Here is a 72,089-nt window from a genome sequence, read left to right as displayed (position 1 = left end):
TTATATATTTTCTTTTTTTTTATTTATTTATTTTAGCCCGATTTCTCCATCATTGCTAGAAATAAATTGAATAATTCCAAATCATATACGTCAAAAATAGAATTTAATATCAAAATATTTCTAAATTTATTCGAAATTTTACGAGTCAAGTTCCACGCACATGCGCAGAATTCATTCGTATTCTTAGCATTGTGCTTTTAGAGCAGATTGACACCGTATTTAAAATTTTACTGGACAGTCGTAATGAGACTCTTAGACCCATCAAAGGCTCTCGTGTTACGAGGCTTGGTGGCTGGATCGGCAGAGTGTGGTGATTAGTTTTGCTGGTGTTTAGATCGAGGCTCGAAGCCGACAAATATTTTTACATATTTTCTTTTTTTAAATTTATTTTAGCCAGATTTCTCCATCATTCCTAGAGATAAATTGAATAATTCCAAATCATATACGTCAAAAATAGAATTTAATATCAAAATATTTCTATATTTATTCGAAATTTTACGAGTCAAGTTCCACGCACATGCGCAGAATTCATTCGTATTCTTAGCATTGTGCTTTTTTGACCAGATTGACACCGTACTTAAAATTTTACTTTACAGTTGTAAGGAGACTCTTAGACCCTTCAGAAGCTCTCGGGTTGCGAGGCTTGTGGCTGGATCGGCTGTGTGTGGCGCTTAGTTTTGCAGGTCTTCCGTTCGAGATTTGAAGCCGACAAATATTTTTATATATTTTCTTTTTTTTTTAATTTATTTTAGCGCGATTTCTCCAACATTCCTAGAAATAAATTGAATAATTCCAAATATTATACGTCGAAAACCGAAATTAATATCAAAATATTTCTAGATTTATTCGAAGTTTTACGAGTCAAATTCCACGCACATGCGCAGAATTTATTCGCATTCTTAGCATTCTGCTTTTAGAGCAGATTGACACCGTATTTAAAATTTTACTGGACAGTCGTAATGAGACTCTTAGACCCCTCAGAGGCTCTCGTGTTACGAGGCTTGGTGGCTGGATCGGCAGAGTGTGGTGATTACTTTTGCTGGTCTTTAGATCGAGGCTCGAAGCCGACAAATATTTTTATATATTTTCTTTTTTTTTTTAATTTATTTTAGCCAGATTTCTCCATCATTCCTAGAGATAAATTGAATAATTCCAAATCATATACGTCAAAAATAGAATTTAATATCAAAATATTTCTAAATTTATTCGAAATTTTACGAGTCAAGTTCCACGCACATGCGCAGAATTCATTCGTATTCTTAGCATTCTGCATTTTCGACCAAATTGACACCGTATTTAAAATTTTACTTTACAGTCGTAATAAGACTCTTAGACCCTTCAGAAGCTCTCGGGTTGCGAGGCTTGTTGGCTGGATCGGCAGAGTGTGGCGCTTAGTTTTGCAGGTCTTCAGTTCGAGGCTCGATGCCGACAAATATTTTTATATATTTTTCTTTCTTTCAATTTATCTTAGCCAGTTTACTCCATCATTCCTAGAAATAAATTGAATAATTCCAAATCATATACGTCAAAAATAGAATTTAATATCAAAATAATTCTAAATTTATTCGAAGTTTTGCGAGTAAAGTTCCACGTACATGCGCAGAATTCATTCGTATTCTTAGCATTGTGCTTTAAGACCAGATTGACACCGTACTTAAAATTTTATTTTACAGTTGTAAGCAGACTCTTAGACTCTTCAGAAGCTATCGGGTTGCGAGGCTTGGTGGCTGGATCGGCTGTGTGCGGCGCTTAGTTTTGCAGGTCTTCCGTTCGAGACTTGAAGCCGACAAATATTTTTATATATTTTCTTTTTTTTTAATTTATTTTAGCCCGATTTCTCCATCATTCCTGGAAATAAATTGAATAATTCCAAATCATATACGTCAAAAATAGAATTTAATATCAAAATATTTCTAAATTTATTCGAAGTTTTACGAGTCAAGTTCCACGTACATGCGCAGAAATCATTCGTATTCTTAGCATTGTGCTTTTAGACCAGATTGACACCGTATTTAAAATTTTACTGGACAGTCGTAATGAGACTCTTAGACCCCTCAGAAGCTCTCGTGTTACGAGGCTTGGTGGCTGGATCGGCAGAGTGTGGTGATTAGTTTTGCTGGTCTTTAGTTCGAGGCTCGAAGCCGACAAATATTTTTACATATTTTCTTTTTTTAAATTTATTTTAGCCAGATTTCTCCATCATTCCTAGAGATAAATTGAAAAATTCCAAATCATATACGTCAAAAATAGAATTTAATATCAAAATATTTCTAAATTTATTCGAAATTTTACGAGTCAAGTTCCACGCACATGCACAGAATTCATTCGTATTCTTAGCATTGTGCTTTTAGACCAGATTGACACCGTATTTAAAATTTTACTGCACAGTCGTAATGATACTCTTAGATACTTCAGAAGCTTTCGGGTTACGATACTTGGTGGCTGGATCGGCAGAGTGCGGCGCTTAGTTTTGCAGGTCTTCCGTTCGAGACTTGAAGCCGACAAATATTTTTATATATTTTCTTTTTTTTTAATTTACTTTAGCCCGATTTCTCCATCATTCCTAGAAATAAATTGAATAATTCCAAATCATATACGTCAAAAATAGAATTTAATATCAGAATATTTCTAAATTTATTCGAAGTTTTACTAGTCAAGTTCCACGCACATGCTCAGAATTCATTCGTATTCTTAGCATTGTGCTTTTAGACCAGATTGACACCGTATTTAAAATTTTACTGCACAGTCGTAATGAGACTCTTAGACACTTCAGAAGCTTTCGGGTTACGAGGCTTGGTGGCTGGATCTTCAGAGTGTGGCGCGTTGTTTTGCAGGTCTTCAGTTCGAGGCTCGGAGCCGACAAATATTTTTATATATTTTTCTTTTTTTCAATTTATGTTAGCCTGTTTACTCCAGCATTCCTAGAGATAAATTGAATAATTCCAAATCATATACGTCAAAAATAGAATTTAATATCAAAATATATCTAAATTTATTCGAAATTTTATGAGTCAAGTTCCAAGCACATGCGCAGAATTCATTCGTATTCTTAGCATTGTGCTTTTAGACCAGATTGACTCCGTATTTAAAATTTTACTTTACAGTCGTAATGAGACTTTTAGACCCTTCAGAAGTTCTCGGGTTGCGAGGCTTGGTGGCTGGATCGGCTGTGTGTGGCGCTTAGTTTTGCAGGTCTTCCGTTCGAGACTTGAAGCCGACAAATATTTTTATATATTTTCTTTTTTTTTAAAAATTTATTTTAGCCCGATTTCTCCATCATTCCTGGAAATAAATTGAATAATTCCAAATAATATACGTGAAAAATAGAATTTAATATCAAAATATTTCTAAATTTATTCGAAGTTTTACGAGTCAAGTTCCAAGTACATGCGCCGAATTCCTTCGTATTCTTAGCATTGTGCTTTTAGACCAGATTGACACCGTATTTAAAATTTTACAGGGCAGTTGTAATGAGACTCTTAGACCCATCAGAGGCTCTCGTGTTACGAGGCTTGGTGGCTGGATCGGCAGAGTTTGGTGATTAGTTTTGCTGGTCTTTAGTTCGAGGCTCGAAGCCGAGAAATATTTTTACATATTTTCTTTTTTTAAATTTATTTTAGCCAGATTTCTCCATCATTCCTAGAGATAAATTGAATAATTCCAAATCATATACGTCAAAAATAGAAGTTAATATCAAAATATTTCTAAATTTATTCGAAGTATTACGAGTCAAGTTCCACACACATCCGCAGAATTCATTCGTATTCTTAGCATTGTGCTTTTTCGACCAGATTGACATCGTATTTAAAATTTTACTTTACAGTTGTAAAGAGACTCTTAGACCCTTCAGAAGCTCTCGGGTTACGAGGCTTGGTGGCTGGATCGGCAGAGTGTGGCGCTTAGTTTTGCAGGTCTTTGGTTCGAGGCTCGGAGCCGACAAATATTTTTATATATTTTTCTTTTTTTTCAATTTATGTTAGCCTGTTTACTCCAGCATTCCTAGAGATAAATTGAATAATTCCAAATCATATACGTCAAAAATAGAATTGAATATCAAAATAATTCTAAATTTATTCGAAATTTTACGCGTCAAGTTCCACGCACATGCGCAGAATTCATTCGTATTCTTAGCATTGTGCTTCTAGACCAGATTGATTCCGTATTTAAAATTTTACTTTACAGTCGTAATGAGACTTTTAGACCCTTCAGAAGCTCTCGGGTTACGAGGCTTGGTGGCTGGATCGGCTGTGTGTGGCGCTTAGTTTTGCAGGTCTTCCGTTCGAGACTTGAAGCCGACAAATATTTTTATATATTTTCTTTTTTTTTTATTTATTTATTTTAGCCCGATTTCTCCATCATTGCTAGAAATAAATTGAATAATTCCAAATCATATACGTCAAAAATAGAATTTAATATCAAAATATTTCTAAATTTATTCGAAATTTTACGAGTCAAGTTCCACGCACATGCGCAGAATTCATTCGTATTCTTAGCATTGTGCTTTTAGAGCAGATTGACACCGTATTTAAAATTTTACTGGACAGTCGTAATGAGACTCTTAGACCCATCAAAGGCTCTCGTGTTACGAGGCTTGGTGGCTGGATCGGCAGAGTGTGGTGATTAGTTTTGCTGGTGTTTAGATCGAGGCTCGAAGCCGACAAATATTTTTACATATTTTCTTTTTTTAAATTTATTTTAGCCAGATTTCTCCATCATTCCTAGAGATAAATTGAATAATTCCAAATCATATACGTCAAAAATAGAATTTAATATCAAAATATTTCTAAATTTATTCGAAATTTTACGAGTCAAGTTCCACGCACATGCGCAGAATTCATTCGTATTCTTAGCATTGTGCTTTTTTGACCAGATTGACACCGTACTTAAAATTTTACTTTACAGTTGTAAGGAGACTCTTAGACCCTTCAGAAGCTCTCGGGTTGCGAGGCTTGTGGCTGGATCGGCTGTGTGTGGCGCTTAGTTTTGCAGGTCTTCCGTTCGAGATTTGAAGCCGACAAATATTTTTATATATTTTCTTTTTTTTTTTAATTTATTTTAGCGCGATTTCTCCAACATTCCTAGAAATAAATTGAATAATTCCAAATATTATACGTCGAAAACCGAAATTAATATCAAAATATTTCTAGATTTATTCGAAGTTTTACGAGTCAAATTCCACGCACATGCGCAGAATTTATTCGCATTCTTAGCATTGTGCTTTTAGAGCAGATTGACACCGTATTTAAAATTTTACTGGACAGTCGTAATGAGACTCTTAGACCCCTCAGAGGCTCTCGTGTTACGAGGCTTGGTGGCTGGATCGGCAGAGTGTGGTGATTACTTTTGCTGGTCTTTAGATCGAGGCTCGAAGCCGACAAATATTTTTATATATTTTCTTTTTTTTTTTAATTTATTTTAGCCAGATTTCTCCATCATTCCTAGAGATAAATTGAATAATTCCAAATCATATACGTCAAAAATAGAATTTAATATCAAAATATTTCTAAATTTATTCGAAATTTTACGAGTCAAGTTCCACGCACATGCGCAGAATTCATTCGTATTCTTAGCATTCTGCATTTTCGACCAAATTGACACCGTATTTAAAATTTTACTTTACAGTCGTAATAAGACTCTTAGACCCTTCAGAAGCTCTCGGGTTGCGAGGCTTGTTGGCTGGATCGGCAGAGTGTGGCGCTTAGTTTTGCAGGTCTTCAGTTCGAGGCTCGATGCCGACAAATATTTTTATATATTTTTCTTTCTTTCAATTTATCTTAGCCAGTTTACTCCATCATTCCTAGAAATAAAATGAATAATTCCAAATCATATACGTCAAAAATAGAATTTAATATCAAAATAATTCTAAATTTATTCGAAGTTTTGCGAGTAAAGTTCCACGTACATGCGCAGAATTCATTCGTATTCTTAGCATTGTGCTTTAAGACCAGATTGACACCGTACTTAAAATTTTATTTTACAGTTGTAAGCAGACTCTTAGACTCTTCAGAAGCTATCGGGTTGCGAGGCTTGGTGGCTGGATCGGCTGTGTGCGGCGCTTAGTTTTGCAGGTCTTCCGTTCGAGACTTGAAGCCGACAAATATTTTTATATATTTTCTTTTTTTTTAATTTATTTTAGCCCGATTTCTCCATCATTCCTGGAAATAAATTGAATAATTCCAAATCATATACGTCAAAAATAGAATTTAATATCAAAATATTTCTAAATTTATTCGAAGTTTTACGAGTCAAGTTCCACGTACATGCGCAGAAATCATTCGTATTCTTAGCATTGTGCTTTTAGACCAGATTGACACCGTATTTAAAATTTTACTGGACAGTCGTAATGAGACTCTTAGACCCCTCAGAAGCTCTCGTGTTACGAGGCTTGGTGGCTGGATCGGCAGAGTGTGGTGATTAGTTTTGCTGGTCTTTAGTTCGAGGCTCGAAGCCGACAAATATTTTTACATATTTTCTTTTTTTAAATTTATTTTAGCCAGATTTCTCCATCATTCCTAGAGATAAATTGAAAAATTCCAAATCATATACGTCAAAAATAGAATTTAATATCAAAATATTTCTAAATTTATTCGAAATTTTACGAGTCAAGTTCCACGCACATGCGCAGAATTCATTCGTATTCTTTGCATTGTGCTTTTAGACCAGATTGACACCGTATTTAAAATTTTACTGCACAGTCGTAATGATACTCTTAGATACTTCAGAAGCTTTCGGGTTACGATACTTGGTGGCTGGATCGGCAGAGTGCGGCGCTTAGTTTTGCAGGTCTTTGGTTCGAGGCTCGGAGCCGACAAATATTTTTATATATTTTTCTTTTTTTTCAATTTATGTTAGCCTGTTTACTCCAGCATTCCTAGAGATAAATTGAATAATTCCAAATCATATACGTCAAAAATAGAATTGAATATCAAAATAATTCTAAATTTATTCGAAATTTTACGCGTCAAGTTCCACGCACATGCGCAGAATTCATTCGTATTCTTAGCATTGTGCTTCTAGACCAGATTGATTCCGTATTTAAAATTTTACTTTACAGTCGTAATGAGACTTTTAGACCCTTCAGAAGCTCTCGGGTTACGAGGCTTGGTGGCTGGATCGGCTGTGTGTGGCGCTTAGTTTTGCAGGTCTTCCGTTCGAGACTTGAAGCCGACAAATATTTTTATATATTTTCTTTTTTTTTTATTTATTTATTTTAGCCCGATTTCTCCATCATTGCTAGAAATAAATTGAATAATTCCAAATCATATACGTCAAAAATAGAATTTAATATCAAAATATTTCTAAATTTATTCGAAATTTTACGAGTCAAGTTCCACGCACATGCGCAGAATTCATTCGTATTCTTAGCATTGTGCTTTTAGAGCAGATTGACACCGTATTTAAAATTTTACTGGACAGTCGTAATGAGACTCTTAGACCCATCAAAGGCTCTCGTGTTACGAGGCTTGGTGGCTGGATCGGCAGAGTGTGGTGATTAGTTTTGCTGGTGTTTAGATCGAGGCTCGAAGCCGACAAATATTTTTACATATTTTCTTTTTTTAAATTTATTTTAGCCAGATTTCTCCATCATTCCTAGAGATAAATTGAATAATTCCAAATCATATACGTCAAAAATAGAATTTAATATCAAAATATTTCTAAATTTATTCGAAATTTTACGAGTCAAGTTCCACGCACATGCGCAGAATTCATTCGTATTCTTAGCATTGTGCTTTTTTGACCAGATTGACACCGTACTTAAAATTTTACTTTACAGTTGTAAGGAGACTCTTAGACCCTTCAGAAGCTCTCGGGTTGCGAGGCTTGTGGCTGGATCGGCTGTGTGTGGCGCTTAGTTTTGCAGGTCTTCCGTTCGAGATTTGAAGCCGACAAATATTTTTATATATTTTCTTTTTTTTTTAATTTATTTTAGCGCGATTTCTCCAACATTCCTAGAAATAAATTGAATAATTCCAAATATTATACGTCGAAAACCGAAATTAATATCAAAATATTTCTAGATTTATTCGAAGTTTTACGAGTCAAATTCCACGCACATGCGCAGAATTTATTCGCATTCTTAGCATTGTGCTTTTAGAGCAGATTGACACCGTATTTAAAATTTTACTGGACAGTCGTAATGAGACTCTTAGACCCCTCAGAGGCTCTCGTGTTACGAGGCTTGGTGGCTGGATCGGCAGAGTGTGGTGATTACTTTTGCTGGTCTTTAGATCGAGGCTCGAAGCCGAGAAATATTTTTATATATTTTCTTTTTTTTTTTAATTTATTTTAGCCAGATTTCTCCATCATTCCTAGAGATAAATTGAATAATTCCAAATCATATACGTCAAAAATAGAATTTAATATCAAAATATTTCTAAATTTATTCGAAATTTTACGAGTCAAGTTCCACGCACATGCGCAGAATTCATTCGTATTCTTAGCATTCTGCATTTTCGACCAAATTGACACCGTATTTAAAATTTTACTTTACAGTCGTAATAAGACTCTTAGACCCTTCAGAAGCTCTCGGGTTGCGAGGCTTGTTGGCTGGATCGGCAGAGTGTGGCGCTTAGTTTTGCAGGTCTTCAGTTCGAGGCTCGATGCCGACAAATATTTTTATATATTTTTCTTTCTTTCAATTTATCTTAGCCAGTTTACTCCATCATTCCTAGAAATAAATTGAATAATTCCAAATCATATACGTCAAAAATAGAATTTAATATCAAAATAATTCTAAATTTATTCGAAGTTTTGCGAGTAAAGTTCCACGTACATGCGCAGAATTCATTCGTATTCTTAGCATTGTGCTTTAAGACCAGATTGACACCGTACTTAAAATTTTATTTTACAGTTGTAAGCAGACTCTTAGACTCTTCAGAAGCTATCGGGTTGCGAGGCTTGGTGGCTGGATCGGCTGTGTGCGGCGCTTAGTTTTGCAGGTCTTCCGTTCGAGACTTGAAGCCGACAAATATTTTTATATATTTTCTTTTTTTTTAATTTATTTTAGCCCGATTTCTCCATCATTCCTGGAAATAAATTGAATAATTCCAAATCATATACGTCAAAAATAGAATTTAATATCAAAATATTTCTAAATTTATTCGAAGTTTTACGAGTCAAGTTCCACGTACATGCGCAGAATTCATTCGTATTCTTAGCATTGTGCTTTTAGACCAGATTGACACCGTATTTAAAATTTTACTGGACAGTCGTAATGAGACTCTTAGACCCCTCAGAAGCTCTCGTGTTACGAGGCTTGGTGGCTGGATCGGCAGAGTGTGGTGATTAGTTTTGCTGGTCTTTAGTTCGAGGCTCGAAGCCGACAAATATTTTTACATATTTTCTTTTTTTAAATTTATTTTAGCCAGATTTCTCCATCATTCCTAGAGATAAATTGAAAAATTCCAAATCATATACGTCAAAAATAGAATTTAATATCAAAATATTTCTAAATTTATTCGAAATTTTACGAGTCAAGTTCCACGCACATGCGCAGAATTCATTCGTATTCTTAGCATTGTGCTTTTAGACCAGATTGACACCGTATTTAAAATTTTACTGCACAGTCGTAATGATACTCTTAGATACTTCAGAAGCTTTCGGGTTACGATACTTGGTGGCTGGATCGGCAGAGTGCGGCGCTTAGTTTTGCAGGTCTTCCGTTCGAGACTTGAAGCCGACAAATATTTTTATATATTTTCTTTTTTTTTAATTTACTTTAGCCCGATTTCTCCATCATTCCTAGAAATAAATTGAATAATTCCAAATCATATACGTCAAAAATAGAATTTAATATCAGAATATTTCTAAATTTATTCGAAGTTTTACTAGTCAAGTTCCATGCACATGCTCAGAATTCATTCGTATTCTTAGCATTGTGCTTTTAGACCAGATTGACACCGTATTTAAAATTTTACTGCACAGTCGTAATGAGACTCTTAGACACTTCAGAAGCTTTCGGGTTACGAGGCTTGGTGGCTGGATCTTCAGAGTGTGGCGCGTTGTTTTGCAGGTCTTCAGTTCGAGGCTCGGAGCCGACAAATATTTTTATATATTTTTCTTTTTTTCAATTTATGTTAGCCTGTTTACTCCAGCATTCCTAGAGATAAATTGAATAATTCCAAATCATATACGTCAAAAATAGAATTTAATATCAAAATATATCTAAATTTATTCGAAATTTTATGAGTCAAGTTCCAAGCACATGCGCAGAATTCATTCGTATTCTTAGCATTGTGCTTTTAGACCAGATTGACTCCGTATTTAAAATTTTACTTTACAGTCGTAATGAGACTTTTAGACCCTTCAGAAGTTCTCGGGTTGCGAGGCTTGGTGGCTGGATCGGCTGTGTGTGGCGCTTAGTTTTGCAGGTCTTCCGTTCGAGACTTGAAGCCGACAAATATTTTTATATATTTTCTTTTTTTTTAAAAATTTATTTTAGCCCGATTTCTCCATCATTCCTGGAAATAAATTGAATAATTCCAAATAATATACGTGAAAAATAGAATTTAATATCAAAATATTTCTAAATTTATTCGAAGTTTTACGAGTCAAGTTCCAAGTACATGCGCCGAATTCCTTCGTATTCTTAGCATTGTGCTTTTAGACCAGATTGACACCGTATTTAAAATTTTACAGGGCAGTTGTAATGAGACTCTTAGACCCATCAGAGGCTCTCGTGTTACGAGGCTTGGTGGCTGGATCGGCAGAGTTTGGTGATTAGTTTTGCTGGTCTTTAGTTCGAGGCTCGAAGCCGAGAAATATTTTTACATATTTTCTTTTTTTAAATTTATTTTAGCCAGATTTCTCCATCATTCCTAGAGATAAATTGAATAATTCCAAATCATATACGTCAAAAATAGAAGTTAATATCAAAATATTTCTAAATTTATTCGAAGTATTACGAGTCAAGTTCCACGCACATGCGCAGAATTCATTCGTATTCTTAGCATTGTGCTTTTTCGACCAGATTGACACCGTATTTAAAGTTTTACTGGACAGTCGTAATGAGACTCTTAGACCCTTCAGAAGCTCTCGTGTTACGAGGCTTGGTGGCAGGTTCGGCAGAGTGTGGCGCTTGGTTTTGCAGGTCTTCAGTTCGAGGCTCGATGCCGACAAACAGTTTTATATATATATATATATTTTTTTTTTTTCAATTTATCTTAGCCCAATTTCACCATCATTCCTAGAAATAAATTGAATAATTCCAAATCATAAACGTCAAAAATAGAATTCAATATCAAAATATTTCTAAATTTATTCGAAGTATTACGAGTCAAGTTCCACACACATGCGCAGAATTCATTCGTATTCTTAGCATTGTGCTTTTTCGACCAGATTGACACCGTACTTAAAATTTTACTTTACAGTTGTAAGGAGACTCTTAGACTCTTCAGAAGCTCTCGGGTTGCGAGGCTTGGTGGCTGGATCGGCTGTGTGCGGCGCTTAGTTTTGCAGGTCTTCCGTTCGAGACTTGAAGCCGACAAATATTTTTATATATTTTCTTTTTTTTTTTAATTTATTTTAGCCCGATTTCTCCATCATTCCTAGAAATAAGTTGAATAATTCCAAATCATATACGTCAAAATTAGAATTTAATATCAAAATATTTCTAAATTTATTGGACGTTTTACGAGTCAAGTTCCACGCACATGCGCAGAATTCATTCGTATTCTTAGCATTGTGCTTTTTCGACCAGATTGACACCGTATTTAAAATTTTACTGCACAGTCGTAATGAGACTCTTAGACACTTCAGAAGCTTTCGGGTTACGAGGCTTGGTGGCTGGATCGGCAGAGTGTGGCGCTTAGTTTTGCAGGTCTTCAGTTCGAGGCTCGAAGCCGACAAATATTTTTATATATTTTCTTTATTTTTTAATTTATTTTAGCCAGATTTCTCCATCATTCCTGGAGATAAATTGAATAATTCCAAATCATATACGTCAAAAATAGAATTTAATATAAAAATATTTCTAAATTTATTGGAAGTTTTACTAGTCAAGTTGCAAGCACATGCTCAGAATTCATTCGTATTCTTAGCATTGTGCTGTTAGACCAGATTGACACCGTATTTAAAATTTTACTGGACAGTCTTAATGAGACTCTTAGACCCTTCAGAAGCTCTCGGGTATCGAGGCTTGGTGGCTGGATCGGCAGAGTGTGGCGCGTTGTTTTGCAGGTCTTCAGTTCGAGGCTCGAAGCCGACAAATATTTTTATATATTTTTCTTTTTTTCAATTTCTGTTAGCCCGATTTCTCCATCATTCCTGGAAATAAATTGAATAATTCCAAATCATATACGTGAAAAATAGAATTTAATATCAAAAAATTTCTAAATTTATTCGAAGTTTTACGAGTCAAGTTCCACGTACATGCGCAGAATTCATTCGTATTCTTAGCATTGTGCTTTTAGACCAGATTGACACCGTATTTAAAATTTTACTGGGCAGTCGTAATGAGACTCTTAGACCCATCAGAGGCTCTCGTGTTACGAGGCTTGGTGGCTGGATCGGCAGAGTTTGGTGATTAGTTTTGCTGGTCTTTAGTTCGAGGCTCGAAGCCGACAAATATTTTTACATATTTTCTTTTTTTAAATTTATTTCAGCCAGATTTCTCATCATTCCTAGAGATAAATTGAATAATTCCAAATCATATACGTCAAAAATAGAAGTTAATATCAAAATATTTCTAAATTTATTCGAAGTATTACGAGTCAAGTTCCACGCACATGCGCAGAATTCATTCGTATTCTTAGCATTGTGCTTTTAGAGCAGATTGACACCGTATTTAAAATTTTACTGGACAGTCGTAATGAGACTCTTAGACACTTCAGAAGCTCTCGGGTTACGAGTGTTGTTGGCTGGATCGGCAGAGTGTGGCGTTTAGTTTCGCAGGTCTTCAATTCGAGGCTCGAAGCCGACAAATATTTTTATATATTTTCTTTTTTTTTTTAATTTATTTTAGCCCAATTTCACCATCATTCCTAGAGATAAATTGAATAATTCCAAATCATATACGTCAAAAATAGAATTGAATATCAAAATAATTCGAAATTTATTCGAAATTTTACGAGTCAAGTTCCACGCACATGCGCAGAATTCATTCGTATTCTTAGCATTGTGCTTTTAGACCAGATTGATTAAGTATTTAAAATTTAAATTTACAGTCGTAATGAGACTCTTACACCCTTCAGAATCTCTCGGGTTACGAGGCTTGGTGGCTGGATCGGCAGAGTGTGGCGTTTAGTTTTGCATGTCTTCAGTTCGAGGCTCGAAGCCGACAAATACTTTTATATATTTTTCTTTTTTTCAATTTATTTTAGCCTGTTTACTCCATCATTCCTAGAGATAAATTGAATAATTCCAAATCATGTACGTCAAAAATAGAATTTAATATCAAAATATTTCTAAATTTATTCGAAATTTTACGAGTCAAGTTCCACGCACATGCGCAGAATTCATTCGTATTCTTAGCATTGTGCGTTTTCGAGCAGATTGACACCGTTTTTAAAATTTTACTTTACAGTTGTAAGTAGACTCTTAGACCCTTCAGAAGCTCTCGGGTTGCGAGGCTTGGTGGCTGGATCGGCTGTGTGTGGCGCTTAGTTTTGCAGGTCTTCCGTTCGAGACTTGAAGCCGACAAATATTTTTATATATTTTTCTTTTTTTTAATTTATTTTAGCCTGTTTACTCCATCATTCCTAGAGATAAATTGAATAATTCCAAATCATATACGTCAAAAATAGAATTTAATATCAAAATATTTCTACATTTATTCGAAATTTTACGAGTCAAGTTCCACGCACATGCGCAGAATTCATTCGTATTCTTAGCATTGTGCTTTTAGACCAGATTGATTAAGTATTTAAAATTTTACTTTACAGTCGTAATGAGACTTTTAGACCCTTCAGAAGCTCTCGTGTTACGAGGCTTGGTGGCTGGATCGGCAGAGTGTGGTGATTAGTTTTGCTGGTCTTTAGTTCGAGGCTCGAAGCCGACAAATATTTTTACATATTTTCTTTTTTTAAATTTATTTTAGCCAGATTTCTCCATCATTCCTAGAGATAAATTGAATAATTCCAAATCATATACGTCAAAAATAGAAATTAATATCAAAATATTTCTAAATTTATTCGAAATTTTACGAGTCAAGTTCCACGCACATGCGCAGAATTCATTCGTATTCTTAGCATTGTGCTTTTAGACCAGATTGATTCCGTATTTAAAATTTTACTTTACAGTCGTAATGAGACATTTAGACCCTTCAGAAGCTCTCGGGTTACGAGGAATGGTGGCTGGATCGGCTGTGTGTGGCGCTTAGTTTTGCAGGTCTTCCGTTCGACACTTGAAGCCGACAAATATTTTTATATATTTTCTTTTTTTTTTTAAATTTATTTTAGCCCGATTTCTCCATCATTCCTAGAAATAAATTGAATAATTCCAAATCATATACGTCAAAAATAGAATTTAATATCAAAATATTTCTAAATTTATTCGAAGTTTTACGAGTCAAATTCCACGCACATGTGCAGAATTCATTCGTATTCTTAGCATTGTACTTTTAGACCAGATTGACACCGTATTTAGAATTTTACTTTACAGTCGTAATGAGACTCTTACACCCTTCAGAATCTCTCGGGTTACGAGGCTTGGTGGCTGGATCGGCAGAGTGTGGCGTTTAGTTTTGCATGTCTTCAGTTCGAGGCTCGAAGCCGACAAATACTTTTATATATTTTTCTTTTTTTCAATTTATTTTAGCCTGTTTACTCCATCATTCCTAGAGATAAATTGAATAATTCCAAATCATGTACGTCAAAAATAGAATTTAATATTAATATATTTCTAAATTTATTCGAAGTTTTACGAGTCAAGTTCCACGTACATGCGCAGAATTCATTCGTATTCTTAGCATTGTGCTTTTAGACCAGATTGACACCGTATTTAAAATTTTACTGGGCAGTCGTAATGAGACTCTTAGACCCATCAGAGGCTCTCGTGTTACGAGGCTTGGTGGCTGGATCGGCAGAGTTTGGTGATTAGTTTTGCTGGTCTTTAGTTCGAGGCTCGAAGCCGACAAATATTTTTACATATTTTCTTTTTTTAAATTTATTTCAGCCAGATTTCTCATCATTCCTAGAGATAAATTGAATAATTCCAAATCATATACGTCAAAAATAGAAGTTAATATCAAAATATTTCTAAATTTATTCGAAGTATTACGAGTCAAGTTCCACGCACATGCGCAGAATTCATTCGTATTCTTAGCATTGTGCTTTTAGAGCAGATTGACACCGTATTTAAAATTTTACTGGACAGTCGTAATGAGACTCTTAGACACTTCAGAAGCTCTCGGGTTACGAGTGTTTTTGGCTGGATCGGCAGAGTGTGGCGTTTAGTTTCGCAGGTCTTCAATTCGAGGCTCGAAGCCGACAAATATTTTTATATATTTTCTTTTTTTTTTTAATTTATTTTAGCCCAATTTCACCATCATTCCTAGAGATAAATTGAATAATTCCAAATCATATACGTCAAAAATAGAATTGAATATCAAAATAATTCGAAATTTATTCGAAATTTTACGAGTCAAGTTCCACGCACATGCGCAGAATTCATTCGTATTCTTAGCATTGTGCTTTTAGACCAGATTGATTAAGTATTTAAAATTTAAATTTACAGTCGTAATGAGACTCTTACACCCTTCAGAATCTCTCGGGTTACGAGGCTTGGTGGCTGGATCGGCAGAGTGTGGCGTTTAGTTTTGCATGTCTTCAGTTCGAGGCTCGAAGCCGACAAATACTTTTATATATTTTTCTTTTTTTCAATTTATTTTAGCCTGTTTACTCCATCTTTCCTAGAGATAAATTGAATAATTCCAAATCATGTACGTCAAAAATAGAATTTAATATCAAAATATTTCTAAATTTATTCGAAATTTTACGAGTCAAGTTCCACGCACATGCGCAGAATTCATTCGTATTCTTAGCATTGTGCGTTTTCGACCAGATTGACACCGTATTTAAAATTTTACTTTACAGTTGTAAGGAGACTCTTAGACCCTTCAGAAGCTCTCGGGTTGCGAGGCTTGGTGGCTGGATCGGTTGTGTGTGGCGCTTAGTTTTGCAGGTCTTCCGTTCGAGACTTGAAGCCGACAAATATTTTTATATATTTTCTGTTTTTTTCAATTTATGTTAGCCTGTTTACTCCATCATTCCTAGAGATAAATTGAATAATTCCAAATCATATACGTCAAAAATAGAATTTAATATCAAAATATTTCTAAATTTATTCAAAGTTTTACTAGTCAAGTTCCAAGCACATGCTCAGAATTCATTCGTATTCTTAGCATTGCGCTTTTAGACCAGATTGACTCCGTATTTAGAATTTTACTTTACAGTCGTAATGAGACTCTTAGACCCTTCAGAATCTGTCGGGTTACGAGGCTTGGTAGACGGATCGGCAGAGTGTGGCGTTTAGTTTTGCATGTCTTCAGTTCGAGGCTCGAAGCCGACAAATACTTTTATATATTTTTCTTTTTTTCAATTTATTTTAGCCTGTTTACTCCATCATTCCTAGAGATAAATTGAATAATTCGAAATCATATACGTCAAAAATAGAATTTAATATCAAAATATTTCTACATTTATTCGAAATTTTACGAGTCAAGTTCCACGCACATGCGCAGAATTCATTCGTATTCTTAGCATTGTGCTTTTAGACCAGACTGACACCGCATTTCAAATTTTACTGGACAGTCGTAATGAGACTCTTAGACCCTTCAGAAGCTCTCGGGTTACGAGGCTTGGTGGCTGGATCGGCAGAGTGTGGTGATTAGTTTTGCATGTCTTCAGTTCGAGGCTCGAAGCCGACAAATATTTTTATATATTTTCTTTTTTTTTTTAAATTTATTTTAGCCAGATTTCTAAATCATTCCTAGAGATAAATTGAATAATTCCAAATCATATACGTCAAAAATAGAATTTAATATCAAAATATTTCTAAATTTATTCGAAGTTTTACGAGTCAAGTTCCACGCACTTGCGCAGAATTCATTCGTTTTCTTAGCATTGTGTTTTAGACCAGATTGACACCGTATTTAAAATTTTACTGGACAGTCGTAATGAGACTCTTAGACCCTTCAGAAGCTCTCGGGTTACGAGGCTTGGTGGCTGGATCGGCAGAGTGTGGCGTTTAGCTTTGCATGTCTTCTGTTCGAGGCTCGAAGCCGACAAATATTTTTATATATTTTCTTTTTTTTAAATTTATTTTAGCCAGATTTCTCCATCATTCCTAGAGATAAATTGAATAATTCCAAATCATATACGTCAAAAATAGAATTTAATATCAAAATATTTCTAATTTTATTGGAAGTTTTACGAGTCAAGTTCCACGCACATGCGCAGAATTCATTCGTATTCTTAGCATTGTGCTTTTAGAGCAGATTGACACCATATTTAAAATTTTACTGGACAGTCGTAATGAGACTCTTAGACACATCAGAAGCTCTCGGGTTACGAGTGTTGGTGGCTGGAACGGCGGAGTGTGGCGTTTAGTTTCGCAGGTCTTCAGTTCGAGGCTCGATGCCGAAAAATATTTTTATATATTTTTCTTTTTTTAATTTATCTTAGCCAGTTTATTCCATCATTCCTAGAAATAAATTGAATAATTCCAAATTATATACGTCAAAAATAGAATTTAATATCAAAATATTTCTAAATTTATTCGAAGTTTTACGAGTCAAGTTCCACGTACATGCGCAGAATTCATTCGTATTCTTAGCATTGTGCTTTTAGACCAGATTGACACCGTATTTAAAATTTTACTGGACAGTCGTAATGAGACTCTTAGACCCCTCAGAAGCTCTCGTGTTACGAGGCTTGGTGGCTGGATCGGCAGAGTGTGGTGATTAGTTTTGCTGGTCTTTAGTTCGAGGCTCGAAGCCGACAAATATTTTTACATATTTTCTTTTTTTAAATTTATTTTAGCCAGATTTCTCCATCATTCCTAGAGATAAATTGAAAAATTCCAAATCATATACGTCAAAAATAGAATTTAATATCAAAATATTTCTAAATTTATTCGAAATTTTACGAGTCAAGTTCCACGCACATGCGCAGAATTCATTCGTATTCTTAGCATTGTGCTTTTAGACCAGATTGACACCGTATTTAAAATTTTACTGCACAGTCGTAATGATACTCTTAGATACTTCAGAAGCTTTCGGGTTACGATACTTGGTGGCTGGATCGGCAGAGTGTGGCGCGTTGTTTTGCAGGTCTTCAGTTCGAGGCTCGGAGCCGACAAATATTTTTATATATTTTTCTTTTTTTAAATTTATTTTAGCCAGATTTCTCCATCATTCCTAGAGATAAATTGAATAATTCCAAATCATATACGTCAAAAATAGAATTTAATATCAAAATATTTCTAAATTTATTCGAAATTTTACGAGTCAAGTTCCACGCACATGCGCAGAATTCATTCGTATTCTTAGCATTGTGCTTTTTCGACCAGATTGACACCGTACTTAAAATTTTATTTTACAGTTGTAAGCAGACTCTTAGACTCTTCAGAAGCTCTCGGGTTGCGAGGCTTGGTGGCTGGATCGGCTGTGTGCGGCGCTTAGTTTTGCAGGTCTTCCGTTCGAGACTTGAAGCCGACAAATATTTTTATATATTTTCTTTTTTTTTAATTTACTTTAGCCTGTTTACTCCAGCATTCCTAGAGATAAATTGAATAATTCCAAATCATATACGTCAAAAATAGAATTTAATATCAAAATATATCTAAATTTATTCGAAATTTTATGAGTCAAGTTCCAAGCACATGCGCAGAATTCATTCGTATTCTTAGCATTGTGCTTTTAGACCAGATTGACTCCGTATTTAAAATTTTACTTTACAGTCGTAATGAGACTTTTAGACCCTTCAGAAGTTCTCGGGTTGCGAGGCTTGGTGGCTGGATCGGCTGTGTGTGGCGCTTAGTTTTGCAGGTCTTCCGTTCGAGACTTGAAGCCGACAAATATTTTTATATATTTTCTTTTTTTTTTTAAATTTATTTTAGCCCGATTTCTCCATCATTCCTGGAAATAAATTGAATAATTCCAAATAATATACGTGAAAAATAGAATTTAATATCAAAATATTTCTAAATTTATTCGAAGTTTTACGAGTCAAGTTCCACGTACATGCGCAGAATTCCTTCGTATTCTTAGCATTGTGCTTTTAGACCAGATTGACACCGTATTTAAAATTTTACTGGGCAGTTGTAATGAGACTCTTAGACCCATCAGAGGCTCTCGTGTTACGAGGCTTGGTGGCTGGATCGGCAGAGTTTGGTGATTAGTTTTGCTGGTCTTTAGTTCGAGGCTCGAAGCCGAGAAATATTTTTACATATTTTCTTTTTTTAAATTTATTTTAGCCAGATTTCTCCATCATTCCTAGAGATAAATTGAATAATTCCAAATCATATACGTCAAAAATAGAAGTTAATATCAAAATATTTCTAAATTTATTCGAAGTATTACGAGTCAAGTTCCACACACATCCGCAGAATTCATTCGTATTCTTAGCATTGTGCTTTTTCGACCAGATTGACACCGTATTTAAAGTTTTACTGGACAGTCGTAATGAGACTCTTAGACCCTTCAGAAGCTCTCGTGTTACGAGGCTTGGTGGCTGGTTCGGCAGAGTGTGGCGCTTGGTTTTGCAGGTCTTCAGTTCGAGGCTCGATGCCGACAAACATTTTTATATATATATATATTTTTTTTTTCAATTTATCTTAGCCCGATTTCACCATCATTCCTAGAAATAAATTGAATAATTCCAAATCATAAACGTCAAAAATAGAATTCAATATCAAAATATTTCTAAATTTATTCGAAGTATTACGAGTCAAGTTCCACACACATGCGCAGAATTCATTCGTATTCTTAGCATTGTGCTTTTTCGACCAGATTGACACCGTACTTAAAATTTTACTTTACAGTTGTAAGGAGACTCTTAGACTCTTCAGAAGCTCTCGGGTTGCGAGGCTTGGTGGCTGGATCGGCTGTGTGCGGCGCTTAGTTTTGCAGGTCTTCCGTTCGAGACTTGAAGCCGACAAATATTTTTATATATTTTCTTTTTTTTTTAATTTATTTTAGCCCGATTTCTCCATCATTCCTAGAAATAAGTTGAATAATTCCAAATCATATACGTCAAAATTAGAATTTAATATCAAAATATTTCTAAATTTATTGGACGTTTTACGAGTCAAGTTCCACGCACATGCGCAGAATTCATTCGTATTCTTAGCATTGTGCTTTTTCGACCAGATTGACACCGTATTTAAAATTTTACTGCACAGTCGTAATGAGACTCTTAGACACTTCAGAAGCTTTCGGGTTAGGAGGCTTGGTGGCTGGATCGGCAGAGTGTGGCGCTTAGTTTTGCAGGTCTTCAGTTGGAGGCTCGAAGCCGACAAATATTTTTATATATTTTCTTTATTTTTTAATTTATTTTAGCCAGATTTCTCCATCATTCCTGGAGATAAATTGAATAATTCCAAATCATATACGTCAAAAATAGAATTTAATATAAAAATATTTCTAAATTTATTGGAAGTTTTACTAGTCAAGTTGCAAGCACATGCTCAGAATTCATTCGTATTCTTAGCATTGTGCTTTTAGACCAGATTGACACCGTATTTAAAATTTTACTGGACAGTCTTAATGAGACTCTTAGACCCTTCAGAAGCTCTCGGGTATCGAGGCTTGGTGGCTGGATCGGCAGAGTGTGGCGCGTTGTTTTGCAGGTCTTCAGTTCGAGGCTCGAAGCCGACAAATATTTTTATATATTTTTCTTTTTTTCAATTTCTGTTAGCCCGATTTCTCCATCATTCCTGGAAATAAATTGAATAATTCCAAATCATATACGTGAAAAATAGAATTTAATATCAAAAAATTTCTAAATTTATTCGAAGTTTTACGAGTCAAGTTCCACGTACATGCGCAGAATTCATTCGTATTCTTAGCATTGTGCTTTTAGACCAGATTGACACCGTATTTAAAATTTTACTGGGCAGTCGTAATGAGACTCTTAGACCCATCAGAGGCTCTCGTGTTACGAGGCTTGGTGGCTGGATCGGCAGAGTTTGGTGATTAGTTTTGCTGGTCTTTAGTTCGAGGCTCGAAGCCGACAAATATTTTTACATATTTTCTTTTTTTAAATTTATTTCAGCCAGATTTCTCATCATTCCTAGAGATAAATTGAATAATTCCAAATCATATACGTCAAAAATAGAAGTTAATATCAAAATATTTCTAAATTTATTCGAAGTATTACGAGTCAAGTTCCACGCACATGCGCAGAATTCATTCGTATTCTTAGCATTGTGCTTTTAGAGCAGATTGACACCGTATTTAAAATTTTACTGGACAGTCGTAATGAGACTCTTAGACACTTCAGAAGCTCTCGGGTTACGAGTGTTGTTGGCTGGATCGGCAGAGTGTGGCGTTTAGTTTCGCAGGTCTTCAATTCGAGGCTCGAAGCCGACAAATATTTTTATATATTTTCTTTTTTTTTTAATTTATTTTAGCCCAATTTCACCATCATTCCTAGAGATAAATTGAATAATTCCAAATCATATACGTCAAAAATAGAATTGAATATCAAAATAATTCGAAATTTATTCGAAATTTTACGAGTCAAGTTCCACGCACATGCGCAGAATTCATTCGTATTCTTAGCATTGTGCTTTTAGACCAGATTGATTAAGTATTTAAAATTTAAATTTACAGTCGTAATGAGACTCTTACACCCTTCAGAATCTCTCGGGTTACGAGGCTTGGGGCTGGATCGGCAGAGTGTGGCGTTTAGTTTTGCATGTCTTCAGTTCGAGGCTCGAAGCCGACAAATACTTTTATATATTTTTCTTTTTTTCAATTTATTTTAGCCTGTTTACTCCATCATTCCTAGAGATAAATTGAATAATTCCAAATCATGTACGTCAAAAATAGAATTTAATATTAAAATATTTCTAAATTTATTCGAAATTTTACGAGTCAAGTTCCACGCACATGCGCAGAATTCATTCGTATTCTTAGCATTGTGCGTTTTCGACCAGATTGACACCGTATTTAAAATTTTACTTTACAGTTGTAAGTAGACTCTTAGACCCTTCAGAAGCTCTCGGGTTGCGAGGCTTGGTGGCTGGATCGGCTGTGTGTGGCGCTTAGTTTTGCAGGTCTTCCGTTCGAGACTTGAAGCCGACAAATATTTTTATATATTTTACTTTTTTTCAATTTATTTTAGCCTGTTTACTCCATCATTCCTAGAGATAAATTGAATAATTCCAAATCATATACGTCAAAAATAGAATTTAATATCAAAATATTTCTACATTTATTCGAAATTTTACGAGTCAAGTTCCACGCACATGCGCAGAATTCATTCGTATTCTTAGCATTGTGCTTTTAGACCAGATTGATTAAGTATTTAAAATTTTACTTTACAGTCGTAATGAGACTTTTAGACCCTTCAGAAGCTCTCGTGTTACGAGGCTTGGTGGCTGGATCGGCAGAGTGTGGTGATTAGTTTTGCTGGTCTTTAGTTCGAGGCTCGAAGCCGACAAATATTTTTACATATTTTCTTTTTTTAAATTTATTTTAGCCAGATTTCTCCATCATTCCTAGAGATAAATTGAATAATTCCAAATCATATACGTCAAAAATAGAAATTAATATCAAAATATATCTAAATTTATTCGAAATTTTATGAGTCAAGTTCCAAGCACATGCGCAGAATTCATTCGTATTCTTAGCATTGTGCTTTTAGACAAGATTGACTCCGTATTTAAAATTTTACTTTACAGTCGTAATGAGACTTTTAGACCCTTCAGAAGTTCTCGGGTTGCGAGGCTTGGTGGCTGGATCGGCTGTGTGTGGCGCTTAGTTTTGCAGGTCTTCCGTTCGAGACTTGAAGCCGACAAATATTTTTATATATTTTACTTTTTTTCAATTTATTTTAGCCTGTTTACTCCATCATTCCTAGAGATAAATTGAATAATTCCAAATCATATACGTCAAAAATAGAATTTAATATCAAAATATTTCTACATTTATTCGAAATTTTACGAGTCAAGTTCCACGCACATGCGCAGAATTCATTCGTATTCTTAGCATTGTGCTTTTAGACCAGATTGATTAAGTATTTAAAATTTTACTTTACAGTCGTAATGAGACTTTTAGACCCTTCAGAAGCTCTCGTGTTACGAGGCTTGGTGGCTGGATCGGCAGAGTGTGGTGATTAGTTTTGCTGGTCTTTAGTTCGAGGCTCGAAGCCGACAAATATTTTTACATATTTTCTTTTTTTAAATTTATTTTAGCCAGATTTCTCCATCATTCCTAGAGATAAATTGAATAATTCCAAATCATATACGTCAAAAATAGAAATTAATATCAAAATATTTCTAAATTTATTCGAAATTTTACGAGTCAAGTTCCACGCACATGCGCAGAATTCATTCGTATTCTTAGCATTGTGCTTTTAGACCAGATTGACACCGTATTTAAAATTTTACTGGGCAGTCGTAATGAGACTCTTAGACCCATCAGAGGCTCTCGTGTTACGAGGCTTGGTGGCTGGATCGGCAGAGTTTGGTGATTAGTTTTGCTGGTCTTTAGTTCGAGGCTCGAAGCCGACAAATATTTTTACATATTTTCTTTTTTTAAATTTATTTCAGCCAGATTTCTCATCATTCCTAGAGATAAATTGAATAATTCCAAATCATATACGTCAAAAATAGAAGTTAATATCAAAATATTTCTAAATTTATTCGAAGTATTACGAGTCAAGTTCCACGCACATGCGCAGAATTCATTCGTATTCTTAGCATTGTGCTTTTAGAGCAGATTGACACCGTATTTAAAATTTTACTGGACAGTCGTAATGAGACTCTTAGACACTTCAGAAGCTCTCGGGTTACGAGTGTTTTTGGCTGGATCGGCAGAGTGTGGCGTTTAGTTTCGCAGGTCTTCAATTCGAGGCTCGAAGCCGACAAATATTTTTATATATTTTCTTTTTTTTTTAATTTATTTTAGCCCAATTTCACCATCATTCCTAGAGATAAATTGAATAATTCCAAATCATATACGTCAAAAATAGAATTGAATATCAAAATAATTCGAAATTTATTCGAAATTTTACGAGTCAAGTTCCACGCACATGCGCAGAATTCATTCGTATTCTTAGCATTGTGCTTTTAGACCAGATTGATTAAGTATTTAAAATTTAAATTTACAGTCGTAATGAGACTCTTACACCCTTCAGAATCTCTCGGGTTACGAGGCTTGGTGGCTGGATCGGCAGAGTGTGGCGTTTAGTTTTGCATGTCTTCAGTTCGAGGCTCGAAGCCGACAAATACTTTTATATATTTTTCTTTTTTTCAATTTATTTTAGCCTGTTTACTCCATCTTTCCTAGAGATAAATTGAATAATTCCAAATCATGTACGTCAAAAATAGAATTTAATATCAAAATATTTCTAAATTTATTCGAAATTTTACGAGTCAAGTTCCACGCACATGCGCAGAATTCATTCGTATTCTTAGCATTGTGCGTTTTCGACCAGATTGACACCGTATTTAAAATTTTACTTTACAGTTGTAAGGAGACTCTTAGACCCTTCAGAAGCTCTCGGGTTGCGAGGCTTGATGGCTGGATCGGCTGTGTGTGGCGCTTAGTTTTGCAGGTCTTCCGTTCGAGACTTGAAGCCGACAAATATTTTTATATATTTTCTGTTTTTTTCAATTTATGTTAGCCTGTTTACTCCATCATTCCTAGAGATAAATTGAATAATTCCAAATCATATACGTCAAAAATAGAATTTAATATCAAAATATTTCTAAATTTATTCAAAGTTTTACTAGTCAAGTTCCAAGCACATGCTCAGAATTCATTCGTATTAGACCAGATTGACACCGTATTTAGAATTTTACTTTACAGTCGTAATGAGACTCTTAGACCCCTCAGAATCTGTCGGGTTACGAGGCTTGGTAGACGGATCGGCAGAGTGTGGCGTTTAGTTTTGCATGTCTTCAGTTCGAGGCTCGAAGCCGACAAATACTTTTATATATTTTTCTTTTTTTTAATTTATTTTAGCCTGTTTACTCCATCATTCCTAGAGATAAATTGAATAATTCGAAATCATATACGTCAAAAATAGAATTTAATATCAAAATATTTCTACATTTATTCGAAATTTTACGAGTCAAGTTCCACGCACATGCGCAGAATTCATTCGTATTCTTAGCATTGTGCTTTTAGACCAGACTGACACCGCATTTCAAATTTTACTGGACAGTCGTAATGAGACTCTTAGACCCTTCAGAAGCTCTCGGGTTACGAGGCTTGGTGGCTGGATCGGCAGAGTGTGGTGATTAGTTTTGCATGTCTTCAGTTCGAGGCTCGAAGCCGACAAATATTTTTATATATTTTCTTTTTTTTTTTTAAATTTATTTTAGCCAGATTTCTAAATCATTCCTAGAGATAAATTGAATAATTCCAAATCATATACGTCAAAAATAGAATTTAATATCAAAATATTTCTAAATTTATTCGAAGTTTTACGAGTCAAGTTCCACGCACTTGCGCAGAATTCATTCGTTTTCTTAGCATTGTGTTTTAGACCAGATTGACACCGTATTTAAAATTTTACTGGACAGTCGTAATGAGACTCTTAGACCCTTCAGAAGCTCTCGGGTTACGAGGCTTGGTGGCTGGATCGGCAGAGTGTGGCGTTTAGCTTTGCATGTCTTCTGTTCGAGGCTCGAAGCCGACAAATATTTTTATATATTTTCTTTTTTTTAAATTTATTTTAGCCAGATTTCTCCATCATTCCTAGAGATAAATTGAATAATTCCAAATCATATACGTCAAAAATAGAATTTAATATCAAAATATTTCTAATTTTATTGGAAGTTTTACGAGTCAAGTTCCACGCACATGCGCAGAATTCGTTCGTATTCTTAGCATTGTGCTTTTAGACCAGATTGACCCCGTATTTAAAATTTTACTGGTTAGTCGTAATGAGACTCTTAGACCCTTCAGAAGCTCTCGGGTTAGGAGGCTTCGTGGCTGGATCGGCAGAGTGTGGCGCTTTGTTTTGCAGGTTTTCAGTTCGAGGCTCGAAGCCGACAAATAGTTTTATATATTTTTCTTTTTTAAAAAATTTATCTTAGACTGTTTAGTCCATCTTTCCTAGAGATAAATTGAATAATTCCAAATCATATACGTCAAAAAAGAATTTAATATCAAAATATTTCTAAATTTATTCGAATGTCTACGAGTCAAGTTCGCGCACATGCGCAGAATTCATTCGTACTCTTAGCATTGTTTTTTTAGTCCAGATTGACACCGTATTTAAAATTTTACTGGACAGTCGTAATGAGACTCTTAGACCCTTCAGAAGCTCTCAGATTAAGAGGCTTGGTGGCTGGATCGGCAGAGTTTTTTGCGTAGTTTTGCAGGTCTTCAGTTCGAGGCTCGAATCCGACAAATATTTTTATATATTTTTCTTTTTTTTCAATTTATCTTAGCCTGTTTACTCCATCATTCCGAGAGATAAATTGAATAATTCCAAATCATACACGTCAAAAAAAGAATTTAATATCAAAATATTTCTAAATTTATTCGAAGTTTTACAAATCAAGTTCCACGCACATGCGCAGAATTCATTCGTTTTCTTAGCATTGTGCTTTTAGACGAGATTGACACCGCATTTAAAATTTTACTGGACAGTCGTAATGAGACTGTTAGACCCTTCAGAAGCACTCGGGTTACGAGGCTTGGTGGTTGGATCGGCAGAGTTTGGCGCTTAGTTTTGCAGGTCTTCAGTTCGAGGCTCGAAACCGACAAATATTTTTATATATTTTCTTTTTTTAAAAAAAAAATTATTTTAGCCAGATTTCTCCATCATTCCTAGAGATAAATTGAATAATTCCAAATCATATACGTCAAAAATAGAATTTAATATCAAAATATTTCTAAATTTATTCGAAGTTTTACGAGTCAAGTTCCACGCACTTGCGCAGAATTCATTCGTTTTCTTAGCATTGTGTTTTAGACCAGATTGACACCGTATTTAAAATTTTACTGGACAGTCGTAATGAGACTCTTAGACCCTTCAGAAGCTCTCGGGTTACGAGGCTTGGTGGCTGGATCGGCAGAGTGTGGCGTTTAGCTTTGCATGTCTTCTGTTCGAGGCTCGAAGCCGACAAATATTTTTATATATTTTCTTTTTTTTAAATTTATTTTAGCCAGATTTCTCCATAATTCCTAGAGATAAATTGAATAATTCCAAATCATATAAGTCAAAAATAGAATTTAATATCAAAATATTTCTAAATTTATTCGAAGTTTTACGAGTAAAGTTCCACGCACATGCGCAGAATTCATTCCTATTCTTAGCATTGTGCTTTTAGACCAGATTGACACCGTATTTAAAATTTTACTGGACAATCGTAATGAGACTCTTAGACCCTTCAGTAGCTCTCAGGGTACGAGGCTTGGTGTCTGGATCGGCAGAGTGTGGCGCGTAGTTTCGCATGTCTTCAGTTCGAGGCTCGAAGCCGACAAATATTTTTATATATTTTCTTTTTTTTTTTAAATTTATTTTAGCCAGATTTCTAAATCATTCCTAGAGATAAATTGAATAATTCCAAATAATATACGTCAAAAATAGAATTGAATATCAAAATAATTCTAAATTTATTCGAAATTTTACGAGTCAAGTTCCACGCACATGCGCAGAATTCATTCGTCTTCTTAGCATTGTGCTTTTAGACGAGATTGACACCGCATTTAAAATTTTACTGGACAGTCGTAATGAGACTCTTAGACCCTTCAGAAGCTCTCGGAATACGAGGCTTGGTGCCTGGATCGGCAGAGTGTGCCGTTTAGTTTTGCAGGTCTTCAGTTCGAGGCTCGAAGCCGACAAATATTTTTATATGTTTTTCTTTTTTTTCAATTTATCTTAGCCTGTTTACTCCATCATTCCTCGAGATAAACTGAATAATTCCAAATCGTATACGTCAAAAATAGAATTTAATATCAAAATATTTCTAAATTTATTCGAAGTTTTACGAGTCAAATTCCACGCACATGCGCAGAATTCATTCGTATTCTTAGCATTGTGCTTTTAGACCAGATTGACACTGTATATAAAATTTTACTGGACAGTCGTAATTAGACTCTTAGACCCTTCAGAAGCTCGCGGATTACGAAGCTTGGTGGCTGGATCGGCACATTGTGCCGTTTAGTTTTGCAGGTCTTCAGTTCGAGGCTCGAAGCCGACAAATATTTTTATATATTTTGCTTTTTTTTTAAATTTATTTTAGCCAGATTTCTCCATCATTCCTAGAGATAAATTGAATAATTCCAAATCATATACGTCAAATATAGAATTTAATATCAAAATATTTCTAAATTTATTCGAAATTTTACGAGTCAACTTCCACGCACATGCGCAGAATTCATTCGTATTCCTAGCATTGTGCTTTTAGACCAGATTGACACCGTATTTGAAATTTTACTTTACAGTCGTAATAACACTCTTAGACCCTTCAGAAGCTCTCGGGTTACGAAGCTTCGTGGCTGGATCAGCAGATTGTGGCATTTAGTTTTGCAGGTCTTCAGTTCGAGGCTCGAAGCCGACAAATATTTTTATATATTTTGCTTTTTTTTTTAATTTATTTTAGCCAGATTTCTCCATTATTCCTAGAGATAAATTGAATAATTCCAAATCATATACGTCAAATATAGAATTTAATATCAAAATATTTCTAAATTTATTCGAAATTTTACGAGTCAACTTCCACGCACATGCGCAGAATTCATTCGTATTCCTAGCATTGTGCTTTTAGATCAGATTGACACCGTATTTGAAATTTTACTTTACAGTCGTAGTGACACTCTTAGACCCTTCAGAAGCTCTCGGGTTACGAGGCTTGGTGGCTGAATCGGCAGAGTGTGGCGCTTAGTTTTGGAGGTCTTTAGTTCGAGGCTCGAATCCGACGAATATTTTTATATATTTTATTTTTTTTTAAATTTATTTTAGCCAGATTTCTCCATCATTCCTAAAGATAAATTGAATTATTCCAAATCATATACGTCAAAAATATAATTTAATATCAAAATATTTCTAAATTTATTCGAAGTTTTACGAGTCAAGTTCCACGCACATGCGCAGAATTCATTCGTATTCTTAGCATTGTGCTCTTAGACCAGATTGACACCGTATTTAAAATTTTACTGGACAGTCGTGATGAGACTCTTAGACCCTTCAGAAGCTCTCGGATTACGAGGCTTGGTGGCTGGATCTGTAGAGTGTGGTGTTTAGTTTTGCAGGTCTTCAGTTCGAGGCTCGAATCCGACGAATATTTTTATATATTTTACTTTTTTTCAATTTATCTTAGCCTGTTTACTCCATCATTCCTAGAGATAAACTGAATAATTCCAAATCATATAGGTCAAAAATAGAATTTAATATCAAAATATTTTTAAATTTATTCGAAGTTTTACGACTCAAGTTCCACGCACATGCGCTGAATTCATTCGTATTCTTAGCATTGTGCTTTTAGACCAGATTGACACCGTATTTAAAATTTTACTGGACAGTTGTAATGAGACTCTTAGACCCTTCAGAAGCGCTCGGGTGATGAGGCTTGGTGGCTGGATCGGCAAAGTGTAGTGCTTAGTTTTGCAGGTCTTCAGTTCGAGGCTCGAAGCCGACAAATATTTTTATATATTTTGCTTTTTTTCAGTTTATCTTAGCCTGTTTACTCCATCATTCCTAGAGATAAACTGAATAATTCCAAATCATATACGTCAAAAAAAGAATTTAATATCAAAATATTTCTAAATTTATTCGAAATTTTACGAGTCAAGTTCCACGCACATGCGCAGAATTCATTCGTATTCTTAGCATTGTGCTTTTAGACCAGATTGACACCGTATTTAAAATTTTACTTGACAGTTGTAATGAGACTCTTAGACCCTTCAGAAGCTCTCGGGTGATGAGGCTTGGTGGCTGGATCGGCAGAGTGTGGTGCTTATTTTTGCAGGTCTTCAGTTCGAGGCTCGAAGCCGACAAATATTTTTATATATTTTGCTTTTTTTCAGTTTATCTTAGCCTGTTTACTCCATCATTCCTAGAGATAAACTGAATAATTCCAAATCATATACGTCAAAAAAAGAATTTAATATCAAAATATTTCTAAATTTATTCGAAATTTTACGAGTCAAGTTCCACGCACATGCGCAGAATTCATTCGTATTCTTAGCATTGTGCTTTTAGACCAAATTGACACCGTATTTAAAATTTTACTGGACAGTCGTAATGAGACTCTTAGACCCTTCAGAAGCTCACGTGTTACGAGGCTTGGTGGCTGGCTCGGCAGAGTTGGTTGAGAGGCTTCTAGACCCGCCTCCTAAGACCTATAAAAGGAGCTGCAGCTGCCGGGGAGTAGTGGTGAATTGAACCGCGAACCAGTGGAGTCGAAGAGTAGTCGGAACCGAAATTAAAGAACTGGCCTTCCAGATATAAGCGGAGCAGCGACGGAGTGAAGCTAGTGCTGAACTAAGCTGTGTGCTACTGGCTGTAGTAGAGTCTGTTGTATGCTGCTGTTTATGCTGTTTTGTATGCTGCACGTCTCGGCTGAAGATAATCATCTTCTGTGCTGTATATAGTTGTCGTCTTTGTGCTGTCCTGTGTGTCTTCGTGGAAATAAGCGTCGTTGTTTTATTTTCTACTGCCGTCTGGTGATGGAGCGTTCTTCACGCCATATAACTCCCTCTATCCAAAGGAACCCCGGAAATTTCGTAACAATACATATTAATCATATAAATAATATTACGATTCAATTGTGCTGATGGACATTGCCGACAGTAAATGCGGTTTTATTTTTTGCTTGTCAGACACAGAAAGTCTAGAAGTTTCATACTTTTTTTTGGTGATGACACAGAAGGTCTAGAAGTTTCATACTTTTTTTTTGGTGATGACACAGAAGGTCTAGAAGTTTCATACTTTTTTTTTGGTGATGACACAAAAGGTCTAGAAGTTTCACACTTTTTTTTTGGTGATGACACAGAAAGTCTAGAAGTTTCATACTTTTTTTTTGGTGATGACACAGAAAGTCTAGAAGTTTCATACTTTTTTTTGGTGATGACACAGAAGGTCTAGAAGTTTCATACTTTTTTTTGGTGATGACACAGAAGGTCTAGAAGTTTCATACTTTTTTTTTGGTGATGACACAGTAAGTCTAGAAGTTTCATACTTTTTTTGGTGATGACACAGAAGGTCTATAAGTTTCATACTTTTTTTTTGGTGATGACACAGAAAGTCTAGAAGTTTCATACTTTTTTTTGGTGATGACACAAAAGGTCTAGAAGTTTCATACTTTTTTTTTTGGTGATGACACAATAAGTCTAGAAGTTTCATACTTTTTTTTGGTGAAGACACAGAAGGTCTATAAGTTTCATACTTTTTTTTTGGTGATGACACAGAAAGTCTAGAAGTTTCATACTTTTTTTTTGGTGATGACACAAAAGGTCTAGAAGTTTCATACTTTTTTTTTTGGTGATGACACAGAAGGTCTAGAAGTTTCATACTTTTTTTTTGGTGATGACACAGAAGGTCTAGAAGTTTCATACTTTTTTTTTTGGTGACGACACAGTAAGTCTAGAAGTTTCATACTTATTTTTGGTGATGACACAGAAGGTCTAGAAGTTTCATACTTTTTTTTTGGTGATGACACAGAAGGTCTAGAAGTTTCATACTTTTTTTTTGGTGTTGACACAGAAAGTCTAGAAGTTTCATACTTTTTTTTGGTGATGACACAAAAGGTCTAGAAGTTTCATACTTTTTTTTTGCTGATGACACAGTAAGTCTAGAAGTTTCATACTTTTTTTTGGTGAAGACACAGAAGGTCTAGAAGTTTCATACTTTTTTTTTTGGTGATGACACAGAAAGTCTAGAAGTTTCATACTTTTTTTTGGTGATGACACAAAAGGTCTAGAAGTTTCATACTTTTTTTTTTTGGTGATGACTCAGAAGGTCTAGAAGTTTCATACTTTTTTTTTGGTGATGACACAGAAGGTCTAGAAGTTTCATACTTTTTTTTTTGGTGACGACACAGTAAGTCTAGAAGTTTCATACTTTTTTTTGGTGATGACACAGAAGGTCTAGAAGTTTCATACTTTTTTTTTGGTGATGACACAGAAGGTCTAGAAGTTTCATACTTTTTTTTGGTGATGACACAGAAGGTCTAGCAGTTTCATACTTTTTTTTTGGTGATGACACAGGAGGTCTAGAAGTTTCATACTTTTTTTTTTGGTGATGACACAGTAAGTCTAGAAGTTTCATACTTTTTTTTGGTGATGACACAGAAGGTCTAGAAGTTTCATACTTTTTTTTGGTGATGACACAGAAGGTCTAGTAGTTTCATACTTTTTTTTTGGTGATGACACAGAACTTCTAGAAGTTTCATACTTTTTTTTTGGTGATGACACAGAAGGTCTAGAAGTTTCATACTTTTTTTTGGTGATGACACAGAAGGTCTAGAAGTTTCATACTTTTTTTTTGGTGATGACACAGTAAGTCTAGAAGTTTCATACTTTTTTTTTGGTGATGACACAGAAGGTCTAGAAGTTTCATACTTTTTTTTGGTGATGACACAGAAGGTCTAGAAGTTTCATACTTTTTTTTGGTGATGACACAGAAGGTCTAGAAGTTTCACACTTTTTTTTTGGTGATGACACAGAAAGTCTAGAAGTTTCATACTTTTTTTTTGGTGATGACACAGAAGGTCTAGAAGTTTCATACTTTTTTTTGGTGATGACACAGAAGGTCTAGAAGTTTCATACTTTTTTTTTGGTGATGACACAGAAGGTCTAGAAGTTTAATACTTTTTTTTTGGTGATGACACAGTAAGTCTAGAAGTTTCATACTTTTTTTGGTGATGACACAGAAGGTCTATAAGTTTCATACTTTTTTTTTGGTGATGACACAGGTCTAGAAGTTTCATACTTTTTTTTGGTGATGACACAAAAGGTCTAGAAGTTTCATACTTTTTTTTGGTGATGACACAGAAGGTCTAGAAGTTTCATACTTTTTTTTTGGTGATGACACAGAAGGTCTAGAAGTTTCATACTTTTTTTTTGGTGATGACACAGAAGGTCTAGAAGCTTCATACTTTTTTTTTGGTGATGACACAGTAAGTCTAGAAGTTTCATACTTTTTTTTTGGTGATGACACAGGAGGTCTAGAAGTTTCATACTTTTTTTTTGGTGATGACACAGAAGGTCTAGAAGTTTCATACTTTTTTTTTGGTGATGACACAGAAGGTCTAGAAGTTTCACACTTTTTTTTTTGGTGATGACACAGTAAGTCTAGAAGTTTCATACTTTTTTTTGGTGATGACACAGAAGGTCTAGAAGTTTCTTACTTTTTTTTTGGTGATGACACAGAAGGTCTAGAAGTTTCACACTTTTTTTTTTGGTGATGACACAGTAAGTCTAGAAGTTTCATACTTTTTTTTGGTGATGACACAGAAGGTCTAGAAGTTTCATACTTTTTTTTTGGTGATGACACAGAAGGTCTAGAAGTTTCACACTTTTTTTTTTGGTGATGACACAGTAAGTCTAGAAGTTTCATACTTTTTTTTGGTGATGACACAGAAGGTCTAGAAGTTTCATACTTTTTTTTTGGTGATGACACAGAAGGTCTAGAAGTTTCACACTTTTTTTTTTGGTGATGACACAGTAAGTCTAGAAGTTTCATACTTTTTTTTGGTGATGACACAGAAGGTCTAGAAGTTTCATACTTTTTTTTGGTGATGACACAGAAGGTCTAGAAGTTTCACACTTTTTTTTTGGTGATGACACAGAAAGTCTAGAAGTTTCATACTTTTTTTTTGGTGATGACACAGAAGGTCTAGAAGTTTCATACTTTTTTTTGGTGATGACACAGAAGGTCTAGAAGTTTCATACTTTTTTTTTGGTGATGACACAGAAGGTCTAGAAGTTTCATACTTTTTTTTTGGTGATGACACAGTAAGTCTAGAAGTTTCATACTTTTTTTGGTGATGACACAGAAGGTCTAGAAGTTTCATACTTTTTTTTTGGTGATGACACAGGTCTAGAAGTTTCATACTTTTTTTTGGTGATGACACAAAAGGTCTAGAAGTTTCATACTTTTTTTTGGTGATGACACAGAAGGTCTAGAAGTTTCATACTTTTTTTTGGTGATGACACAGAAGGTCTAGAAGTTTCACACTTTTTTTTTGGTGATGACACAGAAAGTCTAGAAGTTTCATACTTTTTTTTTGGTGATGACACAGAAGGTCTAGAAGTTTCATACTTTTTTTTGGTGATGACACAGAAGGTCTAGAAGTTTCATACTTTTTTTTTGGTGATGACACAGAAGGTCTAGAAGTTTCATACTTTTTTTTTGGTGATGACACAGTAAGTCTAGAAGTTTCATACTTTTTTTGGTGATGACACAGAAGGTCTAGAAGTTTCATACTTTTTTTTTGGTGATGACACAGGTCTAGAAGTTTCATACTTTTTTTTGGTGATGACACAAAAGGTCTAGAAGTTTCATACTTTTTTTTGGTGATGACACAGAAGGTCTAGAAGTTTCATACTTTTTTTTTGGTGATGACACAGAAGGTCTAGAAGTTTCATACTTTTTTTTGGTGATGACACAGAAGGTCTAGAAGTTTCATACTTTTTTTTTGGTGATGACACAGTAAGTCTAGAAGTTTCATACTTTTTTTTTGGTGATGACACAGGAGGTCTAGAAGTTTCATACTTTTTTTTTGGTGATGACACAGAAGGTCTAGAAGTTTCATACTTTTTTTTTGGTGATGACACAGAAGGTCTAGAAGTTTCACACTTTTTTTTTGGTGATGACACAGTAAGTCTAGAAGTTTCATACTTTTTTTTGGTGATGACACAGAAGGTCTAGAAGTTTCATACTTTTTTTTTGGTGATGACACAGAAGGTCTAGAAGTTTCACACTTTTTTTTTGGTGATGACACAGTAAGTCTAGAAGTTTCATACTTTTTTTTGGTGATGACACAGAAGGTCTAGAAGTTTCATACTTTTTTTTTGGTGATGACACAGAAGGTCTAGAAGTTTCACACTTTTTTTTTTTGGTGATGACACAGTAAGTCTAGAAGTTTCATACTTTTTTTTGGTGATGACACAGAAGGTCTAGAAGTTTCATACTTTTTTTTTGGTGATGACACAGAAGGTCTAGAAGTTTCACACTTTTTTTTTTGGTGATGACACAGTAAGTCTAGAAGTTTCATACTTTTTTTTGGTGATGACACAGAAGGTCTAGAAGTTTCATACTTTTTTTTGCTGATGCAGCATTGGGCTGCATAAAAATTTGCAAGGCCATATGCTAGAACATTTTTGACAGTAGAAAATAAAATATTCAACTATCGATTTGTCAAAAAAGAAGATGCATAGAATGCACTTTTGATATTCTCAGCAATAAATGGAGAATATTCCATCGTCCTTTTAAGGTTTTATCACAATTTGCGCACGATATTATTAAAGTCTGTATAATTCTTCATAGCTATGTTAGGGATAGCTATGGATACATGATTGAGGATGAGGAATGTAAATTATAGAATTGAAAGATATTCAAGGGGAGAATATTACATGAGCAGATTTCAAAGCAAACAATATGAGAAACATTCTATGTATATATTTTATTTCAAATGCAGGTGTGGATTCCTGACATACATCTACAATATAAATGTATTCTTAACGCCATATTAGCGACAGATAACTTTAAAATAAGTCGCTTTCTTATTTGAAACAAGTATTGCAAGAAAAAACCTTTTTCTTCGCATTGTTTTTATTTGCTTATAAAATATTTTTTTTGGTTTATTAGAAAAAAGTTAAAAACATAAAACTTTTTTGAAAAATGTAATATTGCTACTAATTTTTCAATAATGTTTATATATTTATAAAAAAAACCGTTTGTTTATAATAGCCAGCTCATAAATAAAATAGTACTATAATTAAGTCCAGAAACAATAGTGCAATGTAAATAAAATTCTCTGGAACTAGAGAGTGTTATTACTGTAATTTCTAGAATCACAAAATAAAATTTTTTTACAACTCCATCTTTTTTCTCGTATGTATAAATGAGAAAGTAAAGATTTCCCATAAATCGTTTCAGTATTTTTCTTCCAATAAATAAAAATCGTTACAATTTTCACGTCAGCCACTGCGTTTCTGTATTTAAAAATCCATAAAACAGGCCTTTCTTGGATTAAAGCAATTAAAATTTCATTATCGATATTTAACTCTTCATGTTCATAATAGATGAAAACCTATTCATGCTAAAAGAAAAACTGTGTTTCAGACTTTAAAAAAACGTCGTGTGTGCAAGCTTGCATTTGATTATGTACGCCAGTACTTGAACTGTGACGATCAAAGTAATGTTGGCTCCAGTGGCAGCCGACGTCTGCACAGCATCTGCCAACGACAAATTGATAGCGCTTTTATTTTTCCGCCACATGTGTAAGCTCTAATATAATTCAATACACTACTGTTGTTATGACGGCGACGGTGAATTAACCGCGTCGGAAAAATCCGCTGTGTATATAACCAGATTAAGAAATCAAATCCGATCCTTCAAGTGCATAGAAAAGGCAGCATTTGTAGTTGCTTGCAAAAAACGTAAAGAGACTTTTCCTTTTTAAAGCTTCCTAAAAAAATATAAGAGATTGCAAAGTGCACATAGTTCGTGAAACTTGTAACAGAATCACTAAGGTGAACACATATTTAAATCTGTGCTGTTATTTTTTAAAATCATTATACATGAGTTGATAATTGATTTGATGCCTTTCCCAGGTTTATAATAATAACTTTTAGACCATAATAAGTTATTAATATAATGCTACTTTAAAAAAAAAAAAATACCAGTTGAATGCTTTGCTTAAAAAGAAAGAAAGAAAAGGAAGGGGGGAGTCGGGAGAAACTTCTACGTTTGATATTTTTGAACACTTACTTGCATGTAAAAAACGCTATTTATAATATGGGTCCACAAATAATTGTGTCCATGCACCATGCATTAAATTATGTGTGTTTATGTGTTGGTCTGCAGGATCAGGGGAACACTGATCCTCCAGACCAACTCCTTTGAAATTTTTTAATGCGGTTCGCTCATTATTATTCATAATTCAATTTTCTCCCCAAAATTGCACTCTTGTGGCCTCATAACGAGACGCGAATCTAACTATTAAAAAAATAAAAATTAAACAAAACAAACATAATCATGCATAACAATAAAATTTATTAAATTTACTGACTTTTTGAACTTAATATATAATATACATTGGTATACAAGCAGCAATTTTATATTTGTTTTTTTATAACAGTAATTAATGTCCTCACATTGGTGTTTAATAGAAATTTGAAGAGGCTGCAAATCAGTTTGCTCACAGTCCAGAATTATGATATTCATACCAAAATAGCTTCTAAATAGGATATTAATCTAACATAATACAACTGCATAATACAAAAGAATGAAACTATTCGTGATTCTAGAAAGTATTAGATTGCTTTGACGCAAATTAGTATACAAGTTTAATAATAATCGATAATGCCATTGCTAATGGAAAATAATGTCCTTACGACGAAATGGGTAAGAGTTTTGGAAAGTAGAGTGGCATTTAAAGAGACATTCTTGTCATTTGGTCATCATTCAAATTATAAAGCAGTAGAAAACATCCATCTAAATTTTAGAATTTTTTTCTTTTTTTAAAAAAAAGTATTTATCTGACAATTCCAAATTTGCAAAAAAAAAAAAAAAAAAAGCAGTTTGGCAGCTAGGGTTTGCCACCTTTACGAGAAACCTTCCAAGGAGAAAAGGTCCTCTTTTTTTACCTTATGTCAATATTTAACAATGTTTTCTAAGTATTTTCAATTCCAGTCTGCCCTCATTTATTAAACTAGTAGCTTATATGTCCAGCGTTGCTCTGAACTAAAATACTTTCAAATGCAATTTATTTAATGTATGTTAAAACTACTTCGTAAAATATTAGAATACACAATATCCTTTTATCGAAAATGCTAATTCAGATGAGAATTTTAATTGAATGAAATGATTTTAATAATCACCAATAAAACACAGAAAATGAGCATGGTAAAATTAATACCAACTGAGAATTTTTGCTTGATTTTTCCAAAAAAAGAACTGGAATCAAAATTAAAGAAGCTGCTCATAAATTTGGAGAATATTATTCAGAGGATATTGAATCTGAGTTTGGCAATGTACACTTTAAATAATTCTGCCAGTTTCTTGAAATAAATGAAGAAAAAAATAGTGCTTGCAATGGATTTTTATAAACTGCAATCAATGTTTCTGAATGTAATGACAGTGCTGAAAATTTATATATGCCTTATGGTATATGCAAATGGTGAAAAAAGTTTTTCAAAATTGAAGCTACTGAAAAAATTTTTATAAATCGTCAACAAATCAAGAACACCTGAATTCGACAATAGAGAATGAATATGACATAGGAAAAAAATGATTTTGAAGTTATTTAAATATAATTTGTATTAAAAAATTAGGAATCTGGAATTTTACATAATATTAGTATTAAAATATAAAAGTTTTATAAAATAATGTTGCTATTTTTTTTTAAGTCCGATTCTATAAAGTATTTAGAATGTTTTAAAGTTTTGACATCTTTTTACAATTTTTCTTAAAATTAAATATTTTTATATAAAAAAATTTACTCTTATTGAAAAATAAGTATTTAAAAATCTTTGACTTCCTTAAGAAATAAAATTTAAATAATTATTTTCAATAATAAATTTAAAATAAGTAACACTAGATGTTTATTTAAATGTATTTATTTTTACTAAAAAAATATATTTTGAGGGTGAGAAAAGAGAAAGACAAAGGCTGATTTGCCTACAGGTCCCTATTGGTTTAATCTGGCCCTGCCTGTCCCACCAAAAAATGTGACCACTAAAAAACACCAAGACTAATATAGGAAAAAAAATAGTATTTATTTATGGCAGAAATCAAAGCATGCAAATAGTGATAAATATGAACAAGAAAGTAAAAACAACCATTTTATATTTGTTGCAAAATGGTTCAAATCAATACATACAGTTAAATATTATTTTTGATTTTTTTTTATCATCTCTGTAGAAAGTAGAGATCCAAATTATTACTAATACGACTAGAACAGTAAAGCCTACATGTAGAATGAAATTGGAAGGAAAAACAATAATAAGATAAGCTTTACACAATCTTGACATTAAAATTTGATTTCCTAATATGTAGCAAAAAATATATTATTCTGTTCCAGACAGAAAGCATTTACATAAATATGTGTACATATAAACATGCAATATAATTAAATATTATTTACACAAATACAACACTGTTTGGAATGTGGATGAAAGACAGAAGTACAGCCTGAGAAGTCTTGAGATTCAATGTGCTCCCTCCTCCCCTCCCTCCCACAAAAACATGAGAATATTTTTAAAATATAATAAAAAATGATGAGAATTTTAAAAAACTAAGTGAAAGACAAAATACAAGAAAAAGAACAAGATGTCTATAGCTGCCATTCTTAAAATGTACCAAGTTTTATTGCAATGACATTTAATTGCTTTCCATTGAAATGCAGATTATTTGGAAATGAGACAATTAATAAGCTGATATATTTGATTTGCTCTATTTATTCATCTGATATCAAAAAATATATATTTCTATGTGATTTAGGCTAAGGTAAACATAGCTCTAATTATTATACTAAAATTTAATGAATTCAGAAAACTAATTTTACCTTAGAATTATGGAGACGATATTATCTTCAGAAACTTTTCATTGTAGTTTAAGAGCAATTGTTTGAATTATATGTGCATTTAAAGGAACTAAATTTTAAGAAAATATATTAATTTTTAGTGGTCATGGGATATAAACATTTCTTCAGACTAAAACACAATCAAAACAGGAAAAATATTAAAAATATTTCAAAATGCACATATTACCACACTTGCAATAAAAATGTTTGATACCGAGTCTTTCAAAAAATGCCCTATATTTACCTGTTTTTCCTTTTAATGAATTCCACACTATAGTTTTGAATCTTTTTGCTCAGCATTTCTATTAACAAATATTCTTTAAAATTTAAACTAAAAAATGAAACTAAACAGCAGTTTTAAGATAAAGAAAAAATATCTATTGAGATGATAAGCAATTTCCAACTTAAAAATATTGCATACTTAAATTAAAATAGAAATTCAATAAATAATCAAATGCTTCCCATTTCAATTCTAGAAGTTTTATTTCATCTTCACTTCCAAATATTTTCTTATAACGGACAAGATTTTCTTATAATGGATTTCTTATTATATTTTCTTAATCAGAGAATATTTGTGTTGGTACACATGAAAAACTGATGCAATAAGATCTTATGGTACACAAGAAGAAAGAATAACTGAAAGATCCATAATACAAAATACCCATTGATAAAAGTTAAGTATTATTAAGTTACATAAGCATGTTCAGCAATAGAAAGATAAATTCATTTTTGAGATTCAGCTCTTCAATAGGAAAGTTATAAATATAATACTGTTTATGAATGCCATTTAGGAGTAATTTTTTAAAGTGAAAAATATACTAAAAAAATCAAAATGTTTCCTTCAGATCTTTAAAGAAGTCCAAGTGTAAAATTTTAAGCATATTCCATTATATATATGTGTGTGAACACTAAGAATATCAAATATGGCAATATATTAAAATTTCTTAAATTACAGGTTGTAACTCCATTTAGACTTCAAAGAATACTGTTGGTGTTATGAAAATTCCACATTTTCTTTTAGATTTTTTCCCCATATGTCAAATACCTAAGAGTAAACAATTTCTAGAATTTTTGGAACCATTTTCAATTGAATTTCGATTTATAAATTCACGAATTTTTGGAACAAAAAAGAAAAGTTGCAATTTTTTTTTTTTATTATTTCTTCTTTTCCTATTTTAAAAGGGCTTTGTAAGTTATTAAAGTCTAAAAAACTCTGGTATGTACTTTTAAAAACTAATTGTGGTTTGAAATAATTAAATTTTTTAAAAAAGAGGAAATCTTAAATACTATAGACAAGTTTCACAGGAGAAAAATTCAAGCACAGAGGCACAGTTTATCACACAACCATAGTGAATTCGTTGATTATCAATTTGGCACTTAATACCTAAGCCACTTGCACTAGTTAAAGCAATCTGGAATAGCAAGCACTTATATAGATCAACATACCAGTTCTTGAAAAAGAAAATACAACTAACTCAAAATGACATGCCATGAAAATTCAAAATGACTAATTATTTACATAATTACAAAAGGACAATTTAATTCTTTTACTCTTCAGGATGTATTTAAAAAACGTAAGTACATATCCTGCTTTATTTTAACAAAAATATTAAAATACCATCACTGTAATAAGAGATTAATACTTTTGCATATATTTTGTTTTTATATCAATTACAAATATAAAAAGCAAGATAAAAAATTTGTTACAGAATGAAAAATACCAAATAAAGATTCTGTATAAAATATTTACAAACAAATTTTTTTTTAAAAAAAAGCACCACAAAAACAAAAAATATGCATAAGGAGAGAAAAATATGAAACTTTAGTCAAATTTTCCCAAAAGACACATTTAATAAAAATAAACAAAAAGATAAAAACCTCTACATATAATCTAAAAAAATGAAGAGTATTCAAAAGTTTTTTTAAAAGCACAAAGAAAACCTAAGACTTTCTAGTGTGTGCAATATTTTTTTAAAAAAAATTCAATAAAGAATTTTGGTTTTTAAATTGCATCTTTAGATAAATAAAAGACTTTAAAAAGAGTAAACAAACAGAATTCCAAAAGAATTTCTGCCTCAAACAAATGCAAAATCCATGTAAAAAAATCTTAACACATGGTGAATGTTTACAATATAAACTTTACAAATATAAAATAAAATATCAACATTTAAAATAAGCAAATTGAATGACAAGGAGTAAAAACAGTTTCTCTAAAAAGGCAATAGAACAACATTTACTATAAAATGAATATTTTAGTACACAGGAAGAAAGCGGTGATAAATCAATGAATCCTTTTTATATCCCAGTATATAAACTATATTTTTACGATACAGAGAATAAAAATATATTTCAAAGCTACTTTGCCACTAATGGCTTGAACACATTTCTAAACTTTACTTTCAGGATGTAAGCAGAAGAATCATTTACCAATAGGAAACATTAATATTAAAAATTTTAAATGTGCTAACAGCAATTGAAAAAATATATTTATAATCAACAACGCATAAAACTCCTTTAATATGAAAAATGCATTTCAAAGAACCATGTTAATCTGAGACCTTTACAGAAGCTGGCTATGGCGAGCTAGGAAAGCTAGAAAGATCACAAAACTTGAGCATCACAGAGGTTAGAACAATGTTCATAAAATATCCCCCAAAAAGTGCTGTGCATTTCTCAGATCATAGAAAAGGATTCTTCGTATTTGTCTGTGGTACATTTGTGGACTGCCCTGGTACAGTAGAGTTATTCTGAAAGAAAGATTAAAATTTAATAAAATCCATTTGTTAAATTTAATAAAAGCCCATTAAATAAAAATTTTGAAGTTAAAATTTCTTTGAAGTTAGCAAAATTATTAAAGAAAAAGAAAATTGGAAAATCTTTATTAAATAACAAACAGTATTAAAAATATGTTCTCAATCTATCAATCAGAACAACAGTATCAGGTAAAATATGTATTTTATTAGTTAACTTTGATGAATTAAATGGCTTCCATTATCATAAAATTTAGTAACTGCCATACTAAAATAAAACAGTAATTTGCATCAATATTATGCTGGCAATGAAGAAATATCAGTAAATCTAATTTATCACAAACAAATTTTTCAATATAAAGAGAAAAATAGCATTGAATAATGTTTTAAATTGGATAGAATCCCAAGAATTGCCAATAACTTTACAGCCATTTTGATTCTGGGCATATTATCCTTCATTAGATACTATGAACGAACTGGAAGTTTTAGTGAATCAAAGAAAAATGAATTAAACCCTGAATATAGTTACAACCCTAAAAAACCCTGAATATAGTTACAAATACTCTATTTAGAACCAAAACAATTATTAAACAATATGGTTACATTTTTAATTAATCAAATAACGATGTATATCACATAGTCATTAGAATTTAAACTTCTATTCCAATTACTAAGCACTATAGTTTTTGTTTTCATGTAAAGTTTTAAAGGAAACTAAAAATGATTGTCAAAGTTATTTCAAATTTTTTAGTCATATCTATCAATTCTAGGATGCTCTTAATACTTGTCAAACACATATTGAGCCTTTGTAATTCTGGATGGTGTATTTCTTTCATATTCTTATATTACATAATATAAAAGGCTGTTTAAAGTGAAAACTCAAAATCAATAACTTGTTAATTCTCTAAGTAATAAAATTAATCTCAACATTCGCATACTAGGCAATTTTATACTTTTTCCGATTAAAAAGAAATAACTCCTTTGTTCAATTAACTCTTTTGTTGAGGCATTTCATGTCTTAGAATATAATGAAAAAAAAGAAAAAAGACAGGAATATTCATCTTACTTAAACAATTCACAATGCAACAGTGTCATATCCTAAATAATTATGCGGTAACATATCATCATGCCATTACACATTAATGGATGTTCCATTTCATATTTATTTAACGAATGAAAATAAAAACAAACAACCCCGAATTCTCTTGGGAGGTGGGGGGAGGCTAGGAAATACAAGATAATTTGCAAAATATTATTCACTGTTTTGATGCAACAGCTAGAAAATGCTTTGAATGTATTTAAAGTTTAATTTTTAGATGCAATGTTATTTTTTAAAAATTAATTTTAAGTAATAAAATGTCCTAACTTTTCACATGGGATTGAATTTATTGCCACTTTATCATATATGTAAACATTATTATTACTATTATCTCAATATAATTGTTAATCCATATTAAATATTTTAGTGATCAATTAATAAATCAATCTTCAATACAGGTAAAAATAATTTGTTATTTCTAAATTAAATATTGTTAAAAAGACTTGAATTTTGTATACTCATATTAAACTTTTCTTTTCAAGAAATATTAGAGAATCCGATAAACATTCAGATAAGGGCATAAAGGAAAAAAACACTTCTGACCAAACCAATTTATATAAAATAGAAGAAAGAAAGATCAATCTTTCATAATTTGAAAATTTTAATTATGATTTTTTTTTGTCTAATTTTTAGTTCAGGCATTTTAATTTTCAATTATTGTGTATATGCAATTAATATCATAGCTAAAACATTGCAATTCAAATATTTAAACAAAAAATAAAACAATCCTAAAACTTTATTCCTATCATGCTATTCCTCAGCTACTAGAGGGGAAAATTTTAATCATCTCATTTTCAGCTGAAACATTTTATTGCCGCCTTTGAATTAGACAATATCAAAACAAAATTTGGCCATTGACAAAAGAAAATTTTGATTGAATTTTTTTTTACTATAAAAATAATTCTTCGATTTTGCTAACAAATACAGAAAAAAAAATTGCCAGGTAGATGCTGTAAATAATGGCAACTCCTGTATTTTTTTAAAGATCTCTACAGAGATAAATCCAAGACTTAAAACATGTCCTAAAAAAATGTTGCTTTTTTTTTTTTTTTTGATATCAGATATAAAAGAAATGACTGCTTGTATTAATTAAAACACTATGTTTTATATGATGGAAATTCATTTTGTGTTAACTAGATTTTCTGGTTTCACTATTTTTGACATAATTTTTAAATTAATGAAATATGTTTTTATTTAATTTTGGACAAGTTGGTTTCTAAACAAATTAAAGATAAATGAATGAAATTTGATAGAAATCTGAACAAGTTTTTCAAGAATTTTTTTGCAAAACTTAATAAATTTTTACAGGTGAAATCTTGTAAATGATAGTATAATTTAGTCTACAAGAAATTATATGACTATATATTTAAAGAATACAACACGCAAGAATGTATTTAACCATTACGTTAGCCTCTCTTCATATAGAATAAAATAGTTGTCAAATAGAATTTTGAATAGTGGCAATCTAAATTTTAAAGCACATCAAACAGCAAGTTGAAATATTTGTTACAAATTTAATGAATCAACATTTATATAAAATAAATATATAAGTGTGTGGCATCCAAAGAGATCTATTACACTTAGAGCCATGAAATCTTATCCATATGTGCTCATAACAGTAACTTAATGTATCTTAAATTTTAAAATTTAATGTAGAGGGATTTTTTTTTAAAAAATTAATGTTGTGTGCAGTCTTGAATGATTTCTAGAACATATTTATTTGTAGTATAATTTCTAAAAATTGTTCAGAAATATTTGTGCATTAATGAGGAGCAAACAATAGTCATTCTAAAGAAATTTGTCTTACATCTGATGAAATTTAATGAATTTTAAATTTTTTTAAAAAAAATTAAGAATTTAAACTAAAAATTTTTACATCTGGTATTGTAACTAAATTATCTTTTCCAAAACTTTTTTGAAGTGATTAGTTGAACATTCATTAATTTAAAATAAGAATGATCCCAATATCCTTATCGATTGATTTTTAATTCATTGTTTTCCAGATGAATTTCAAGATTTTTTTTGCTTATCCGAAACCAATCCATTGGATTGAGTTTAACTCTTCTGATTTGACAAAGTAGGTGACAAATTAAAAAATCACAAACAATTAATTATATACAAATGCTTACATGAACATAATAGTGCAGTAAATTTGTTAATTGCCTTTTACGAGCAACAGCTTGCAGAAAGTTTGACAAAACAATCCCCCCCCCCTTCAGTTGGACAGTTTAAGGAAAATATTTACGTCATGAAATTTCAAAAATAAATTGAATTTAAAGCCAATATTTATTACAATGTTATTGTGAAATTTAGCTCCAACTGAGTACGAGTTCTGAATAATGAAACTTGTTTAATTATAACCAACATATAATGTAACATCAGAGGAGCAAACTGCATTGCTTCTGCAAATAACAAGACATTTCATACCATAAATACTTTCAGTTCCTTCCGACAGCAATATACTATTCAATTTCAAATGCAAGCAAGTTTCATTTTGTTTGTCTTCTAATGCTTAATAGTTTGCAATTCTTTAATGTTTTCAACAAGTTTGGTATCCTAATAAGGCATTGATTCTAAAGTTCACTTCCATAATTTCAAAAAGCCAGATTCTATGGTGTTCTATCCAAGAAGCAATTTTATTCTTATTTTTACAAAGCAAAATACAAATTCTAAATGAATATGGCTTAATTAAATGATCAATTCAAATGCATAATGCTTGAAAGAAATCTGGATTGTTTTTTATATTCCACGATTAAAAAATTAAATACATGAAATATTAAAAATATTGGATTATTGCCAAGTCGGCTTCAAAGAAAGTAATTATCTGCAGTAATATTTAGTAAAAACTTTCCCTTTTATTTTTGAATAAATTTTACAAAAGACTTCATAAACATCCACTGCAAGCATTAATCATCAACTGATATCAAGTATGCTACAAAAGTGCTGTAAATTGTTATAATCCACTGAAATTTTATGTATTGGGGAAAAAAATACTCACTGCAAAAGGATTGGCACCATTAGAAGTAAAAGCTTGTGCCCAAGGATTGTAGCTATCAACAGCTGGGACACTATTTAATAAAAAGGGATCTGGTTGTCTGCTTGGAAACGGAGCACCCCATGCTGGACTAGGAGCAGAAGGCCAATATGAATTTGCAACATTCCCATTGGGTAAGCTCGGCTTTGCTGCATTGGAAATTCCATTCATATTCTGTTGAGATAACACATTGCTACTCACAGGGATTTGGGGAGCCACAGATTGGAATGGATTGGGAGCACAGGTAACAGGCTGGGACCATGTAGGAGCTGTGTTACTAAAAGGATTTTGTGTAGCTGGAAAAAAAGAAAAAAGCAGGTAGAATATTAAATGATATTGGTTGAACTAGGAAAAAGTTTAAAAGAATTAACTTGCAGATTATATCTTTGAATTTTTAAAATATTCAATTTCACAGTGAATTGCCAAATGTTTAAAATGGTAGATAACATCTACAATACTTAGCCTAGTAAAAATATCCCTTCATAAAATGTATCAATGGCAATTAATCAAATTGTAAACAAACAAATCAAATTTGAATTACAACTGCATTATTTTCTGTTCTCAACATTAATTGCATAGTTTTATTTGGCACTTAATAAGTATTAACGACTCTCCAACAACAAATTCTGTGGATTTTGAAATTAAAATATATTTTACAAGATTGAATTATTTCAATATACTTTAATAAGACAAAATTAGTATTAATAATTATCTTAAGCAGTAACAAATCACTCAATTTTGAAAAATATTACAGATTGTAAATTTTAAACATTCAACCACAGTTAGCATTTCAAAACTTAAATGCTAAATTTATGAAAATCTTAGAATTTTTTTAAAAAAGATGACATTTCTTAATTATCATGAAAAAAAAAAGATACTAATCAGATGGAAAAAAACATAACATGAAAGCCACTGTATATTGATAAATTAAAATTGTACAAAGTGAAAAAACCAATGTTATGGTAATACAAGAAAGATGTAAAAGGCCTTCAGTTACGTCTAAAAGAATAAGATTTCAGAATTATATAAAAGTAAAGATGCAATCGAGCATAATGAATAAAATGAAATAATAAAAATAACAAAACTGCAGTAATTAAGAGGAAAGCATAATAAGGTATGGAAGTTTACATATTCTAAAAGAACACAATGATTAGACTCTGGATAGTTAGATCATTAGCCTAGCAATTCTTCATCTCTGAACAATAAAATTTGGAAGTTAAAACTTCACAAGTCAAACAAACTAAAATGGCATCTTTCATTCTGTCAGGTTGAAATTATGAAGTTATTATTATTTTAATTCTAGATATTAGTGAAACTGTCGTTTTGAATAAAGAGGCAATTTAATATATTTTAAGAGCCACTCACAGGGATAAATATATTGAAAAATTAATAGCAAACTTAACAACCTTACATGATTGTTCTTTACAAATAATATCAATCTGGAAAAACCATTCAACGCAGTCATAATGAAACCCATGAGAAATTATTTTATTATAAAGATCTAAAATACCCAAAAAAATTATGAAAATAAAACAATTTGATAGACTAAATATATATAGAATTTGTATACCTTATTTATTTTGCTTGATGGCTAACAGAAATTTGCTCTGAAAGTAGTAGCAATCTCCTTTATGCAAAATGAATAAGTATGAAGAAGTTGAAATGTGAAAATTACATGCGACAGAGAGTTAAACAAGAATTACAGAAACATTTATAGAATTGGATCCAATTTAGAGAAACAGAAGATGAAATTTTAATAAAGTTACCTGTAATCAGTGAATATATGCAAAATAATATCTGCTTTATCACTTTTAATACAAATTTTTTTAATTGAAATAGTACAATTCTAAAATTTTTAAGAAGAGGACAGCTTAATTAAAAAAACTTTATTTTTTAAGCAAGACGAGGTTGAAGAATATGTTACATTCTGTAATGAAAAATTAAGTGTGAATAATTGTTTTACTACCAGTGATCAAATTAAAAATAGACTACATATGAAATGTCACAATGAAATAAATTATGTAATTCTAGAATAAAAATTTAACAGAACTATTTATCTCTAAGTCAAGGGCAAGCTAATAACCATCAGCAACTTTATTATTTTTAACCAAGATTCTTCTTTCCTTCAATAAATTTTAATGTGCAGGTGTAAAGAAAGAAAAGAAAATGTGCAGGAATAAAGAAAAAGCTGGCAAGAGCTAGCTAGGAAAATTTTCATGTTATAATTATGCTGCTTCAGTTAGTTGACTTGTAAGTTAGCAGACATTGGTAACTGCATAACATCAAACTGGAAAATCCATATATAGTTCAGCAACAGATTGTAAAACCCTCAGCGTTTTTGCGCATGCGTTAGGATGGATTTAATTCTTCAAAATAGGGGCGAAAGGAAAGATGAAAGGAGGAGATGTTTACATTTACTAGTATGTAATAGGCGAATTCCAAGGTCAAAGGGAGTAAATAACTAAAATGCACTCCTCGTTCCGCGTATCAACCCTTAATGAGATGGAATCGTCGAAATGTGGTCGTCTCAGAATCCGTTGACGAAATATACTAACTTATCTTGCACTTCATTTGTAGTTTGTTGACAAAAATTAAATGGTTTTTGACAACTTTTGAATTATTTTTCATTTAAGTATAGTCAACATTTTTGCCACATTAAAAAAAAATTGTATAATATGAAATTATTATTTATTAAATAATGTACACTTACGTGGAACAAACACAGCACTGCTAATGGTTGGAGGAGTCCAAAATACTGGAGCATTTGAAGACACTACAATCATGGATGGAATGGATGCAGGTATCTCTGATACAGCCTGCTGATGAAGCTGGTTGTCAAGATCAGCCAATGCAGCATAACGATCCGGGGGAGGAGGAGCTGGTTTTTTATGGCTTGTAGAGCTCTGAGTACTTGGAATGATAGATGAGGAACTAACACTGGTGGAAGCTTGTGTCTGGCCGGAAGATGTTTCAGTTTTAGAACCTAAAGAAAGATCGCAGAAAAATATTCAATATCAATAAAATGAAAGAAATCTGAATAACTTTTGAAACAAATATCAAAAACCTCTTGTTTACAACACAGATATACTTTAAATTTGCACTATTTTCTTTTTCTTTATCAAAATAACAAGCAAACTTCTATTTTGTAAGACTTTAAACAAAAAAAAAAAATTTCAACAGATGTAGAATAGACTTGAAAAAGTTAAACTTCATAAATAATGATTTGTGCCAAACTTTAACTTTGAGAAGCAAAATAAATGATGAATTGAACAGGAAAATAAATTTATACAAAATGCAATTTAGATATTACAAAAATTATTATGTAAAAGAAAACTAACCTATCTCAATACAATAAAATTCGATTTTAAAAGTGCTGAAATCTGTGAAAAAGATTCATGTTTATTTCAATTATGTCACTCTAGTGAGAATTTTAAAAAACTGGAAAGATATTTCCCAAAAATTTATTGCTTGTACATATTCTCCAAAACTGGTTACCTATTCATCATTAGCAAATTTTACCGATGTGGGGCATATAACAAAGTATCAACAAATTATAAAGAATAGATATTACTAAAAAATTTGTATTTAACTTTTAAAGTGGTTACATTTAAAACAAATATTTAGTTTAATTTTGAAACAATTGTAGATTCTAATACAGGGTGGATGAAATTAAAGTGATTTTACTTAGACCTATGTAGAACTAATTCCAGTTGATGAATGCCATTAGAACTTGGTTTAAATATTGTGTGGACGATGAGGCGGGGGAAAGTAAAAAGACTGATTTATATAACAGTTTAAGTTTTGACCACTAGTTGGCATTTTTCATGCAATGTAGGAAAGTTGTTATGTAAACTAGGAATATTTTAAAATGCTAGTAGTAAAGATGTAAAATTGTTTTTCCCCCATTCCTTTAAAGAAGAAAATTAGAGCTTTATTAACCAAATTATTTCATCAGAACAATTTTAATTTGCTTACACTGTGTGAATATCAAAATTTGAAAGACTTGCAGAGACAGTATGCTGAAGAATAGATTGCAAAAGATGATTACTAAATTTACAGAGACTGGAAAGTTAAACCTGCTGTTAAGAATATAGAAATTGATTTTGAATAAAAGTGTGAAAGTCTATTTCTGTAATTGAAAGAGCATTCTGTTCACAGTATTTTTTCAACAAGTTCTTGAGAGGTGTTACGTGATTTGTTTCTCCTTTATTCTATATTAAGTTATTCTCTAATATTCCTCTTGTATCTAAGTTTATTCTATTTTAAGTTTTTTACAAGATACATATAATGTAAAAGTTAGGACCTCAAGACCTGGAGCAACATATCGATTTTGCTTATCAGTTTCTAGGCAGAAAACCAATGACAGCATCACCTTGGAACATTTTACGGTCAGATGAAATTCATTAGACCCTAAGCAGAGCAGTGAATATTCTTAACTGCCACATACATAATACAGCATATCCGTATGTTGTGCATGAACAGCTTCTACATTCTGTCATGCACAATATAATTTTCTACTTCTACAGTCTATATGGCATGCTTTTACTACTAATTTAACTCTTGGTCCTTTTCTTTGAGAAGGAAAGGGCCAATTCACTTCTCAAAGACCTAAAGGAACATTTTGAGTTGCCATTAAATACTCTGCAGCACACTTAAAAAGCAATTGACAGAAATGAAAAGCACAATGAGCAAATGATGTAGTTAAAATTAAGCATTGAATTTGTTTTTTGTTGTTCTTTCTCAACTAAATGTTGAAATTTGAATTATAAATTTTTATTGCAATTTTTTTCCATAATCTACATAACAAATAAAAAATTACAACAAAAAAATATCAACCAGAATGGAAAGAATACGCTTATTTTAATTATAAGCACCCCATATATAACATATGAATTTTCTTGCACAAGTTCGCAAAATTTTCAGACTATTTTTGTATCCTTTATAGAAAAAAATAATCTTGTTTGGAAGCAACCAAAAGTCTCCTTCTACAGACACCTTTCACAAAGTCTCCAAAGAGATTCCTTATATTTTTAATTCTTGTAATTTCTTTCTTATTCTGCTATTGATATTATAGATCTATTGGAAACAACAGTATTTTGCATGCTTTGAGTACAATGATTCATTAATTAATCAAATGGTTTTATATTACCAATTTTTTTTAATTGTTCACCTTCTTATTATAAATTATTTTTCATTCAATAAATTTTTTATTTTGCTTTTTTATATTTGGATTCTATAAACATGGTTAAATTTTTTTTTAAAGCAACAGAGGTACATGATTTTTACAAGTTAATAACACCAATGTAAAAGTCAAAATATTAAAAAAAAAAACAATATTTCTCTTATTAATAACTGGTTTAATTTTCTTATTAAAAAAATTGTTACATTTTAGAAAAATGCACGAAATTAGCAAAATTTCAAAAAATGAACTAAACGATATTGATTTTAATTTCACTTTATTAAGGTAAAATTTTTTAAAACCAATTATTCAATAAATTGTCAAATAAAGTATTTTGTCTAATTACTTAACTAAAAGAAGAGTTTATCAAAGAAACCTGTTGATAGAAGGTTCTGATCTTGCCATAATTTACTATTAAGATATTTACAATTTGAGGTTTAGATATTTCAAAGTATTGTGTATTTAAAAAAAAATCTTTCTTGTATAAACTAATATTTTAATCAAACAGTTCAACTAAACAGCAATCTAATATGAATATATAAAATCTTAAAATCTTTAGATTTATAAATATTTCCAGCAGGAATTGTTTAAACAGTTTTATTCAAAATACTTCGAAAACTTGGTTAAAATATCAAGCTGTTAAAGTAAATATTATGTAGGAAAATTTAGAGACATGAATAAAAATTTGAATAGTTATCAATATGATGGATAAAAATATTACAAAAGTCTTACCAGAGTTACCGAAGGCACTACTAAAGTCAGCAAAAGAAGCACCATCTAATGAATTGACTTTAAAAAAAAAATAATAATAATTAGGAGCATAATTTTAATACCAAAAATATCATGCATAATAAAATTTAAAATATATTCATCATTTAAAATTTTAAACATATTCTTGTTTTACATTCAAAGATTATGCTAGTTTAAATTAAAATGATAAAATATAGTAATTCAAGCAGGAAACAATTTTAAGATTAAAAATTTACTATAAGATCGAATATGGTTTGTTACATTAAGAGCCTCTTAGTAATAAATTTAAATTAAACAGAGAAAGGATATGATACAGGATTTCTTTAAAGCAACACTAAAGATATTGTGGGACAGACATTGTAATTTTGTAGTGTGGTCAAACAACAAGGACAACACAAACACTGACACTCTTTTTCTCCTAACCTTGGTGAAATCAAGTTTCAAGTCTGGAATCCTTACATTACAAAACTGAGATCTTGGCATCAGGCTGTCACCACTTCAGATTAAATAAGGAGAAAGCAAAACAGAATTTAATTTTAAAAAAGAAACATAAGACATAATCAGAAGAAATAGCAAATTTCCAAAATGGAATTAGTTTAAACATCGGCTGTTTTTCAAATGCTGCAAGTTCTAGTTATTAAAAAATATATCTTTTTTACTTTTAAATATTATTAATAGAAATCTCTGTTCAATAAAATTTCTCTGATAATGAAAAAAAAAAAAATTGTAACCAAATAGCATATCCTCATTATTTGCTGAGTAAATGAAGGACAAACCTGCTGGCTTTGTTTCTTTAAATGGATCATTTTCAAAATCCTTAAATAAATCTGGAACAGTATTGCTTGAGATGTCTCCAGCAGAAAAAGTCTGAGAAATTACTCCTGTTTTCTGCATATAAAAATTACAAAGAAATAAGTATCTTTTAAAATTTGCAATAAATAAAATAAATATTATTTCCCTTTAAGGAATATCAAGTTAAATTAAATGAGGTTCAATCTTGGAATATTTAATCAATGCACTAAAATAATAGGATAAAGCAAATCAAAAGTGCTTGCACTATGTATTATTACTTTTGATGACCACTGTGTTCACCTAGATTAATGACTTTTTAGGCTGTTAAATAATTCGTATAGAATGCATGTATATACTTTTAAAAAATTCCCCTCGCTACTTGATGCAACTGAAAAATTTGAATTCAACTGAATCGGTTTCAAGCAAATTTAAAAATATATACATTATGAAATAAAAGCCAAAAGTAAAATCGTATTACAAAACTTTTCATTTTTTAAGTTTCCAATATTCATTTCCATATGTTATGTCAACATAACTAATTTAAAACCTTTCGAAATATACCATTTTGGGTTATACTTAATTCCAAGAAATGCGTTATTTGAATGCATTCTATATTACATGTATTTCTATTATAATATGTTTAAATGAAGAAACCTATACCTTAGGTTCAATATAAAATTTTATTTAATTTCAGTTATAATTTATTAAAAATATTGAGCAACTGTACATTCCTAAAAATAATGATTAAGAATTAATAGAACTATGTCAGTAACAGAAAAATTACTTCTGCAGAATTGAATAAAACAATAATGAAAATAAAAGGACACTGCTATTCACAGATTGAGTTTGGGAAGAATCAAACATCTTCTGACAATAATTCATAGTTAAAACTTCAATTATTATCATATTTTCAAGAATTTACAGTTATTTATAAAAAAAAGCAGTAAAAATAGTATTCAAATTTGATAACTAACCAATTTCAATATTCGAAAGCAACAAAAAGCTTAAAAAACAGTAAAAAGATTTTTAAAAAATGGGATTCTACCTGAACTTGAGAGGGTTGCTTATTTGGAATAACAGTTTGACTCCTAGTAACAGAATTAGTAATACTTGTAGGAACTGCAGGGGCACGAGGTTTCATTTTCTTAATAGCTTCTCTTGGATCAACATAAAATTTCTTTTCTTCATATTTTAAGATCATAAACTCTTTTCTTTTATCTGGACTTGATAAATCAAATTCTGATGTCTTAGGATCATACTTTCCAAGCCATATATGAGTGCAATACTATATGGAAAAAATAAAATAAATTTAATGGAAAGTCAACTAGTTTTGATTGCTATGATCTTATGCATTCATGAAAAACAATAAAAGTTTCCATATAACTTTTTTTGAAATATTTATAAACAAAACATCAATTTTCACAAAACAATTAACTCCTTGAGAACAATAGACAATTAAAACATTATTTTGTCAAACAATGATTTAGAAAAAAAAATGCAATGGGTTATTCAAATTCAGGAAATACTAGCCTATTTTTTACAATCAGTTTCAACCAGGGGCTATTTTTTTTTAGGTGGTTGAATATTATTATGCAATGCATAGTTTAAAAAATAACCTTGTTATTTCATAAAACCAAAGAACATGAATTTAACTAAATAAGTTTTTAAAAAAATCATCATGTAAAACTAAAAAAATATATATGCTTAAAATAAAAGCAGAAATGAAAATTCTACTTCAGAATAAAGTTTAAAGAAAGCCTTTTTTAATCTTAATTTTAACAATGGCAAAAGCACACAAACGAATGTTTGATGAATGAGTTTGAATTTCATAACATTAAAATTTGTGCTTTACAAAATAATTTTATGAAAATATTGAAATGAAATATCAAAAAGATGGCTTTTTTTTAAAATTTATAATACAAAAATTCATTTTAATCCATCCCACTTGTAAAAAATAACATCCAATCTCTTTATTATTATAGATTTTTTAGTAATCAACAACCTACAGGAGCTGATCTGACATATGTCAGATCATTTGATTTTTTTTACAACCTTCATTTGAAAGAACAGAATTTTTGGTGAGCTTTATACAGAGCAATTCTAATAATATATTGCACCTTCATAAATTAAAAAAGTTTTATATTATGTACAACTGTAGAAATGTCTAATGAAATAGCTTGAAATGTTCATATATAGATTTATTTACATTCTACTGTTGCCAATTGACAATATGGAATAAGAGCAATTTCAGAATTACACAATTAGAATTTTACATATAATAGATATTTAAGATGAGCATTCTTGCTCATTCAAGTGTAATATAAGTGTCAAAACAATTCTTGAATATTGATGATATATTATGTCTTAATGCCAGAAAGAAGAATAGTGTTTCATGAAAATCAAGCTCTTGTGTCTACAGGGGCTAGGTGGAAGTTCTAGGACTTTATAAGTTTAGAAAAATAACCTAAATAGATTTTTAGAATATTGTAGTAGAAAAGACAGAAGTAGCAGACAGTTTATAGAAAAAAATACAATAAAAATATTTTTTGTAAATTTTAAAAGACAAAATTTTATGTAATATCTTGATAACTTAAATATATGAAGACAATTTTGATTTCTTAGTATTGGTCAAAAAATATTACATGTACTCAAGATTCTGTAAACATTATGCCATCTAATAAGGCATTATGACATTTCATGCTTGCAATATTCTACTGATAATAGAAAAGGTAATAAAGTTCACAAACAGAAGATAGAAGTACAGTACATTATCTATACATTAAATCTTTTGATGAATATGGGTGCTTTAAGCTTTAGTAAAATTACTTGAATTATTTGCTAAATAATTAAATATTGAATGGTCAAATAATATTAATTCTAAGATGGTCAAATTATGTTGCATTTTCTTTCCAAAAAAGACCACTTAGACCTCAAGATTCATAAACCTCATCTTAATTCTTTCAAAGAAGGAATTTTGATTATTAAATCCCATATTTTATGAAACATAAGTTTGAATTTGTTCCTAGATTGAAAGAAAGGAATATATGTCCTTCCACATACTTCCTCTACACTTTGTATGAGAATAAAAATTGTTTTTATATCCCCACATATTACTGTAGTGCATTACCTCACGATCTAGCTTAGAATTTAGACAAGATTGAGAGAATATATACTTTCCATCATAATAAAATACTTTTTCTCAATATAAATTTATTATTTTCCTAATAAACTTCTAATAATGAGAGCAGTATTTTGAAGTTTCTACATCATATGAACAATAGGAGTTTTCTCCCACAAGTTTTAAATTAAGGGTTGATTATAAATTACTCAGGATTATCAGTGCTCATGCTTTCTAGATTCTAACAAATTAAATAGATTGTTGTCTTTAAGGTTATGTGTATGTATGCTCCAAATGAGAATAATTTTTTTTTTTTTTTTTTTTTTTTTTTTGTATACAAATCTATAATTGTGGTATAATTTCAAGTATCAGTCATTTGATAATTTAAAATAAGGATAAATGTTACATGTAGTAGTCTAGATCAATTCAAGAACTTTTACCCACAGACAATCTTTTTTCTTTATCTTTATTTGTTATGTTCAGCTAAGAACAATATAAAGAAAATGTTATGTATCTTAACGTATAATAAGATAATTTATACCATATTAATTGATTTACAATAAATATATTTTAGCTTTTATTGAGATCTATATCATTGCAGAAACGATCAATTTATCTGTTTTTAACTTGATTTGTTATCTATATAAGTTGAAAAGTAGAGAACTAAGGTAGGAAACTAAAAGGTCTAAATAAATTAAGCAGGTGTTCTCATATTAAATCTCTTCACCATGCAGAAAACTGTAAAAAATAGACATAGCTTTTGAAATAATTCTATAATTTATAGAAAATAAGTTTTATTGTCTCTCATATTTTAATAATAATATGCACTAAACATTTCCTGCTGGAATGTATTCATGATGCATAATTTTTCTATGAGTTTTAAGGAAGAAAGATTCATAAAATTAAGAACACATTCATACTAAATAATATTTCTACAGAATATTAATTGCTTAAAAACAAATTCTTCTAAATATATTACATTAAAAATATTTTGAATACAATTTAAACTAGATTATATAATTCTTGAATATACTACTAATTTCCACAACTAATTTTGTGCCATTATTAGAATCAACATCCAAATATATATTTTATATATATATAAATTAATTAAAATCCTGAGAATAATTTCTCACTTTTCATACGAATCAATCCTGCACTTACATAAAAATTAGTATTTATAAACGGTAACTTACTTCATTCCCCCTACTTTTTATGCGATCCATCTCTACTTCTGTGAATGAGCACACTGTAAGAGATTTAACTCTGTGTGGTGGATTTAATCCACGTCTGAAATTTAATGAAAAATTTTATAATCCAGTAAACAGATGAAAAATAAATTTCAATAATTGCAATTGAAAGTAGACAATGGCAACACATCAGAATAAACAGTAGTCTTCCAAAAGAAATTGTACTTTGCCAAAGAAAGTCACTATGTTCCACTTTACAAAAAAAAAATCTTATGAATAATTTTTGAGAAAAAAAAAAAATCGAGTTCATATATATATATATATATTTCACATTTGTAGCAAACTCAAAAACATTACTTTATGTTATTTGTATTTTCATTACAAGAAAACTCATTTAAAAATTCATAAAAAAAATTAATTTATAATTCTTTAAAATTAATTCAATACTACCTATTTTAAAAACAAACAATAGAAAAGCAACGAGTTAACTGTATAAGCACATAATAAAGCTTCTCTTAGAATTTTACAATTCATTAAATACATATTTCCTTACTTCTTGTTAATTTGATATCCGATGGAGGAAATATTTAAAATAATATTGAAATATCAAATCAGAGGGAATTTTATTAATATATATATAAATATATTAATAATATAGTATTAGAGAATTCAAAGCCTTCATGGTAGAGCATATATTGATGCAGCAAAACAATATCCATATTTCTAAAAACATGTCATTTTTTTAAATTCTATTTCTATTAAATAGATTTCTAAATCATTCCCTGCTTAAATGAATGATTAGTTGAACCTGTGTGTATTCCTTAAAATTTCTTCTCGCAAAAAATGTCCGAAACAAAGCTACAAGAGATAGATGGTTTCTTTAGCTTTTTTTTTTTTTTTTTTAATGTTCTATTTTTATTATCCTCAGAATCCTTAATTTTAGTGTGGTAGTGAGGTTACGGAAATCCCATTGTGACTGCCAGCAAAGTCATAAGATGATTTTTTCAGTTAAAAAATTCTGCTTGATACATTTTTTCAGATACTAGAGGGAATGAATTCTTTGCAAATTGCTGTTCTTGCCCAGAACTTCCCCAATGGATTGATAATCAGAGACTGTTGAAGAATGAAAATCTGATGATTGTAATGATCAAAAATATGATCATAAATATTACATTGGAGAATTTAATGTCTACATTGCAGAGTATATATTGAAATAGCAGAACAACATCTATATTTTCGAAAATTAATTAAACCAAGTGAACATATTAATTATTCCTCAAAATTTATTCAAACAAAAATCATTTAAATGTGGAAATTACAAGAGACAGATGCTTTAAAAACAACTGTTGTCGTTGTGTGCTTTTTATATTATACTCGGAATCCTTAATTTCAATGTTCTAGCAAGGCTACCAGGTTTCCTCTCCCATGGCTAGAAAATCCGGATGATGTTTAAGTTAAAAAACTCTGCCCGTTAGATTTTTTCAACTGCTGAAGACATCATATGCAGTATTTATCCTAACTTTCTTGTATTATTAAAAAAAAAAAAATGTTGAATGTGCAAGCCAAGCTACAAGACTCCCGCTCCTAACAAAGCAACAAGATAATTTTTCAATTAAATTCTTCTTAGTGTCTTCTTCAGATGCTGATAACACTGCATGCTCCAGTTTTATAGTGGCCAGTTTCAAGAAATTTTTTATTTTGAACTTTAAAGGAAATTTTTTTTTAAAACAACCTTCAACCAGCAAGAATGGTCTCTCCAAAATTTTGTTGCATACTCTCTAATAAACTTGTCATGCCACAGAATACATTTTAAAGCATAATAGTTACAAAATATTTTTTCATGTGAATTAAGCATTTTTACTGAATGTGTCATGTCATCCTTGGTGAGTTATTTGATGAATAATACCTGGCATATGTTTATAGTATACCAAAATGGAATTTGTCTTCAAGATGTTTTTCTCAAATGAGTGCCATAAAAATTTGGCAGAAAACTGTATGTGTAGTCACAAAATCCCACATCAAATTTGATGCAATTAAGTAACTACATTTTTTAATTATCATGATTACGTGTTTTTGAAAGTACAGACCAACAGAGCTCTCTTCATTTTGTAATTTTTGTGTTAACTTATATTCGAGCAGCCAGATAGACAAACTTCTTCTGAACAGATTTTACTCAAAAATTTGATAGAAATCTGTATATATGGTAAAAAGACTATATACTAAATTTCAACCACCTAGCTTAAGGCAATGCTTTAGTTATCTTCGTCACTGACGGACATTTTCCAAAAATGTGTTTCACAAACTAAGAGAGGTCTAAAAAATGGATATTAATCAAAATCTTCAGTTAATTTTGATGATTTGAATTTGAAAAATTCAGTTAAATTTTTGATGATTGTTTTATTACTTTCTTGTATATGTAGAAAAAGTAATAAAAAAAATCAAAAAAAAAAAGTTCGTAATTGTAATAAAAACCACAATTTTTTTACAATATTGTTTATTTGGTCACGTGTCTTGATTTGCATGTCGTTATTGTTGAAATCTTTGGAAGATAAGACACATTAAATTTGAATTTTACCAAAAATTACCTTTTTCAGATTTCTATATTTTCAATAGCATTTGAAATAGATTCTATAATACAGCTTTAAAAAGAAAAATAATTAATCTCAAATCAAAAAGCTAACATCTTTTTAAGAATTTTCCTTTTTCAAAAAATAGAGAAATTATATTATAATAGTTACAGTTTCTGAATATCTTGACACAGTGTGAAAATATTAAGACAAGTATTATGTTTAATATAATAAAACTTAAGAAGACAATATTAATCAATAATAGCCTAGTTCTAAAAAACTCAAAAATTAGATTTTAAAAATAAATAAAAGTAATTTTAATTAACTTGCCATCTTGTTCAAAACATTAAAATTTCAAAATTAGTAGTGTAGACAGCTAAAGAATTTTAAAACTTGTTATAAACTTTATTTTTTTAATACAATAAAAAACATTTCAAGTGTTAATAACTATGTCTAGATAATGCTTATATTATATATATACAATTAAATTTACTCATAGGCAATTTTAAAAAAGAAGCCTTCTCGGAATTTTTTTTTTTTTTTTTTTTTTTTTGCAATTTATTACAGTGAATTATCTTTGAAAGAACTGCAATTCAAATCCTATTTTCCTTGACTATTTAAAAATAATTTAATATTATAGATAAAACCTAATTAAAGTGAGATTTAAATTGTTATTGGACTTTGGGTAAAATAGGCAAATTGCATACTAGTTTGCTAACCAACCCTATCAAAACTTGCCAAACTAATATAAAAAAATTATGAAAAACTAACAAAATTAACTTAAAAGGTGACAAATTAGTACCACTTCCTGCCAAATTATTCTAATCTAATTCTCTTACATGGCCAAATTTTTATCTTGCCAGAAATAATCAAAATTATAACCAGATTCTATAAATTAAATCTCAATAAACTTCATCATTTTAGAATTTTCCATTTTTACCCCCTTATAATACATTATTCACTCACAGCTATAACCAACTGCATAATAGATTAGTGATTATTCCTTTATTAAAAAAGTTAAGTCAATCCCAATTTTATTCTTGTCAACTTCAATTTAAAAATATGTATTATTTTAAATTTAATCAAAATTTCCAATTAAAGCATAATTGGAAGGTTTTAAGATGAACAATAATCAAAAATAATAACTTGCATAATAAACAAAAATGCAAAATAGAGGAATGAAGTAATATAAACCAAGCACTTCTGTTTTATTCTTTCAGTTACTAGTATAAAAATTCACTACAATTTTTAAATTCAAATAACTACAAAATTTACTGCATTAAAATTCTTACTATTTTTCTATGTAAAATTATAAATGTAGTTTAAAGAAACACCTTGAAACAAATATGAAAAGATAAAAGCTCAGTAAAATATGTTATGGAAGCTTACAAAAGCGTTTCAAGGATTTCTTATTTTCATATTGGTTGCTATGAATAAATTGTGCCATGTCTTACACTGCATTTTTGAACACAATTTTCTACCTTTCATATGTTCGTTTTCCAAGAGGCTTTCCACCCATTAAATAGGGAGCAATACGATGTTTCACATATAAATTAGAACAAAAATAAATGGAAATAATACACTCGTTTAAAACTAATATAGAAGAAACTTCATACGCAGCAGATATGGAAGAGCAAATAACAAAATTCATCCTAATAATGAAAAAAAAATCATAATATATAATGACCAAAAATTCCGAAATCTCCTTTTGTTACTGTTGTTTTTGAACTAACTCATATGGTGTCAGTTATATTAAGGTAATTCCTTCCGAATTAAATTAACTGGGAAAGCCAAAGTTTACTCTTCAGTACAGCTTACAGTAACCAAAGAAATTCAAACCCATTTTGTTATTTATGTTTTGAAAAATGGTTTATTCTGGAAAAAACAACATTCGAATATACTTACAAAAGGCCCCCACAAGCAGAACATACAAAAGCACCAATTGTTACGTTAACATAAGTAGTCCCTCTCTGACCACAATCGAAACAGAATTTATTTGCAGGTAAAGAAGCTAATTCTCGTAAAGTTTGCATATCTAATTCATCGCGAGTTTTCTCTCTAGCAGCCATTTTTGCCCTTTAACTCGTTACCGGAAAAGAACGAAATTTCAATTTCCGGATTGAGAAATGACAGCTCTCTCTTCGTTACGGAATTACTCACGTGTGTAGTGAGCATAGCACAAAAATATTTATACACATTGTAATTACAAATCTTTTATAGAAAGTTTTAACACATTTTATTAATAAAAATTAATTTACATGAAAGTTTAATTTTCTGTTGGAATAAAGAATTAAAAAAAATATATTTTTTTATTTTTAAGTGTTTGATTGCATGTACCTGTGACCGCAATTTATATATATATATAAAATTTGTTGGGTAGAGTTAACCGGAGGACGTATTGGAGGATCAAGCTAGGTTCCAATCAGTGCCTGTAGACGGCGCCAGCAGTCTACAGCCATCTATAGGCGCTAACAAGAACTATCCCAATTGCAGGATTAGCTATAATAGGGGTTATAAGATTTGGCAAATAAGCGCATTTGTGGCGAATTATGCCAATCTTTTTTATTTACTATTACGCGATTTTGTTTTTTATTTTATTCCGCCAAAACTTGGAATCGTCAAACTGTTTCGTTTCTTTTACTCTTTCTGAAACTTTACTCGTTTCTTTTACACTCTTTCAGAAATTCATCTGATATTTTTTTTTTATTTTAAATTGATTTTGATATAAATAAATTCTTTATTATTATTAAAATGTATTTATTTATTAAGAATTTTTTTAAGTCATTTGTTAAAAATTATCATTTATTAAATAACTTATTGAAAATATAAATGTATTTATTTATTATTTTTTATTTATTTTATTATTGTATAATTATTTTTCATTTGAAAGAAAACATCTCCAACAGTCGAAAATAATAGAAATATTTTCATGCGAAATTTGAATAAATAAATGCTTTTATGTTATTGCGATTCGAAATAACATTTGACTGCAAGGACTCTCCATATAATATATATATATATAAATTTTTTACTATATGCAAATTTTTTTTCTAATAAAAGAGAACGTGCGTGTGTGTACGCAGAGAAGAATAAATATGTTTTGGAGGGTAGGAAAGTGTAATGTTTGGTAGAGCAATTTTTTAATTTTTATTATTTAAAAACAGCGAAAAAGTTTGAAGTTTTTCTGCAATAACTTTCGAAAATATTTCCAAATTAAAAAAAAGATTTTAATTCATCTTTAAAATAAAAGTATATTTAGATATATATCTTTTTAAGTATAAAATCTTATGATATTCTTTATTTTAACAAATTTTTAAATTTTGATTTTCAGCAATATCGTAAATGTAAGACAAATCATTTTCATTTTTCAATCAAAGCTGAACGATTTTTCTTTGTTAAAAAATATGAGATAAAATTATTCATACTTTTAATATAATAAAATTTAAAGGGTGGCATGCTATCAATAAATTGCATCTTTCGAGGCAGGTTGTTGGACTTAGAGCTTCCAAATTTGGCTGGCAATTAGTTATTTCTAAGATAGCAATATTAAGAAATCTTGTTTCAAAAATTAAATTAAAATTTTAATAAAAAATTAACAAAATTCCAGCATTTTCTTTATAACTTCGAAATATATCACTGACCAAAAACATTTTAAATTTTTAAAAAATTAGATTTTCAGTTATCTTTTTTTTTTTTTTTTTTTAATTCCATTCAATATTTTTCTTCTTTGATCTTAGTATTTTTCAAAATACTTTTAAACAGATTTTTCAAAAATATTTTTCATTGGTTTAGTAAACTATTCTTCTACATGAGCACATTGCAGTGATATTCAATACAATTTTATGCGCATATTATTGTCATTTTAATTTTTTAAAGATAATATAAAACTAAACAATTAAAATCTACAATCTTGGCTTTCTATAATATTTTGGATGAAGATTCAAATCTACTTTATTATTTTCATTTCTATTATTTATTTTTTATTTATTTTATTTCATTTATTTTAGGTTAACATAAAATTAGAAATTAGGTATAACTGGAGCATCATTTTTTCCCCTAATAAAATACAGTTGATTTTTTTATTTGACCAGCTTTTTATGGCTTTTTCTATCATTTAATAAAAAGCAATTTTAAAAATTAACTTTCTATTAGTTTTAATATATTTACTTCTTAGCTCAATCATTAAATAAGTCTTCTATCAACTGCAAGATAATTCTTTTCGAAGGTTATGTTAATTATTTATATATTATAGTTTGCTTAAACAGTAATTCTCATAAAAAACTAAGAATTAAAGAAGAATTAAACTAAAATTAAGTATTAAAAAAATAATTCTCAAAAAAATTCTCATAAACAGTATTTTTTATAATTTACAACTATATATAACTTGTTATTTTTTTTGCAATTCATACATTAATTTAACAAAAATTAAATTTATTTCAAATACTTTAATTGACATAATTAAAGTAATACTAAATGTATGATGCACAGACCAGCTGGTCACCTAAAGCAGCTGGTACATCCCTACTTATTTCGATTTCGTTTCCAAAGTATACATCTAACAATAATAATCCTTATAATGTAAATGTGTTTTCAATGTGAAACAAAACAGTCTACTTATATCATTGGGTCTACTTATACCATTACTTATATCATTTATTAAATAGTTAGCTAACATTAGAACTCATGTTTCTTCTTCGGCTCTAGCCATGTCATACATGGAATACCTGTTTAGTTATGCACCGATTCCTCTTAAAATCCAAAATTAATTTATTGACTGATTCTCTATTTAGCATTTATGTTCAGCTACCGGGTATGCGCCTATATTGTTATATTAATGTTAAATGTGTAGCATGGACCTTTAATTGTTCTATAAATTTTTACATATCTTTTCTAATCAACTACTATTCTTTGAATAATCTACATTTATTCTCTGAAAATGTTATGAACTTGTTTGTAGATTATTTGATGAAAATAAGCTGGAATGTATAAACCCCTTCAAACCCATTATGGGATTTATGATATTTGTTTTTATCAAGTAAATTCTTCCAATCAGACTTCAAATCTTAAGAAATAAAAAATTCAATTAAATTTGCATCAAAAACTATTGTTATGACTTTTTCAAACGCTATCAATAGAAGGATATTGGAAAACCCATCAGGAAAAATGATAGAATAAAAAAACCATGAAGGAGCCCGAAGTGGAGCAGTTCTCTTAGTTTTCGGAAAGAGGATATCCTACAATGGCAAATTTTCAGGCACTGTGTTTTAATTTTGTTCAATTAAATCCTATTACTCCTTCCAATGATTAATACATTAATCTTATCCGGTATCAATGACATCATGTAATTGATCTTGACCACTTGTTATCTGCTAGGAGAGAACAGATTAAGGAAAAAAATGTCTTTGACGGCAGATCAAAAAGATCCTTATATTTTCTATAGACTGCTTATATTCTCTTTTCAAATTTATCACACAAATTATACAAAAAATAAATATTAAGGTGATTCGAACCTTTAATTCGAAATATCGTAGTATAATAGTATTTTAGGTTTCATTTTAATCTATCTTTATATTATTCTTTTCCCTTAATTACAACAGCAATAAAGTAAATAAAAATGGTGTTTAATATCGACAATATCAAACACATTCTTGAGTATAAGACCAAGAATTAAGCAGGATCGGTCTTTAGTCGATTGCATCCAATTGGGCGACGTTCATAAAGTCTCTTTCTTATTTCCTGCATACAGGGTTAATTTTTCTTCCGCCTTGCCATGGACCTTAACAAACATAAAAGAATCCTAGTAGTCTTTTTACGAAGGGTATTGTATGTTCATAACATAAAATTTACAGCTAGTTTGTCTATTTAGTAGGGGAAAAAGGGGGGGGGGGCACAAGAAGGGTATTGGGACCAGACATTTCCGTACGAGTCAAACGTACAATAAATCATTCTTAGCTCATTGAAAAAAGGGGCTAGGGAGTGATTAGTCTTTGCTAAAAACACATAAGCCTGCTGGCAAGAATGTTTAGTGAGAAAAAGTATTGGTATTTTAACTAAATTTTGATACTTAAACATAAGGAAAAAGCTTCTGACTGTCTGTACATGTGCTGACTTTACAAACCAGCCTTTTTGACATGTATCAATCAAATTTGGCAAATATTTAGTTTGGTGGGTAAAAATGTGCTTTTCAGAGTGATTAAAAATTTTTTTAATTAATTAACAATTCAGCGAAATATTGGTCTTTATTCAGGATAACCTTTTAAAAGTTTACAGTAGAAAAATAGTTTTTATAGCATTATAAAATTTATATATATATATATATATCCTTTTAATGATACCAAATTTGTTTATCATACAATTTTTCTTACAATATTTAATAAATTTTTTGAAATATATTTTAAACGTATTTTGCAACAATATATATTTTACTGTTGAAAAAAAAAGCTCAAAGCCGTTTTCAATGTTACTACTAATTTTGTATCAGCTTTTTTTTTTTTTTTTTTTTCCCATCATTGTTACCAGTTTTTTGTCTATCATTATTTCTATCTTTTTTTAGAATTTACAATTTAGAAGAATTCGGAAAGTTAAAACTCTTCAGCAACGAAAATTAACTTCTTGTCCACTTAGCATGCTATTTACTAATGGATCTGTGGCGAAACTTTTCATGAGCAGAAAATAAAAATTTCAAGGCATTTCTTCTTTAAAAAATAATTAGCATTTTATGCATTGATTTCTGGTTCATTATAAAAGTGGTGTTTTCTATAAAATTTGAATAAAGAAATTTTTAAATAAAAGCCTTTTAACTAGGAAATGTGAATTTATGAAATTATTATTCTGATATGATATTATTATTCTGCACTGACTTTATTCAAAAACAAGATATATGTTCTTAATTCGAATTCTCTTGTAATCCTGAAGGGTTATTTTTAAGAATTTTATTTTAACTTTTGTGAGCTCAAATGCTCACAAAAATAAGTATTTTTTTTTAAATTTTTAAAACTTTTTTTCATTATAGTAGTTATGGATATTCTATCAACATTTTTCTTTATTAATCACCATTTTAACAAGACGCATTTATCCATATGTCATTAATTTATGTCATATGTCATAATAAATGTCCATATGTCATTTGGAATAATATAGTTTTTTTCCGAGAAATAATTTGCAGAAGGGGAAAAAATCCCATTCCGACTTCTTTTTTGAATGAAAATATGATAGTTGAATGCTTTGTGAGGAAATTGAAAAATGCATTTGAAAATAAAATAAAATTAAAAAAAAAAAAACCATGAAAATTTTGAATTTCTGGCTTGTGATAACAGATAAGACGCATTTCAAATTTATATATTCATCTACGGATTCTCTTGACAGTTTCAGTTTCTTTAGCATTTGTAGAAAGAAAGTTTTCCAACTTGAAATTAATTACGATCATTAAATCATTAATTATAAAACATACTTACGATCATTAAATCATTAATTATAAAACAAACTTACGATCATTAATTCAGCAAGGACGCTTAAATTGTTGGGCAGTTATATCGATTGGATCTGAAATCAGCTGGATTTCGGATTTATATAAAAAGTTCGCAAAAGGAAATAAAAACAAGAAAAATTGCTCCCTAATAATAAACGACAATAATGATCTATGAATTTTCAATTATTCCTAAAAATTATTTATTAGTCCTAAAAATTATTTATTTCTGACAATGTTCTTGCATTTCAATTTTCTTTTTGTACCAAATAAAGAATTTTCATAAATCTTTGTTAAGTCACTGAAATAAATAGTATAGTGACCTATTTACTTATTACAAATAGTATACAAATTTTTGTCCATTTGTTGGCTAGCTTATGTGCATTCATGAATTAAAAATTAAAGGATATGTTTTAAAGTATATATAAATTTACGAGTATGTTTGGTTTATTAATCCGTGTGAAAAACACGTTTTAATCATTTTCTATTTAGCGTTAATTTCTATTTGTGATTTCCATTCTATTGCTGAGTTATATCTATAGCAACATTTTATTTAATACTAATCACCGACCAACTGGCTAGCCAAAGTTAATGGCCGCTAAAATTTTCAATTAAATACTTTAAGTAACTGGGTCTTAATAGCTTCTTTAGCAAATTATTTATAAGCTTCACATTTTGATAGATAGTCTATAATAAATATTGTATTAGAAGACTTCTATGATTCTATTCATTTTACTATGCATTTACCTTATTTTCTGCCAACGCCACTAACCATCGTGGCTGCACTTTAATATTTTTAGTCTTTTAACAATACAATCTAATTTCTAACCTAGGGCAAAATAAAAATTGGCATTTTTCTTCATATTAAAAATATTTTAAATGTAAATTTTTCAGATTTTTTTTTTTTTTTTTTTTTTTTTTTTTGCAGAATTAGATAATTATATTGCTTACTTTCCTGAGATCAGCTTTGCCAGTCATAATTTTTTTAAAGGACAGAATAATAATTCGCACAGTAAAACGAAAACTGAACATTTTTTCGGAAATTTAATAACAACTTTGGTGTTCATCAAGAATTCTTATGCTTTTGTATAATTATTCTTGATACGCTTAATATTTGCTCAAAATTCTTAAGATTTTTGCTGGAAAATGTGCCTAAAATATTTTTAGAAAATTGATTAAATATGAAAAAAATATTTATACTGCAAAAAATTACAATCATTGAAAAAAAAATTTCTGAATATATAAAAATAACATTTATACTGTAATATTTTCGAAAGTTATCGAGGGGAAAAAACATCAAGAACTTGCTTAATTTTTAATTAATTAAAATTCTAAATGAAATTTTAAAAAATTGCTCCGAAGTGCACATTTTATCCGTCCAACATAGTAAGTGCGTACTAAGTTTGGTAGCTATATGTCTTACGGTTTGATTAATAGAGCGTCAACACCCAGATATACAGACGCGCAAACACATATTCATCTTTATTATTAGTAGAGATCGCTCTACTAATAATGCGCTTTATTATTAGTAGATAATGCATTTCATGTTTGTAAAGATGAAGTTTTGTTATGGAATTTTTATTCACCCTCTCAAGTGACACAGTTCAAAATTGCACTACACGTTTGTATTCTCTATGACTATACATAATTTTGCTAGAAATTAACTTGTCAATTTAGTTAATTTTTAATTTCACATGAGTAGTGTCATCCGGTACTGAATATGAGAAAAAAAAAACAATTTATTTTTAAATTACATAATGCATATAATCTGCACTAATTATAAAGATAAATTTGTGTGTGTTTGTATTGGTACTGTACAGGGAAAATCATTTGATCTATAACAACCAAATTTTGCACATATATTCAGTGCGGAAATTTGAAATTTCTGTGGGATGTTTTGAATTTTCAGTTAATTAAAATTTGTGAAATTTTGGTGTTTTTGCAATAATTTCTGAAAATATTATAGCAGAAAAACAATTTGTATAGCATCTTAAAATTCAAAACATTATCTTTTTAATGATGAAAATTTTTTTGCCATATAATTTTTTTTATTTTTTAAAAAGTTTTTAAGTTTATTTTACAACATTGTATTTTATTACTGAAGAGAAACTGAAACCATTTACATTGTTACTCCTAATACCTCATCTTAGCCTTTTCCCACTGATATGACCAAGATATGAAGGTTTGGTTTATTTTCCCATGTTGAGTTGACTTAAATATGAGGCATGCTTTTAATAATTTTTCTATGTATATTTTGTTATATTATATAAAAAAAAGTTCGCCCTTTTGTGACCAAAACTGAGTGAATTATGACAATTTGAATGTCACTGTTTTATAAAAACGCGGAACTCCATTGACTGCCTCGAAGATACAAAATCAGTGCCCTGAGTTTCTCCAAGATTGATCAATCTAAAATAATTACATTTTTGATTGTCCTAAAATAAGGATATTCAAGGCTTTATAACTCGGTCAGATTTGCCGCAAAGATGGAAACGTTAGATGGTCAAGATTATTTTACTGAATAGGATTCCTAGGTCTGAAGGATCGTATAAAATTTAGACTTCATAATTGTTTACAGAAGTACTTTTTTAATTGAAATAAAATAAAATATTACGTCATTTAAATCTTTTAGAAAGCAAAATTAAAAATAAAATTTTATGACGAGGCCAAAGAAAATATTATTGAATTATATTTTTATTTAATTCATAAAATATGTAAATATTCTGTAATACAAATTAGATATTAATTCTGAACTCATATATTTTTTAAAGACGTGTTTGGTTTTTAAAAAATGTATTTATTGAAGTTTTATCAATTCCGGTTTCAATTTCAAGTTTACATTTTACGGGAGCTCATAGAAAATTAGAGAAAGGCATCGAAGAACGAACAGAATAAGGAAAGGCTTCTATAATAGTATCGGTGATATGTTTATAAAAATTTGAAGCTTAAAAACATTTTGCTTGAGAATTTATTAAGAGAGCAAGTTACATAAAATATTTAATTGAAAAGCAAATGTTAATTCTAGGCAAACCAGCTAGTTGCCAAATGGGAATAGTAACAATAGTTTAAAAAATTTTAAAAAATCAATTAAAATTTTTTTACAAAAGTTATTTTATATAACTGGTAAAAATTGTCTAGAAATAAGTATTATAGAAAATAGTTTCAGATTGGGCCTCGCGTTTTCTAAGACCAACCCCGTAACAAAGGTACTAGAAAGTATTATTATAAAATATTCTTTAAAATATTTTCAAATATTTAATTAAAATATGAAAAAAAATTACACAGAAATAAAATTGATATCACTGAATAATTAATATTTTGAATTTTAAAATGGCATAAGAATGACTTCTATGCAACAATACGCTCCGAAGTTATTGAGACGAAGGGTTAAAACGTCAATAAATTTTTAAAGAAAAAAACCTATTTGCAATTTTAAAAACTTTTCTTAGTGAACATTTATTATTCAAATTACGAACCAACTTTCGGTCGAACGGTCTAGCCTTCAGAAATCTCGAATATGTTTTTGCCTTATAAATGTTCTAACTTAATTCAGAGACAACATCCATTCTATAAATTTAATCATGTTAAAATTTTTGTAAATAATGCAACATCCTTTTCAGAAAAATTAGACATGTCAACCGAATGAAAAATCGAGCCCAATAAAAAAAATAATAAAAGAATAAATAAAAATCGATATTTTAACTTGAATTTATTTTTGCAAACGATTGTCTTTATTTGAGAAGCTACTTTTAAGCGATTTTTTTCTTTGATGAATACAATACCAAACAAGAAAGGGGAAAATATAAAACTCATGCTATAAAAATTTTTTGGTTAAAAATCTTCATCATTAAGCAGATTAATAAAAATAATAAAAATTTTGCTATATGCTGTCTTCCAAATAGCTCTTCTCGGTCCTTTTTAATGAATATTAAATCAACAGAATAACGTTAGAGTAAGATGCTGATACCCGTTCGTAATTTCAGTCTTACTGAAGAATAATATAATTATTAATGTGTTTATCTATATGTTAACATGAGTTACAAGACAGACTGCTTAACATTTAGCAAACGTGATTTAGAGGATAAAAATGTGTACTTTTAGGCAATTTATCAAAATTTACAACTATAATTTTAATTAATCTCTCTCTCTCTATATATATATATTTATACATACTATATATTGAAATAAAACTCATTCGACATGGTTGTATAAAAAATGGTTTTGTCCATTATTGCTATCAAAACATTAACTATATTAAAATGCAGCTCA

At 30.4% G+C, this 72,089-nt stretch overlaps 1 protein-coding gene across 1 annotated transcript; it reads right to left on the bottom strand.

Annotated features, from left to right (window-relative positions):
- Positions 1-41,960: 41,960 nt before the first annotated feature.
- LOC129969166 (arf-GAP domain and FG repeat-containing protein 1-like) lies at positions 41,961-62,476 on the bottom strand. The gene is made up of 8 exons (XM_056083602.1): positions 62,261-62,476; positions 57,795-57,888; positions 54,526-54,765; positions 53,465-53,576; positions 52,671-52,727; positions 49,470-49,742; positions 46,724-47,055; positions 41,961-42,623 (listed from the first exon to the last, which is right to left on the bottom strand). Exons 1-8 carry the CDS (start codon positions 62,422-62,424, stop codon positions 42,555-42,557), a joined length of 1,341 nt encoding a protein of 446 aa, XP_055939577.1. The 5' UTR covers positions 62,425-62,476; the 3' UTR covers positions 41,961-42,554.
- Between the last annotated feature and the right edge of the window lie 9,613 nt (positions 62,477-72,089).

This window comes from Argiope bruennichi, chromosome 5, assembly GCF_947563725.1.
Source record: "Argiope bruennichi chromosome 5, qqArgBrue1.1, whole genome shotgun sequence".
NCBI classification, from domain to species: Eukaryota; Metazoa; Arthropoda; class Arachnida; order Araneae; family Araneidae; genus Argiope; species Argiope bruennichi.
This window is presented reverse-complemented; position numbering and strand designations above follow the sequence as displayed.

What these genes read in the sequence shown, in the direction of transcription:
- LOC129969166 (XM_056083602.1), bottom strand. Translation starts at nt 62,424, where the DNA reads ATGGCTGCTAGAGAGAAAACTCGCGATGAATTAGATATGCAAACTTTA. An exon ending in TAAAAAGTAGGGGGAATGAA is followed by an intron (nt 54,766 to 57,794) that starts GTAAGTTACCGT and finishes TTTTCCATATAG; the next exon opens with TATTGCACTCATATATGGCT. An exon ending in ATGGTGCCAATCCTTTTGCA is followed by an intron (nt 42,624 to 46,723) that starts GTGAGTATTTTT and finishes TCTTTCTTTCAG; the next exon opens with AATAACTCTACTGTACCAGG.